This window comes from Heptranchias perlo, chromosome 10, assembly GCF_035084215.1.
Source record: "Heptranchias perlo isolate sHepPer1 chromosome 10, sHepPer1.hap1, whole genome shotgun sequence".
NCBI classification, from domain to species: domain Eukaryota; kingdom Metazoa; phylum Chordata; class Chondrichthyes; order Hexanchiformes; family Hexanchidae; genus Heptranchias; species Heptranchias perlo.
Genome location: NC_090334.1, coordinates 7,162,701 through 7,233,795, shown reverse-complemented (window position 1 = coordinate 7,233,795; position 71,095 = coordinate 7,162,701). Strand labels below are relative to the sequence as shown.

The following is a 71,095-nucleotide window of genomic DNA, read 5'->3' as shown; positions in this document are numbered from 1 at the left end:
GCCCCACCTTTGGCCTCTTTGACCAAGCTTTTAGTCCCCCCTCCTAATATCCCCTCCTTTGGCTCAGTGTTGAGTTTTGTCTGAGTATGCTTCTGTAGAGGGCCTTGGATGTTTTTCTACGTTTAAGGCGCTATGTAAATGTAAGTTGTTAACACACCACCTGATCTATTTTTTGTCAACAGATCATTAATTTCCATTAATGTTGAAGGCACCACATAAATTCAAGTTGTTACTCTTCTAGCTCACACGTGAAGAATGATCCCTTGGGCAAAGGACTGATGGGTGGGCACCATGGAATTGTGACCCCAGTGTGAATCAGCGTGTTCAGGAGAAGACAGAAGAAAATTGGCGGGTACCCTTTCGAAGAAGATTTTCCCTTCTGGTCACTGCGTCCCAAGGATGCCGCACTAAACGAAGAAGGCTGTTGATAGCTCTGTATCGAAGCTCCTGCTGTGGCTGCATGCTAGGTCTCCTGTGCTATGGGTATGGCTTGCTCTCTCTCCTGGGGCACCTTGGGTGAAACATACAACAACAACTTGCATTTATATTGCAAGTCACTTGACAGTTGGCGTCACTCACCTTGAACACTCGTGTCAAAGCATTGAACTTCTTCCTGCATCGCATCCATGTTCATGGTGCTGTGCGCCTGGCATTGACTTTGTCCCCCGCTGCCTCCCACTGCCTTTTGGCCATATGCCTGGAGGGCCTCTTGCCCCCCACCTCCTCCCCCCACCAATGCGGATATAGGATGTCCCTCCTTCTGTCCACCTCTTGTACCAAGGCCTGTAGTGCATCAGCAGAGATCCTTGATGCCGCATTCTGGCAGGCCTGGTACAAACTCAGATCGGCAGATTGGTGAGGTCTGGTATGCAGATTGAAAGATGTGGGCTTTAGTAGTGTGCAACCTTTATTCAATGTTTTAACATAACTCATCAGTGTGTAAACATAGGGACAGGACCTGCATCTGTGTTTTACATGTACGATGTCTGATCTCCATTCAGACTCCGAGCAGACAGCAGACTTATTTTTTTAGCAATTAACAGGTACCGTCTACCTTTAAGAGATTTGAATAAACATCCTCTCTTTAAGAAATTGTGCTCCCCCTCCAGATGGAAAGTGCGAATTGCATCGAATTGACGAGCAAGGCCTGGATTTCAAAGCAGGTTGACGATGAGTACTGAGGCCGTACAAAGTTCTCATCCTGCCTGCGCAGGGACTATTGGGCCCGGGTTAATAGAGGATCACCCTACCTACGCCCAATAATAGGCCCTATCGAATTTTACCCCCTATGGGTTTAGAAAACTCAGTTCAGGGTGAAATGGGATGTCGAAGTTGTGGACAGTCTGGTTCAGCCTGAGGCAATGGCTGGAGATCGGAGTGGAATCATTGGTTAGGGAATGGAGTTTGTGGCAGGGACAGAAAACTATGGCTTTGTTCTTCCTAACGTTTAATTGAAGGGATTTGTAACTGATCCAGGACTGGATGTCGGACAAGCAGTCTGACAACAAAGAGGCAGTGGACGGGTTGAGAGAGGTGATGATGAGGTAGGGTTGGATGTCGTCAGTATACGTGTAGAACTTGACGTTACATCTTTGAATGATGTCGCCAAGGGGCAGCATGTAGTTGAGAAATAGGAGGCCACCAAGGATAGATCCTTGGGGGACTCCAGGGGTAATGGTGTGGGAAGAGAAGCCATTGCAGAAGATTCTCTGGCTATGACTGGATAGGTAAGAGTAGAAGCAGGCGAGGTCAGCCCCACTCAGCAGGACCACGGAGGAGAGGCGTTGGAGGAGGATGGTGCCGAGTCAAAGGATGTCATTGAATGGAGTGAAATGTTCAACAATGAATCCAGTCCCTGCTCCTGGGACAAAAGAGCACTTTTTCCTGATCCGACTGAGCTTAAAGGCTGAGATCAGGGAGTGGGGTAGGTGGAATAATAAAGCACAGAGAGCACCTAGAGGCGGGGGTGGGGCCATCTCCCGCCGAGATAGGCCGGTTTCACTGCCGCGGGGTCTTCTGGGTAACTCCGCCGGCATTACAGCGCCTGTGCTCAAATTCCGCCACTTTGGGAATCCCCCGAAAAAGATGCTTTTATTGGTTCGATTGTTACTAATTTTCTTTTTGTTTGAAATAATTTAACTCGGTTTATCAATTAATAATTATTTTCAAATTGTGCTTCCTTAAATGGACTTCATGCCGAGGTCAGTTTGGCGAATCTCGGCTTGTGGTCGGTGTTTCGGTCAGCTTAACTTGATGGGGAAGGGTGTGATTGACGTGAGCTCTGCACCAATCGAACGAGCAGAAAGGGGTGGGAGGGTCGGGCTGCCCTTTATCTTCTAACCAATCGCAGCGCGGCAGGCGATAGGTTTGCGCCAGCGAGTTAGGTGGACGCGCCGCCAGTGCTCCTTTGTCCCAGGAGCAGGGACTGGATTCACTGTAGTTATATAAAGTAAGCCATGTCTATCTTATAAAGCACTATTATTAAAAAAAACACACACGACTAGATCCTCCTGACATTTTTTGAAGAAAAATAGGATGAAGTATGTAGTCATTTTAACATTTGTGATGAAATGTATTTTTTCCTGGTCTTTTATCATTAGATTCATCCACTTACAAAAAACAGATGGGAGTTCTGAGCAGGTTCAGGATCTGCAAAGGACATTGATTTTCTTGTTTCTGTGGCAGTCAGCATTTAAAGGGACGGCTAGTGTTTCTCCTTTCCCTGCGCCTGCTAGCTAAAGGTCTGATGTTTTTTTTTGACGTTTGGATGACACAAAAGGCCTATAGGACTGATTCCGACCTCAGGCCTCCTTGTGATAAACGACCTCGTGGAAAAATTGCCGGCCCACAGCTCACTCCTGGCTGGGAGTGCACAATCGCCGACTCGGCCCCAGTCTCTCCCTTTCTCTGTGTGTTTCCAGTTAAACGGATAGTGACAACTGCCTTGCCCTGCCTGTAAATTATAGCTTATAGCCTTCCTGTTAGCTGTACCCTGTAAAATGACGACTTGAGTGCTTTCAGGTTTCGTAAAATGCCATAATTTATTTTAAAGATCAATTTGACTCCCTTGTGTTATTTCAAACATTTCAGCATTTTGCAGTGAGCCTTCTCAAGGGCAATTCGGGATGGGCAATAAATGCTGGCCTTGCCAGCGACGCCCACATCCCATGAACGAATAAAAAAAGGCATCGTTTCAAGGCATGATAACATTTGTTTTAAAATAGTTTGCAATAAACCGTATCCCTGTTCCTTTAAAGCACTGACTATTACAGACCAGGAAGATGGCACGTTCATAGTAAGCTGGTCTCAGCCTGGGCAGTAGGCTGCAAGTGACCTCAATGTCATTGTATTAAATGGGGGATCAGTTCACGTTCCTGCTGTTTGTCACTATCCTGTGACTCTGGCTGAAACTGTCTCTGTGGGGGTCAGATGAGATTGGACCATGATGCCGCTTGCGAATGAACTTCCTGCCAACACTCGCTGCCTAAGCACAAATGGAGGTACAGGAACTGTCCCCTGCTGACGCACCAGCGTGTACACACTGGGGAGAGGCCGTTTAAATGCTCAGCGTGTGGAAAGGGATTCATGCAGTCATATGGGATGGTGTCATGAATCTTGACTTCAAACAGGGAGTGGGAGAATCCTTTGTTGCTTTGGAGTGGCAAAAGAATAAAGAGCAGAAACTTTACAGTGTCAGCTTGGTTCAGAGGTAGCAAACTTCACTCTGAGTCAGAAGGTTCAGGCCCCAAACCAGGACTTGAGTGCATGATCTAGTGCAGTATTGAGGGGGAGTTGCATTATCGCAAGAGTCATCTTTCAGTTGAGATGTTAAACCAATGTCCCGTCTGACAGCTCTGGTACGATTTGAAGAAGAGCCAGAAGTTTTCCTGTGCTCTTGGCCAATATTCATCCCTCAACTAACACTGCCAAAACAGATTATCTGGTCTTATCTTTTGTGGGCCCTTGCTGTGCATAATTGCCTGCCATAAAGCAACAATAACTACAGTTTAAAAGCAATTAATTGGCTGTAAAGCACTTTGGGACATGGAAGCCACTATATAAATGCAAGTTCTTTAATTGTCTGTTCTGAGTTTCAATCCTCTATTTATTGCAATGACTTTTGTACACCTGCTTTACAGGGCATTGGAAATGGGAGATTTACAGACAGAAAGCTCAAACCAAACATCGTGCCAGGAGCTGACAAAGTTGCTTGATGCATTAGGACCTGAATATCATATGGAAGGGAAAAGCAGCAACCGCAGCAGTGAGACCCTGTCCATGTGTTCCGTGTGTGGCCGCGCTGGAAATTCAGACTCAATCACACTGGGATGTGGCCATTCACCTGCCCCCTGTGTGGGAAAGGATTCAGTTACCCATCCCACCTGCAAAAGCATCAGGGTATTCACACTGACAAAAGCCCCTTTAAGTGCTCCGATTGCAGAAGGAGCTTTAAAAGCTCAGAGGAACTGATGCTCGACCAGTGGGTTCCTGCTGGAGAGAGACCTTTGAAGTGTTCTATGTGTAGAAATGGATTCACCCGCTCGACACACTGGAGAAACCACCAGTGCATACACACCGGGCAGAGACCGTGAGCCTGTTCTCAATGTGGGAAGAGGTTTATGCAGTCATCCAATCTGACGATTCACCAGCGCATTCATACAGGGGAGAGGCCGTTTAAATGTTCACCGAGTGGAAAGTGGTTCATTCAGTTCTCCTCCCTGCTGACACACCAGCGTGTTCATACTGGACAGAGGCTGTTCACCTGCTCTGCGTGTGGGAAGGAGTTCACTTGGTCAGCTCACCTGCTGACACTGTTCACACTGGGGAGAGGCCGTTTAAATGTTCGGTGTGTGGAAAGGGATTCATACAGTCATCCTCCCTGATGAGATACCAGCACATTCACATTTGACTGCAGTTGTTGCTGTGAATTATCATAGTAGGTACAGCACAGGAGGAGACCATTCAGCCCACCGTGCCTGTGCTGGCTCTTTGGAAGAGCTATCCATTCAGTCCCACTTCTCTGCTCTTTCTCCATAGCCCTATAATTTTTTTCCCTTCAAGTATTTATCCAATTCCCTTTTTGAAAGTTATTATTGAATCTGCTTCCACCACCCTTTCAGGCAGCGCATTCCAGATCATTACAACTCGCTGTGTAAAAAAATGTTTCCTCATGTTGCCTCTGGCTCTTTTGCCGATCACCTTAAATCTGTGTCCTCTGGTTACTGACCCTTCTGCCACTGGAAACAGTTTCTCCTTATTTACTCTGTCAAAACAGTTCATGATATTGAACACCTCTATCAAATCTCCCCTTAACCTTCTCTGCTGTAAGGAGAACAACCCCAGCTTCTCCAGTCTATCCATGTAACTGTAGTCCCTCATCCCTGGTACCATTCTAGTAAATCTCTTCTGCACCCCCTCTAAGACCTTGACATCCTTCCTAAAGTGTGGTGCCCAGAATTGAACACAATACTGCACAATTATGACCAGGACTGAACCATGCTTGTTGTGGCAGTGAGGGTTTGTTTATTCTGATGTTACTAACCCTTAGATTTGGGCTGACTTTTAACATTGGGCCATAATTTACTGTGAAAGTAACAGTGAGGCTGATAGCGCTCGCCTTTATTTATGTGCAAATACTAGAGCATCTTCAGGTGAGGGCAGATGTGAGGTTAAATGCGGAAAATCCAAAAGTTGCTGTCTGAGATGCGCCGCTCTGGCATTAGCTTCGCGAAAATGGCATCTCGCTGACTGACTCACCTTTGAAATGCACCGAATGGTGTGAAGTTCTGTATTTTCGCGGTAGATATGAATGAAACTCGCCACAGAAAGTTAGGGCTTGTCCATTTCAGCCTAAGTACCCTTGTAATGAAGTGATAAGTGTTAATTACTGCCAGTCAACCTCTGGCTCTGAAAATTAACTATTACAAGTGTGGAGTCTCATTCTTTCAGGTTTTAATTGTTGGAGATTTTAAAAATGTCAAATTTTAAATTAAATTTTTTTTTACTTTTCTTTTTTGTCTCTTTTTTTTCTCTCTCTCTTAATCCAATCTTTCTTTTCCTCTCTTTGTTTTCTTTCTGTACCTGATTTAACATTGAATTCATCCACTCCAATTTACACTTCCTTAGAATCATAGAATGGTTACAGCAAAGAAGGAGGCTATTCGGCCTATCGAGTCCGTGCCGGCTCTCTGCAAGAGCAATCCATTCCCATTCCCCAGCCCTTTCCCCATAGCCCTGCAAATTTTTTCCCTTCAAGTACTTATCCAATTCCCTTTTGAAAGCCACAATTGAATCTGCCTCTGCCACCCCCTCAGGCAGTGCGTTCCAGATCATAACCACTCGCTGTGTAAAAAAAGTTATTCCTCATGGCATCTTTGGCTCTTTTGCCAATCACTTTAAATCTATGTCCTTTAGTTCTTGACTCCTCCACCAATGGGAACAGTTTCTCTCTATCTACTCTGTCTAGACCCTTCATGATTTTGTACACCTCTATCAAATCTCCTCGCAACCTTCTCTGCTCTAAGGAGAACAATCCCAGCTTCTCCAGTCTATCCACGTAACAAAAGGCCCCCATCCCTGGAATCATTCTAGTAAATCTCTTCTGCACCCTCTCTAAGGCCTTCACATCTTTCCTAAAGTGCGGTGCCCAGAACTGGACACAATACACCAGTTGTGGCCGAACCAGTGTTTTATAAAGATTAATCATAACTTCCTTGCTTTTGTACTCTATGCCTCCATTTATAAAGCCCAGGAACCTGTCTGCTTTTTTAACCGATTTCTCAACCTGCCCTGCTACCTTCAATGATTTGTGCACATATACCCCCAGATCTCACTGTTCCTGCACCTCTTTTAGAATTGCACTCTTTAGCTTATATTGCCTCTTCTCGTTCTTCCTACCAAAATGTATCACTTCGCACTTTTTTGCGTTAAATTTCATCTGCCACGTGTCCACCCATTCCACCAGCCTGTCTATATCCTCTTGAAGTCTATCACTATCCTCCTCACAGTTTACTACCCTTCCAAGTTTTGTGTCATCTGCGGATTTTGAAATTGTGTCCTGTGCACCCAAATCCAAGTCATTAATGACAAACTGGATTCTTTTACCCTCCGTCTGGTTCAGCAAACACTGAGTTGAATACACCTTTAAAGTTCAACACAATTTTATTAGCTGCAGTGGACTTAGTCTACAGTATCGAGTTCAACTCTTCACAGAGTCTTGTCGATCCTCAGAGCAAGCAAGGTTACATACAAAAGTTCATGCAGTTATACTATTTCAGAGAGGGGAGGGACATGATTAACAAGGGGTTAACACCAATCATAAGCAGAGCCTGGGCAGACCATGCTAAGTGACAGAATGGCCGACCACTCACAGGTGGTACAAGTACGTGCGTACGCCGAGGTTTCAACAAGGAAAAGGGAGGCATCCTTATCTCAGCTTGTCCGGCATAGTACTACTATTCATTATACAGCTGCATAAAGACCCCCACACCAGACTCCAACCTTATCAGGCCTCCTCCCCTGATGGACACAAAGCAGGCTTTACACATGAAGAACTGATCATGCAGACAGGTGTCTGAAGAGAAGCCCATTGTGCTATTTCTGGCTCGCAAGCAGGCTACTAATTAACTCTCGCCTAACCACATTGCTACTTCTGCTACTTTGCCACGTAGGCATTTTACTGGAAACTGACCACGTAGGCATTCTCATCCCCCCTTTTATCATTTCATGATAACCAATCCTTGCTCACTCAGCAGTTCTGCCTGGGCAGAGCCTCATACTCGGATTTGGTTCATGGCTACCTTACAGAAAATTTTGATGCTAACAACAATTATGGCGAAAATGAGTATTACTGCAATCAGGATAACCAATCCATGCATTCGATACGATCCCCATGAGTTACTGAAAAGCCAGTCTACTCAACCTTCTCCCGGGGTTTGGTGTAATTTTTTCACTTCCTTCCGTATGTGCTCAGCCAGATTAGTTATGTTCTCTGAGCTATCTGGTATATAAGTGCAGCACTCTGATCCAATCAGTGCACACGTTCCCCCTTTTTCGGCCAACAGGTAGTCTAGAGTCATGCGATTTTGCAAGGCCACTGTCCGAATGGCTATCATTTCGGCGCTAATGTCCTGCAGTGCGTCTGCTGTTTCATTAGCTACCTGTTTTAAGACGGAAGCCATAAGCCGAATTTCCTTGATTGTCCTGCCCACCCCATACCCAGGGAACAAAATAGCGAAGTATCGCTCCGTCTCTGTGATTGCCCTTTTGGGCCGTTAATGGTGATGATCTGCTAGGGAGGGCAAGTGATGGATGTATGGTACCACATATCCCAAATAGCAGGATCCAGCCCAATTCTTGGGTAACCATGGATACGCCTTTTTGCCACATATGAAATACATGCCGTTATAAGCGCCCTGATTCTCCTCAACTTGGTCAATTACAACCACCATGGTTAAATCGCCCCTTGATCCATTCTTATTCGATATAGTGAGGTAATTTGGCACAAAGATACTACCCCCTGGCGTCTGGGTCATATTTATATTATGTATACACTTACTATCTCCCATTGGGATTCCCTTGGAATCATTACGTTGCAGACATAGCTTTCCCTGTGGTGTCCCAACTCCTACGATGTTAGTTAAGGCAAGGAATGGGGGCTGTTCTGTACGATTATATGCAGGTTGATACCATCCTTTGAAACTGTCAGGACTGTATCCACCATGACGTAACATATCCTTTGGTTGTTCGACATGTTCGTTAGTGGAATTTCGGTTATATTGCCAGGAAAGAGATTCACTCAAATTAAGAGGTATTGGTGTCAAAGGTATGCCTCCCTTGGAATGAATAGGGATATGGGAGCACACCCAGCAGGAGGACATGTTTAGACGTTGGGCATAGAGATGAGACATGCAGAGGAAGGTATTCACATACAGTCCCCTGGACACCCGACCCACAGAGCGCCTGACCCTTTCTTTGGAACATGAATTTAGGGCTGGGGATTCACTTTTGTTCCTGCGACAGACAAAATCAAATTTACATTCAGTCTGGTGACATGGTAGGTCACTATTCATTTTCCATAGTTCTCGCAATACCAGTGTCCGGTGGGGGCTGCTGCAGGAGCCCGGTATAGTCGCCCGTCCGGGTGACGTTCCATCTTCCGAATCCGTCTGGGTCGTTATCGTTGCATCGAAGTACGTCTCCTTGGCATAGGTGGTGTATGCGTTTAGGCCAGTTCCGTTGACATGTTCTCTGTTTGGTTACTCCCCGGGTCAGCCAGACTACGAGATAGGAGATCCACAGTAAGGCTTTCATGGCTGGTCACGACACACCTGTATAGGGAAGATTTCTTGAAAGAAAAGAGAAGTTAGCATTTTAAATTTAAGACGTGGGACTGATAGTTTTACAGTGGTGGAGGTGAACCCACGCACTCTTCCCCTCCACTTTCACAGCAGTATGGGTGGTGAGTAAGACTTGATAGGGCCCCTCCCAACGAGGTTCCAGTCCTTTCCTTGTCCAATTCTTGATTAACACGTACATTCCGGGTTCGATTTTAGATGGACTGGCTATAGGTGGAAGTTCTCCGTAGGCTGCTCGTACCCGAGAGTGGAGGCTTCTCAATGCCTTAGTTAATGACAAAATATAGTTAGTCATTTCTGTCGTCATGTGGTGAAAGTGGACGGTTTTCGGAACATTTTGGTTCCACGGGGTCTTGAGGGGTCTCCCGTATATAATTTCAGCAGGACTTAACCGCACTGCCCCAGCTGGGGTAGTACGTATTTGAAACAAAGCTACAGGAAGAAGTTTGAGCCAAGTAGTACCAGTCTCTGCCTGCAGTTTAGCCAGTTTATTTTTCAAAGTCTGGTTAGCACGCTCAACCAACCCAGCGGCCTGTGGCCTGTAGGCACAATGTAACTGTTGTTTGATGCCCATCTGGGTGCAGAATTCCTTATTCACCTGGCCTACAAAGTGAGGGCCGTTGTCTGAACTCAATTGATTTGGAATTCCGTATCTAGGGATGATCTCTTTCATCAGAACCTTTACAACCGTAGAGGCTTTGTTATCCGTTGTCGGATAGGCCTCTATCCATTTACTAAATACATCAACAATAACTAGAACATATTTATAACCCTGACATCTTTCCAACTCAATGTAGTCCATTTGGAGGGTCTCAAAGGGACCTTCAGGTAAAGGGGTTTTTCCCCTTTCACAAGACACTGCCTTCCCAGGGTTGTGTTGTTGACAAACGAGGCAACGACTGCTAATGCCCTGAGCTAGGGCTTGCAACCTAGGATGCCACCAAGTGGCCAGCAGTGTACACTAGCAGCTTTGGCACCACAATGAGTTGCAAAGTGTACACATTCAATAACCCATAATGCTAATTGATCTGACATACAAGTCTGCCCCGCAGGGGTAACCCACAATTTAGATACACAGTCATAAGTACAACCTAGTTGTTTCCATAATTGTTTATTACAGTCAGGAGCGTCCTCCTGCAATTTAATGACGTCTCGGATGGTTGGCGTTGGTTTTTCAGAGGGAGACTTGCTCTGGTTTGAGCTTTTAGTCTGACTCATCATTCTAGGGACAACCACCCTCTGTGTCTGGGACGCTTCCTTAGCTTCCTGATGAGCATATCTATTCCCTATATCTACTGGGGTCTGTCCTGTCGTGTGGCCGGAGCATTTTATAACTGAGATCTGTTTTGGTAGCATAAGGGCTTGTAACAAATCTGAGACTAATTTCTGATGGGAAATCTGCGTATCTACAGAAGTCAGAAATCCTCTATTTTTCCATAACTGTCCGAAATCATGAACTACCCCGAAAGCGTATCTCGAATCTGTATACACGTTCACTCTCAAGTCTTTCCCTAAAATGCAGGCTCTTATTAATGCAAACAGTTCCGCTTGTTGGGCAGAATATGGAAACTCAAAAGCAGCAGATTCGACAGTTTTACCGTCCTGATTCACTATTGCATATCCCGAAAGTTTCTCTCCAAAGGAACCAATAGAGACACTCCTATCTCCATACATGGTTATGTCCGGATCCTTTATTGGGACATCAGACAGATCGTCTCTGACAGAAGTGTCTTCCTTAATTAAAGATAAACAATCGTGTCCTGGGTCAGTTTGTTCCAGGGGTGGTTCTGTGAGAAAACATGCTGGGTTGATGGTAGTACAATGTTTAAATCGCAGCTTAGGATTATTCAGCAGATATATCTCATACTTATTTTGTCGAGCCATGGTAAGATGTTGAGTCTGCAGCTGGCCCAATAGTGCAGCTACCGAGTGTGAACTGTATACTGTAATGTCCTGTTGTAAAGTCAGATTGGCAGCCGACTGTAGGCTATTGTAAATGGCCGTTAAAATCTGAGTACAAACTGGATGTCCTAGTGCTACCGGGTCCAGCTTCGAAGAGTAGTACGCCACCGGTCTATGCTTGTCGCCATGTTTTTGAGTCAAAACAGCAGTTGAGCAATCAGTGAAGATAGTACAGTACAACTGGAAAGGTCTGTCATACAGGGGTCTCCCCAATGCGGGTGCTTGTGACAAAGCCTCCTTTAATCTCTCAAATGCCCTTAAGGCGTCGGAATCTAATTGAAATTCGTCCTCTATGCTGGTGTATGGCGTTAATAATTTAGTGTCCAAGGCAATGTTAGGGATCCACTGTCTGCAATAGTTTACCATTCCCATCCACTGCCGTACCTCCTTTGCAGTGCGAGGTACAGGGAATTGACAGATTGGTTCAATCCTGCTTCTTTCTAGGCTCCGCTCGGTTGCTGAGAGCATGACGCCAAGAAACTTAACCCTCTGTTGGGCTACCTGTACCTTTGATTGGGATACTATGTACCCTAGCGAGGATAAGTGATTTAGCAGTTGGGCAGTGTCTTTTCGGTTACTCTGCTCATCAGGGCTGGCTATCGACAGATCGTCCACATACTGGACTAGTGCAGACCCTTGTTTTAAAGTCAATGTCTGTAATTGCTCCTGTAAGCATCCAGAAAATAACGTTGGGGAGTTAACGAAGCCTTGTGGCAGTCGGGTCCACGTATATTGCTGTCCCTTGTAAGTGAAGGCAAAAAGATACTGACTTGATGGGTCCAGCGGCAAGGCGAAAAAGGCATGTTGGAGATCGCCTACTGCAATGACTTTGGCTGCTGCAGGAACTTGAGCCAGAATGTGAGCTGGATTGGGCACTAGTGCATGCAGCGGCTGTACAATGGCATTGATTGATCTTAAGTCCTGTACTAATCTGTACTGGTTTGGCTTGCCTGGCTTCGGAACTGCAAGTATGGGCGTGTTGCACGGGGACTGACATTTGATCAAGATCCCTTGCTTTAACAACCCAGTGATCAGTTTGTCAATGCTTGCTGGATATTGTCGAATAGAGGGTAGTACAACATTGCCCTGCAGGGCAACATGAATAGGAGTCATTTTAACGCATCCTACCTGTGTGGGATCCTCTGCTCACACTTGTGGATTAACGTATTCTGGTTTTTCATTGCCCACATGATGGCGCAATTGTGCCCTGTTAACCCTTGGTGTCTGGTAAAACAGAATAGTCCGGCCGCATGACAGGGTCTGTTTCTGTCGGTTATCTGGATTAGCTTGTTCGACTGTCCGTTTTACCATGGGTCCTAGATCTCTCGCATGGTACGGGTAATTCACTTCCCGGGTGATATGTGGGGCTCCCTTTATTTCAAAGTATCCTGGGTCCCATCCCATTGTTTTTGCAGCACCCCGAGTGATGTAACCTGTAATAGGTGCTTCCTTCCACAACTCCGAGGGGATCTCAACATGCTCTGCTCTCCCTTCTGGTCCTGTAACCATAGCTCGGCGGATAACTTCCCATTCCGTTCCTATATAGCTTCGGTAAAAGTCCTCCAATTCCTTATTTCTCCCACTCCTATCATAGGCCAAGGTTACATGAAGGGGACCTTCATCTTTGAAGTCTAGAGACCACCATTGTGGGGTGATGGAAACGCAACACTGCATTTTGGGAGCCCATGGTTTCACAGTCAGTCCTTCGTCCCCGCACTCAATGCTCAGGCGGAATGCACATAGCAAGTCTCTAGCTATGAGGTTACAGTCTAATCCATTTGTAATTACAAATTGGTGTTTTACTGACTCATCTCCAAATTGTACTTCCACTGGTTCAGATATCGGGTATTGGTTCACTTGTCCCTGAAAACCAGACAGACTCTGTTTTTCCCCGGACTCGGGGAGATTGAGCTCCAACCGGACAGATGACATGGTTGGTCCGGTGTCTACCAAGAATGTATGTGGGGTTCCTTCAATCATTAATGACAGAACGGGCTCCTGCTCTGACTGGATCCCGTTTACCACAAGGTTAGCTAGTCAATACTGGGGGAACGGATTATTTGGGGAAAAGTCCGTATATCTTCCTCATCCTCGATTCCCTTGCCAACCTCCTCTTCGCTGCCCTTGCATATGGCCCCCTCTTCCTTGTCTATGGGAGAGACATTCCCTGCTCCAGTGGCCTCTCTGACCACAATTGAAACAGGCACCCGCCCCTGTTTGTCTCCCTCCTCCTCTTCTCCCTTCAAAATTATGTCTTGGGGGAACGTAGGGTAGGCCATAATTAGGGGCGGTTGGTCTGTTAGGATGTGTAACGTACCCATACCCTTCTCCGTCAACCCATCCTGGGACACAATACTGAGGCTCCATCTGATATCCTGTTCTGTCTGGGGTGTGTTTCGGCTCTTCCTTTTTTATCACATACTCAGTTTTAACTTTAACCTGGGCCTGACCTTCCTGGTATTTATTATCCTTCCAGTAATATTTTACTGCCCTCGTCATCTGACTGGGGCTGTTTTCTGACCAGTTCATATTATTAGGCTTAATTGCTTGAGCAACCTGGATCGGTAGGCAATTCAGTAGCATAGCACAGTACTGTGGTGAGTTTCTTCCCTCACGGTACGCTACGTCTCCTGACTGATTCTGGTATATTTCAGAGAATCTTTCCAAATATTCGTCTGCTCCCTCGCCCTTTTTAGGCTTAGTGTCTAAGATCTTAGTTATGTCAATTGGTTTCCGTAGAGTGGCGCTAAGGGCAGTAAGAAGAAACTGCTGGCGATCGGCATCCTGTGGCTGCTTTTGTACCAGTTCAACATGATCTTGGACACCCAAATGGTCCAGGAATTTGGTACATTCAGCAGGGGTTAAAGCTTGCCGTATTAGTGACCATAAGTCCCTTGATTCTGCATTATAGCCGGAAATAGTAGTCTGAAGGAAGTCTACAAATGAGGTAGGTGACTTTTTTCTATGCGGCATCCCATTTAGAATGGCCATTATTTCGTTGGGTTTCCATGGACAGTACACATCTATCATTCGGGGGTTGACGGCTGCATTAACTGGGTCAAAAGTGGGGTTAGGCATCTGCCTCATTGGTAACTGACGAGGGGTCGGTTCGTACCTAGCTAGTGTCTCAGTACTATGTTCTGAGTCTAGTGATATCAAGTCGTCTCCTGGCTCTCCAGTGTCTGCGTCTCTAAGTTCCTGACTGTCCAGTCTCTGATCTCTCTGCTTTCTGAAACTAGGTGGGCTGGCTGAGGGTTTAAATGCTGGAGCCAATAATTCCTTAGTTTTACTTCTGGTACGGGAGGAGACTGGGGAGACAATATGAGGCATTATCGCAGGGGTTTGAACAACCGGTCCCAGAGCTGCCGAGGGATAGATATTACTGTACTCTCGAGGGGCACTAGGACCCTGGGGAGCTACGTGGGACCTGCAATTCCATTCATCTAAATCATCATCGTCTCCCTCAGTCAAGGCAAAGCCAACCATTGGATTACGTAATCCACTTTTATCAAGTCCTTTGGGCTCGCCCGAAGTCTTTTCAGACTCCTGTTATAGAGCGTTTTTCATGAGCACATTCTCTTTTTAGGACTTCTACGGACTTGACTACTCCTCCTTCAGTGAGTCCTATCCCTAACTTCAACACGTTATCCTGCCAGCTTGCTAATACCGAAGCTTCTTTTAGTTCTTGACAGTAATGTTTCCATAAAGCAATTAACCCTTTGGCTGGTTTACCTCCATTATTTTTCCAAATTAATTCCTGTGCCTTTATGGCGACATCTAGGTTTTTAGTTCCTCCCAATGGCCATTGATCATTCCCCAGTCTTTTATTCAGTCCCCCTGACATTTGTCTAAATTGTTTTTCCTTGTCCGGATATTTTTCACACAAAGTCTGTAAGGCACTACCCAGTTCTGCAGTGATATCCAGACAATTACCCATTTTATTTCCCGTTCTTCTTTACTCTTAGTCAACTAGTTAACACAACCGTATTATCGCCACCCAGTTGCTTACTGGATTTAATGATGGTCCTGACTCCTTGTGCTTCACAATCCTAAGTGCCTTGGTGCCTCTACGCCCACTTCAGGGTCCTGACCTACCCGTGGGGGATCTCCCCTCTTAACAACCAGTCTAAGGCTGCGCGTTTGAGACAGGCACTTCCTTCTTTAGTCGATCAGCACAAGCAATCAGTTCCTGTTTATACCCACTCACTAAGGATTCAAAGTTCCGGTTTATACCCAATCACCAGGGACTTGAACCCTGACTGTCAGTGATATTTGATCACTGACCTATTCGGAGTTCCTGTTTATATTCAATCACCAGGGACTTGAACCCTAACTCTCAGTGATATTTGATCACTGACCTACCGTATTCGAAGTTCCGATTTATACTCAATCACCAGGGACTCGAACCCTGACTCTTAGTGATATTTTGATCACTGACCTATTTCTGTGTATTCGCCAGACTGACCTGGATCTCATAAGGACACCACACGAGTGTTAGCGATTGGACGATTCGTCGTCAGACTTAACAGATTTAGAAAAGCCGAGGTAGTAAAAGAAAGTTTTACTCACATCGGGCGCGCTCTCTCCTTCCTCCGTGTCCAAGACAATCCGCCTCTTACTCCGCGAACTCTCGGTGATCGACCATTGAGATCCCACTTCTGACACCAAATGACAAACTGGATTCTTTTACCCTCAGTCTGGTTCAGCAAACACTGAGTCAAATACACCTTTAAAGTTCAACACAATTTTATTAGCTGCAGTGGACTTAGTCTACAGTATCGAGTTCAACTCTTCACAGAGTCTTGTCGATCCTCAGAGCAAGCAAGGTTACATACAAAAGTTCATGCAGTTATACTATTTCAGAGAGGGGAGGGACATGATTAACAAGGGGTTAACACCAATCATAAGCAGAGCCTGGGCAGACCATGCTAAGTGACAGAATGGCCGACCACTCACAGGTGGTACAAGTACGTGCGTACGCCGAGGTTTCAACAAGGAAAAGGGAGGCACCCTTATCTCAGCTTGTCCGGCATAGTACTACTATTCATTATACAGCTGCATAAAGACCCCCACACCAGACTCCAACCTTATCAGGCCTCCTCCCCTGATGGACACAAAGCAGGCTTTACACATGAAGAACTGATCATGCAGACAGGTGTCTGAAGAGAAGCCCATTGTGCTATTTCTGGCTCGCAAGCAGGCTACTAATTAACTCTCGCCTAACCACATTGCTACTTCTGCTACTTTGCCACGTAGGCATTTTACTATTTTACTGGAAACTGACCATGTAGGCATTTTCATTAGAGGGGGCACCACGTCGGCATTCTCATCAATATATATCAAGAAAAGCAGTGGTTCCAGCACCGACCCCTGGGGAACATCACTGTACACCTCCCTCCAGTCCAAAAAACAAACATTCACCACTACTCTCTGTTTCCTGTCACTTAGACAATTTCATATCCATGCTGCCACTGCCCCTTTTATTCCATGGGCTTCAACTTTGATGATAAGCCTATTATGCGGCATTTTATCAAACACCTTTTGGAAGTCCATATACACCACATCAACGCATTGCCCTTATCGACCCTCTCTATTACCTCATCAAAAAACTCAATCAAGTTAGTTAAACACGATTTGTCTTTAACAAATCCGTGCTGGCTTTCCTCAATTAATTCACACTTGTCCAAGTGACTATTAATTCTGTCCCGGATTATCGTTCCTTAAAGTCTCCCACCGCCGAGGTTAAACTAACTGGCCTGTAGTTGCTGGGTTTATCCTTACACCCTTTTTTGAACAAGGATGTAACATTTGCAATTCTCCAGTCCTCTGGCACCACCCCCATATCTAAGGATGATTGGAAGATTATGGTGAGCACCTCTGCAATTTCCACCCTTACTTCCCTCAGGAACCTCGGACCCGGGTGACTTATCTACTTTGAGTACAGCCAGCCTTTCTAATAGCTCTTTATCAATTTTTAGCCTATCCAGTACCTCAACTACCTCCTCTTTTACTGTGACTTTGGAGCATCTTCTTCCTTGGTAAAGACAGATGCAAAGTTTTCATTTAGTACCTCAGCCATGCCCTCTGCCTCCATGCGTAAATCTCCTTTTTGGTCCCTAATCGGTCCCACCCCTACTCTCACTACCCATTTACTGATTGGATGCCTATCAAAGACTTTTGGATTCCCTTTTATGTTAACTGTCAGTCTATTCTCATACTTTCTCTTTGCCCCTCTGATTTCCTTTTTTACTTCCCGTCTGAACTTTCTATATTCAGCCTCGTTCTCAATTGTATTATCAACCTGACATCTGTCATACACCCCTTTTTTCTGCTTCATCTTACTCTCTATCTCTTTCATCATCCAGGGAGCTCTGGCTTTAGTTGCCCTCCCCCTCGTGGGAATGTACCTAGACTGTACCTGAACCATCTCCTCTTTAAAGGCCACCTGTTGTTGAATTACAGTTTTGCCTGCCAATCTTTGATTACAATTTACCCGGGCCAGATCTGTTCTCATCCACTGATATTGGCCCTCCTCCAATTGAGCATTTTTGCTTTAGAGTGGTTCATGTCCTTTTCCATAGCTAATCTGAACCTTATGATACTATGATCGTTGCTCCCTAAATGTTCCCCCACTGACACTTGTTCCACTTGGCCCACCTCATTTCCCAGAACTAGATCCAGCAATGCCTCTTTCCTCGTTGGACCGGAATTGTACTGGTCAAGAAAGTTCGACTGAACATACTTCAAACATTCCTCCCCCTCTTTGCCCCTTTACACTATTAATATCCCAGTCTATATTAGGATAGTTGAAGTCCCATGTTATCACTATTCTATGGCTTTTGCACCTCTCTGTAATTTCCCTGCAAATTTGCTCTTCTATCTCCTTCCCACTAGTTGGTGGCCTATAGAATACACCCAGTAGTGTAATGGCACCTCTATTATTTCTTAACTCTATCCAAATAGATTCTGTCTGTGACCCCTCCAGGACATCCTCTCTCTCCAGCACTGCAATATTCTTCTTAATTAATCCTGCTTTTCTTTTCTTCCCCATCTTTCCAGAACACCTTGTATCCAGGAATATTCTGCCCTTTTTTGAGCCAGGTCTCTATTATCTCCACCACCTCATATTCTCATGTGGCAAATTGTGCCTGCAGCTCACCAACCTTGTTTACTATGTTTCATGCGTTTACACACATGCACTGTAAACCTATCTTAGACCTTCTTGTACTCTCTCTTAATCTGATCCCACCTAATCCCATACTATTTCTTGCTCTAGTGTTATCTTTCTCTCCCAATCCTTTGTGCACCTTGTTTCTCCTTTCCAACGCTACATCCTGGCGCCCATCCCCCTGCCAAATTAGTTGAAACCCTCCCCCACAACACTACCGAACCTCCCCGCGAGGACATTGGTCCCAGCTCTGTTGAGGTGAAACCCATCCGTCCTGTACAGGTCACTTCCCCCAGAACTGGTCCCAATGCCCCAGGAATCTAAAGTCCTCCCTCCTGCATCATCTCTCCAGCCTCGCATTCATCTGCTCTATCCTCCTATTTCTATACTCACTGGTACCTCATTCCTCTTTCTACCTATATCGTTGGTACCGATATGGACCACGACCTCTGGCTGCTCACCCACCCCCTCCAGAGTGTTCTGCAGCTGCTCAGTGACATCCTTGACCCAGGCAACATGGAGGCAACATACCATCCTGGAAGCAAGTCTGCGGCTGCAGAATGGCCTGTCTGTTCCCCTAACTATTGAATCCTATCAGTATTGCTCTGCTGACCTTTCTCTTCCCCCCCCCCCCCCATCCCCACCGTACAGCTGAGCCACCCACGGTGCTATGGACGTGGCTCTGGCTGCACTCCTCAGAGGAACCCTCTCCACCACTAGTATTCAGAACTGAATACTGGTTAGAGAGCGAGATGCCCTCAGGGGACTCCTGCACTACCTGCCTGGTCCTCCTTGTCTGTCTGGTGGTCACCCAGTACCTCTCTGCCTGCACTCTCTTAAGCTGTGGGTTGATCACCTCCTGAAACGTGCTACCCCCATAGCTCTCAGCCTCACGGATGTACTGCAGTGACTCCAGCCTCTGTCCAAGCTCCGAAACCCGGAGCTCGAGCTCCTCCAGCTGATGACACTTCCTGCACCTGTGGATGTCGAGGGCACAGGAAGCTTCCTGGAATTCCCACATGGCACAAGATGTGCACTCGACGGCCCTGTCATGCCTCGATTTATTATATTATTAACTAAACTTAACAGAAATAAACTAAAGATTTAACAAGAAAACACTCACCAGCTACTCACCAATCAGCTCCTTCGCTTGTGCTGACGTCAATCTGGTTTTACTTAATTAGTTTTTAAAAGTTTTTATTCAATCGGTTATTTATAGTTTTATTAATCTAGTTAATAAACTAGTTTAAGTTATTACATTTAATAAACTAAGCAGTTTTACACTGCCAGCTCTTAATTTAATTTTACCTACTTCCCGAGCTCAGAGGAAAATAAAGCTGTAATACTTACCAGCCAATCACCTACCTGCTGTCGTGTGACGTCGCTCCTGGATATTTTCTTTCTTGATCCCACCGACTGTCTCCGCTCAGGTCCGCGCCCTCGTGTTACCGCCGCAGCCGCCCTCGCCCTCGCCGCTGCCCTCGCCCTCTCCACTGCCCTCGCCCTCGCCACTGCCCTCACTGCTGCCCACGCCCTCGCCGCTGCCCACGCCCTCACCGCTGCCCATGCCCTCGCCACTGCCCATGCCCTCGCCCTCGCCGCTGCCCATGCCTTCGCCCTCACCGCTGCCCACGCCCTCGCCGCTGCCCACGCCCTCGCCGCTGCCCACGCCCTCGCCGCTGCCCACGCCCTCGCCGCTGCCCTCGCCGTCGCCCTCGCCCTCTCCACTGCCCTCACCCTCGCCACTGCCCTCGCCGCTGCCCACGCCCTCGCCGCTGCCCTCGCCGTCGCCCTCGCCCTCTCCACTGCCCTCACCCTCGCCACTGCCCTCACTGCTGCCCACGCCCTCGCCGCTGCCCTCGCCGTCGCCCTCGCCCTCTCCACTGCCCTCACCCTCTCCACTGCCCTCACTGCTGCCCACGCCCTCGCCGCTGCCCACGCCCTCGCCGCTGCCCACGCCCTCGCCGCTGCCCACGCCCTCACCGCTGCCCACGCCCTCACCGCTGCCCTCGCCGTCGCCCTCAACGCCACTCTTATAGGGAGTGGTTTCTGGGCCTCCAGCTCGGGTCCGCTCTCTTGTGTCTGCTTCTCAGTTCTTGCACTGTTTATTTCCCAATCCTTCAATCTGATCAGTTAAGGAGATACACAGACGCTTGCCCTGTTCACTCAGGTCCCAGATGCCCTGTTTCCCTCGCTGTGACGTTATCAGCTCGCACTTTCAGCAACTTGCCACACAAAAAATTTTAAAACCTAAACGTGCAAAGGACAAGTCTAACTTAACGGCAGACGCTGTCAAATGCCCTGCCACAGCAAAGTCTGGCCCAGTACATTTATATGTCAGATAAATCCGCTTTATTTTAACTGCATGCTGTGTTAATAGAAAAAAAGAAAGAACTTTCATTTGTAAAGCATCTTTCATGATCTCAGGACTTCATAGCCAGTGCAGTATTTTTTTGAGGTGTACTCGATGTTAAGTCCTGGAGGTCTCTAAGATATGACATGAACTAACCGATAACTTGGCAGGTCTGCACTATACCTTTAAGAACCCCTGGCTGTGATCATTCCTGTTCATTCAGTGATTCAGCTGCAATTATTTTGCAATAAAACTATTAGCTTTCAACGGCAATCCCAATGTCGATCTTTGGTGCCAAACCTATTGTTCAGTTCCACTTATTAAAATCCTCAATCCAAAAGTCGTCCAATACTAGATAACAATTACTATTGACTTACAGATTACACTCTAGCAGCACCTCCATTATCTATCAGGAAGAAGGGAGTCTGCTGGTGAATAAGGAAATTGTCAAGAGTCCCTAAATTTTGCTCTGATACAGCAATCTCTGTCTGGTAATTTGCTTTTAGTTACTGGTCTTATATAATGTCTCCATAAGATTACACTTAAGTCTTTGAAATCGGTAGAGCAACACATTGAACCTTGTTTTCAGTTTAAAATATCAAGTGAATTTATTAGACATTTGGAAAAGGTTAGAATCATAGGGGGTTAAATTGGTTAACCCCCGAAAGTGGGCGTTGGGATTGCGGTGCACAATTAACCCAGTTGTTAAGATGCAGGCAGCAGGTAACACTCGTGCTGCCTGATGACTTCTATGATTGCTACGTGCAGCCAGCATTACCTGCGCTGTTGATTGGCTGCACACAAGAGCAGGGGGCTCGGATATCGGGATTGGCTAGCACTACTTAAAGGCAGCCAGCACCTCTTAAAGGGGAGGTGCACTGGCTGCAGGGAGACCTGGAATTGGTGTGGCAACTAACTCTGTGCTGGAATATACTGAGGAATGACTGGGCCTGTGAGGGAGCATGCTCCAAGGTTTTCTGACGATGCGCTAGAGGCCTTGGTGCAAGAGGAGACACGTGGAGGGGCATCCTTTACCCACAGGGGGCGGGGTAGGAGGCTCTCCAGACACGGCTAAAGATGCAGTGGGAGGCTGTGACAGATGAGGTAAATGCCAGGAGCATCGCACCACGCACATGGCTGCAGTGCAGGAAGAAGTTCAATGATTTGACACGAGTGGTCAAGGTGAGTGAATTCAACTGTCAAGTGGCATCTCCTACCAACTGCTCCATTAGCCGCATCCACTGGTCCACACACTACACCCCCCATCACCCACATACCAACAAACTCTTTCCATCTGTACGCAACTCTTCAAATCAGATGCTACATCTCACCCTCACACATTACCACTTGCAAGCTGCACACCCACAACTCACAGCTCACAAACACTGGCAGCTATTCAACCATGACAGCCACATCACCCAAACGTATTGCAGGACACTCACTGATACACTTCCCTCTTTCTTGCAGGAAAAGGTGGCGCATAACAACAGTCAGCAGGAAAGACCTGGGGGAGGACAGACAGGCCTACACATCCTCACCCCTATGGAGGAGACACTGCTGGGTCATTAAGCGGACCGTCGCTGTGGCTGTGGCCACTGGTGGTGCTGGAGGTATCGACGATGAGGGTCTCTGCATACCTAATCCTCCTTCTCACTCCCCACTTCTCCCTCAGCCCACAATCTTTTCTGAATCATGTGCTGCAGATGGTGTCAGCACGCACGTCTTACTTTCTCCTCTCCCCTCACCACAACTCAACCCGCGTCCCTTTGTCATTTCAGATACCCAAGAACTGGAACCAGCACCATCAGAGGAGGCAGAGGACGATGACAGTGATGATACAGACATGCTGTCACTCAATCTTAAACTTGCAGCCACCAGCTCAGAGACTGACACTGTGTGCACTTTAGAGGTTAGCTTAGAGGAGGGATCTGCACGTGGTGAGACACCGAGCACAAGTGCACAGGAGCTGGGGCGGGGGGAGCGGATACCACAGGTGCCAGCTCGCCGGAGGGCGAGGTCGCTCACTAGTTCTGCTGCAGAGGAGTCAGATGAGGACTTCAATGGGCCACGCTACAGAAGATGGCTGATGGGCATACACCACCAAATGCTTGGTGCACTGGAAAGCCTGCCAGAAAGCCTGCGCACAATGAGAAGGGGCATGGAGGAGTCCAGCTCCAACTTGGCACAGGGCTTTGCACAGAGCTTGGAGCCCATCCTTTCCAACATGTAACGGGTGGTCACCTCCATCAGCACACCTGTGGAACCCACCATGATGCAGCGTCTGATGACTGATGTCACAGTTTCCATTGCAGCACAAACATCAGCCACCCAAGGTCTGACTGCTGCATTTGGAGCTCAGACTGCTGCGTTCCAGGCTCAGACTGCTGTAATCGTGGCTCTGGGTTCCACTGTGGAACAGGGCTTCCAGGGTGTTAGAGCACTCCAGCAATCTGTTCTCCAGCAGATCACCAGGATTGCTGAGGCACCGCCCCAGGAGAATGGCAGTGACGCCATGGAAGACAAACCAGCTGTCCTCTCTCAGGGTGACAGCCTTCCTGCTCCCACCCCTGCCACTCTGCCAGTGCCCTTGCTGTTGGCTATCAGCCAACCAGGCCAGACAGCTGCAGCCCAGGCCTAGATAGTGCAGTCTGAAGCTGGGCCCTCCCAGCCCAGAGCTGCTCGAGGTCATCCTCCAAGGTCATCTGCACTCTCCTCAATTGAAGGTTCAGCAGCCTTCCACCACCAATGCTCCAGCCACTGGGGATGCACCTGGTAGGAGCGCTAGGATAGGTAAAGGCACATGAGCGACAGGCACTAAGGGAATGCACAAGGGTGAATAGTCTAATTTTGTTTGAATAATGAATGTTAATTTATAAATTTGAATTTGCAATTAGTGTTGGTTTTCATTTCTGCGATGGGCTGAGGGAGGAAGCTATGTGTAATCATAAGGAGGACGATTTGATGGTCATGTGGGAGCGGAAAGGTAAGGAGTGTGGGAATGTTGGTGAATGGGGAGATGTTGTTGAGATTACTGGTAATGCTGATTAATCAGCTGATAATGCAGAGCCCTGGCAGACAGGACCTGTACCTTGTAACCTCCCTGCCTCTTTCACCACTTCCGGCTGCACTTCCTCCTCAGTCTCTTCTTCCTCCTCAGTCTCTTCCTCCTCTTCCACTTCCTCCTCAGTCTCTTCTTCCTCCTCAGTCTCTTCCTCCTCCTCCACTTCTTTCTCTGCCTCTGGCTCGGGCTCTTGCCAGATAGGCAGTGGCAAGGGCTGTCCTCTGATAATGGCGAGGTTGTGCAGCAGGCAGCATACAACAGCAAACAGCACGTATGGCAATATGCTGAGTGCTCTGCACTTTCTCCTCTTCCTCCCTCTTTTGGCAGCTTGTCCTGCTCTGCATTTCCTCGCTGCATGCCCTAGCAGGCCACCCCTGTCTGGCAGCAAACTTGTTCAGTGCAGTGTTTTAAATGCCACTAACAGTACTGCACAACCAGCCAGACCACTCTCTATATAATATAGCAACTTTCTCCAAGTATAGGAAACTTTCACTAATATCCACAATTGTACCAGCAGCCAGAATAACTAATCCAGCAACTAACTTGTAACACTTGCATGATTCCTTTAAATAGCGCTTGATGGTGGTGGGGGGTCCTTCATGCCCTTTAACTCCTGTTCAGTTATAGGAGGTTAGGACAGTGCATTGGCTGGAGTGGGGAGTTCGAAACTGGTGCCAACTGCTTCAAATCAGCATTGTACACACTGATTAACGTCAAAATCTCTCTGCTTTATACACTGCCGGTGTTCATTAGGCACGTATGAGCCTTTACCAAGATGGCATCCTGCGCACATCATACTGTCGCCATTTTCGGGGCTTAGGAGTCTGCGTAGCTCCTACACAATGGGCACTACCTGGCCCAATTTAGCTCCCATAGAATCATACAGTGTAGAAGGAGGCCATCATGCCTGTGACGGCTCACTGAAAGAGCTATCCAATTAGTCCCACTCTTCTGCTCTTCCCCTATAGCCCTGCAAATTTTTCCTTTTTAAGCATTTATCCAATTCCCTTTTGAAAGTTACTAATGAATCTGCTTCTACCACCCTTTCAGGCAGTGCATTCCAGATCATAACAACTGGCTGAGTTTTAAAAAAAATCACCTCATCTCCCCCCTGGCTTTTTTCCCCAATTATTTTAAATCTGTGTCCTCTGGTTACTGATCCTCCTGCCAGTGGAAACAGTTTCTCCTTATATACTCTATCGAAATTCCTATATTAGCTTTTAGAGTTGAAATGAAGAAGCAAATAATGTAACAGTGATATAAAGGGGTTACAACACTAAAAATGAATCAAATCCTTTATGAAAGACTTTTAAATACAAACAGCTGTTATCCTCTCTGCCAGAAAATTTCAAATGTGTCAGTCCTTTTCAGACTGCCACTAGTTGCTTTATCATAGGATTTCATAACTGCCTCTCAATCAAACAGAATAGTCTCGGAAATCTCAGAGGAGTTTCTGGGTCATCCTGGGTTTTGAACGTCTGACCTCTCAAATTCAAAAAGGAACTGTCAATCAAATACAAACTCAACAACAATTATCATTTTACAGCACCTTTAATGTAGATAAATGTCCCAAGGTGCTTCACAGTGGCTTAATGAGACACAAAGAATGAGATAGCAGAAGGGGGGACCAAAAACCTGGTCAAAGAGGTGGGTTTTAAGGAGCGTCTCAAAGGAGAGGAAGGCAGAGAGGTTTAGGGAGAGAATTGTAGAACTAAGGGCCTAAATGGCTGAAGGCTTGGCCGCCAATGATGGGCTGAAGGGAGTGGGGATACACAGCAGGCTAGAGTCAGAACAATAGAGGGATTGGGGGTTGTAGGGCTGGAAAAAGTAACAGATAGGGAGGGACGAGGCCATGGAGGGAATTAAACACAAGGCTAAGAGTTGGAGGCATTGGGAAACCAGGAGCTAATGTAGGTCAGTGAGCACAGGGGTGATGGGTGAGCTGGACTTGGTGGAGTCAGGGTATGAATATTGCATGAGCTGCAGTTTACTCAATGAATCACACAGCATTGGCTGGGTTTCAATTATGCCTTTCTCAACTGACAGAGCTTGCAATAGTGTACTGGAGTAGGCTTGGCAGAGTATTAACCTCAAATGCATTACCTCCTACTGATATGAGGCTAACTGATCGATACTTACCTCGTCCCTTTCACTTGTATTGAACAAGGAGAAGGGGCAGCACTTGGGGAACAGTGATCATAATATCATTACGTTTATAATAGTTATGGAAAAGGACATGGAACACTCAAGCGTAAAAGTGCTTACTGGAGGAGGTTTAATTTCAGTGAGTTAAAAGGACCTGGCCCTAGTGGATTGGAATTAAAAATTGGTAGGCAAATGGGAGGCCTTCAAGGAGGAGTTGGTTTGGGTATAGAGTAGGCACATTCCCATGAGGGGGAAAGGAAGGGCATCCAAAGCTGAAGCTCCCTAGATAACTAAAGATTTGGAGATTAAAATGAAACAGAAAAAGGAGGCTTATGATAAATGTCAGGTTCATAATACAGTAGAGAACCAGGCTGGATACAGAAAGTACAGAGGAGATCTAAAAAAGCGAATAAGAGGGGCAAAGAGAGAGTATGAAAATAGTTTAGTGGCTAACATAAAAGGCAACCCAGAAGTCTTTTATAAACATATAAATTTTAAAAGGGTAATGAAAGGAAGGGTGGGCTGATTAGGGACAAAAACTGAGATCTTGTCGAAGCAAAGGGCATGGCCAAGGTATCAAATGAATACTTCACATCAGTCTTCACTGGAGAAGAGGATGCTGCCATTGTAGCAGTAAAGGAGGAGGTAGTAGCAATATTGGATAGGATAAAAATAGATAAAGAGGAGGAACTTAAAAGATTGGCAATACTCAAAGTAGGAATGTCACCAGGTCCAGATGAGGTGCATCCTCGGTTACTGAGGGAAGTAAGGGTGGAAATTACAGAGGCTCTGGCCACAATCTTCCAATCCTCCTTAGATATGGGGAAAGTGCCAGGGAACTGGAGGATTGCAATTGTTACACCCCTTTTCAAAAAAGGGGAGAGGGACAAACCAGGCAATTACAGGCCAGTCAGCCTAACGTTGTTGGTGGGGAAACTTTTAGAGACAATAATCTGGGACAAAATTAATTGGCACTTGGAAAAGTCTGGGCTAATAAATGAAAGTTAGCACGGATTTGTTAAAAGCAAACTGTGTTTGACCAACTTGATTGAGTATTTTGATGAAGTAACGGAGAAGTTGATGAGGGTAGTGTAGTTGATGTTGTGTATAGGGACTTTCAAAAGGCGTTTGATAAAGTATCACATAATAGACTTGTAAACAAAATTAAAGCAGATAGGATTAAAGGGACTGGTAGCATGGATACAAAATTGGCTAAGGGACAGAAAGCAGATAGTACTGGTGAACCGATGTTTTTGAGTCTGGAGGCAAGTATACAGTGGGGTTCCCCAGGGGTCAGTATTAGGACCACTGCTCTTCTTGATATATATTAATGGCCTGGACTTGGGTATACAGGGTATAATTTCAAAGTTTGCAGATGACATGAAACTCGGAAATATGGCAAACAATGTGGAGGATAGTAACAGACTTCAGGGCATAGACATGAAATGGACAGACACAAGGCAGATTAAATTAACACTGAAAAGTCTGAAGCAATACATTTTGGTCAGAAGAATGAGGAGAGGCAATATAAACTAAATCTAGAGTCTAGAACTAGGAAGCATAAGGGGGCGGCCATTCAAGACTGAGATGAGGAGGAATTTCTTCACACAGAAGGTTGTGGATCTTTGGAATTCTTTACCCTAGAGGGCTGTGGATGCTGAGTTGTTGAGTATATTCAAGGCTGAGATCGATAGATTTTTGGACTCTAGAGGAATCAAGGGATATGAGGATCGGGCAGGAGAGTGGAGTTGAGGTCGAAGATCAGCCATGATCTTATTGAATGGTGGAGCAGGCTCGAGGGGCCGTATGGCCGACTCCTGCTCCTATTTCTTATGTTCTTAAATGGTATCATTTTAAAGGGGGTGCAGGAGCAGAGAGACCTGGTGGTGTATGTACACAAATCTTTGCAGATGGCAGGAGAAGTTGAGAATGCTGTTAAAAAAGCATATGGATCCTGGGCTTTATTAATAGAGGCACAGAGTACAAAAGCAGGGAAGTTATGCTAAACCTTTATAAAACACTGGCTAGGCTTCAGCTGGAGTATTGTGTTCAATTCTGGGCACCGCACTTTAGGAAGGATGTCAAGGCCTTAGAGGGGATGCAGAAGAGATTTATTAGAACGGTTCCAGGGATGGGGGACTTCAGTTATGTGGAGAAGCTGGGGTTGTTCTCCCTAGAGCAGAGAAAGTTAACAGGAAATTTGGTAGAAGTGTGCATAATCATGAATGGTTTCGACAAGAGTAAATACTGTTTCCAGTGGCAGAAGGGTCTGTAACCAGAGGACACAGGTTTAAGGTGATTGGCAAAAGAACCAGAGGCGACATGAGGAAACATTTTTTGAAGCAGCGAGTTGTTGTTATGATCTGGAATGCACTGCCTGAAAGGATGGTGGAAGCAGATTCAATAGTAACTTTCAAAAGGGAATTGGATAAGTACTTGAAGGGATAAAAATTACAGGGCTATGGGAAAAGAGCAGAGGAATGGGATTAATTGGACATCACTTTCAAAGAGCCGGCAGAGGCAATATAGGCCGAATGGCCTCCATCTGTGCTGTATCCGACTATGATACAATGATAGCACTCATCAACCTACAGTCCTTTGCACAATTTGTGTTTGCAAAGAATTAGGATCATGCTTCTGCTGTTTTCTCAGAAATTTCCCTCAGTATTCTGGGGAATTGGCTGTCCAGCCTGTTGACTTACCGGGAGTAAAATTTAACTTTGGAGGGGAGGCGTAAAATGGGCAGTGGCAGATCGGCTGCCAATGTACACCCTGCCCGTTGTACACCCTGCCCGTTGTACACCCTGCCCGTTGTACACCCTGCCCGTTGTACACCCAGCCCGTTGTACACCCTGCCCGATTTTTGTTTCCACTGAAGTCAACACCGCAGAAACACATGAACTGATTATTTATCTCAGCTCCTGTTTGTGGGATCTTGTTATGTGTGTATTGACTGCTGTTTGCCTACATAATAGTGACTGTACTTCAATAATAATCCATTGGTTTTAAAGCACTATGAAGGGATTTGAACACAAGGGTAAGAATTTTAAATTGGGGGTGTTGTGGGACCGAGAGCCAATGTAGGTCGGTGAAGACAGGGGTGATGGGTGACAATATTTGTTTGTTCTTTCTCTTTTTCCTCCTGTCCTTAGTTAATTATGGCACCTTCATTTTTGCTGTCTGTATTTCAGATGAGAATGTTGTACCCAGGAATGTTGAGCTCCCACTTCCACGATGGCTGAAGCCAAGTTACTGTTAACATTGAGACATCGAACTGCCCACAGTAACTCTTGCTTCTAGTTCCCCAGTTTTATTCCTAATGCTTTGTGCTTTCACATGTAGACGATTCAAACCTGTCCCACTCTTCCTCCTTGGTACCCCTTCCCCTTCTGTTTAAAAAGAATGGTCTCCAAATGGCGGCTCAACCTGCTGTGCACTTCTAGATGAACTGTTTTTATTTTTGTCCATGTGTCAGACATAAGGCTGACTAAAGCACAACGGGGTATAAGTTGGTCTTGAGCAGTAGTTCAAAATGGGCGATAGCAAATCTGCAGCCCGTTTTTCACTCCATCCGATTTTCACATGGTCCAGGTGCAATTTAAAGGCAGCCCGTACCTCTTAAAGAGAAGGTGCACTTTGGCAGCAGGCATCAATCACAGAGGACTGTGGACAATGGCAGGTGCAGGAGAAGCTGCAATGGCACCTCCTAGTTTTTGGACACTACTTTGGAGGTTTTGGTGAAGGAGGTCAGCAGGAGGCTATCTTCTATCCATCAGGTGGCAGGAAGATATCTAGGCAAGCTGCCCGGCACGAGTGGGCAGATGTGGCAGAGTGGGTCAGTGCGGGGAGTATTGCCCCCAGGACATGGCTGCATTGCAGGAAAAAGTTCAATAATCTCACAAGGATAGCTAAGGTAAACCTCTAACTCATATCTATCATTACTCTATGATTAACTTTGCACTACCTGTTGCTCCAGCACTCACTACCCTTCCCTCCTCTGATTAGCAACACTCTCCTACAATCACTGCAGCACACTTTGCTCCACCTCCTTCAAACAGCTACTGCAGCACTCTGCACCAGCTACTCTCCTTGCTATTACTTCCTTAACCTCCTCACACCTTTGGCAGCAGGCATCTATCACAGAGGATTGTGGTCAATGGCTGGTGCGAACCACAGAAAGTTAACATGCAGGTATAGCAAGCAATTAGGAAGGCAAATGGTATGTTAGCCTTTATTGCAAGGAGATTGGAGTATAAGAGTAAGGAGGACTTGCTGCAATTATATGGGGCTCTGGTGAGGCCACACCTGGAGTACTGTGTACAGTTTTGGTCACCTTACCTAAGGAAGGATATACTTGCCTTAGAGGGGATGCAATGAAGGTTCACTAGATTGATTCCTGGGATGAGAGGGTTGTTCTATGAGGAGAGATTGAGTAGAATGCGCTATACTCTCTGGAGTCTAGAAGAATGAGAGGCGATCTAATTGAAATGTATAAAATTCTTAGAGAACTTGATAGGGTAGATGCTGAGAGGCTGTTTCCCCTGGCTGGAGAGTCTAGAACTAGGGTCATAGTCTCAAGAGGTCGGCCATTTAGGACCAAGATGAGGAGAAATTTCTTCACTCAGAGGGTTGTGAATCTTTGGAATTCTCTACGCCAGAGGGCTGTGGATGCTCAGTCGTTGAGTATATTCAAGACTGAGATCGATAGATTTTTGGAAACTATGGGAATCAAAGGATATGGGGATAGTGCAGGAAAGTGGAGTTGAGGTAGAAGCCATGATCTTATTGAATGGCTTGAGGGCCCAAGGGGCCGTATGGCCTACTCCTGCTCCAATTTCTTATGTTCTTATGTTCTTGTCCATCTTGCGCACACCAGTAATACTATTGTACCCTGACATGCACGTCCTCTAAACTTCTCACTACTCTAACACTGACTTGCTTTTTTCTTTCTGGGCAAGTTCGCATACATTAACAAAGAGCAGGCGGCCACACGAGGAGGGCCATGGTTCAACCATGTGCTATCCCCACTTGAAGAGCAGGTCATGGACGTTGTGGTTCAGGGGTGTGTCAGAGCGTGGTGTCTGGCGAGGCTGGAGGACAAGTCCTGCAGGGTTTTTAACCATCTTCCCCTCCTTCCTTTCTCACTTAAATCTCACCATTACACATGAAGCATCATAGATTGCAGCTGCTTTCAGAAGCCACTCATCTACCTCTGCTTACCAAATTAACGAAATGCTAACTCTTCTCCCTTTCTTACATGTCAGGTCCAGCAGATACACACAGCCTTCAGAGGAAGAAGTACAAGAAGAGGGCAGCACTGCAGAACATAAATCGTCACTTGACCTTACACTTTGAGACACCAGCTCAGAGACTGGCACCACTCATTGGTCAGAGGGTAGGCTAGAAGATTCTGCACGTGGAGATTCACCCAGCGTGAGTGCAGGAGCAAGAACAGGGGGATAGGATGGCCCTAGGATGTGAGCACCCCCAGGAAGAGGGGGTGCTCACATCCTAGCCCTGCTGCACAGATGGAGACATTGGGGTCCCACCATACATGAAATGACTGATGACAATCCACACGAACCTTCTAAGTGCACTGGGCTGCTTGCCAGAGAGCTTGCACACAATGTTGGAGAGCATGGAGGAGCCCAGTTCCAATTTGTGTGGTATCTTTGTGCATGGCATTGAGACCATGCAGTCAAACATGGAGTGAGTGGTCAACCCTTTATGCTTTGCAGGGCAAATCCACAATGACAGAGCCTCTGGTGACAGCGCTGACTGCTTTGATGAAGCTCAGACAGCTGCTATCTTGGTCCAGCTTCTCCTCTGGCTTACAAAGCCTGAAGAAGAAAGTGGATTGGGGCTTCCCAGCAAGCCTGGACTCTGTTCTCTCACAGAGTGGTGGGCATGCTGAGGCTGAGCTTGCTGAGACTGGCTTTGGCTCCATGGGAGAGGCTCGTGCTGTCATCTCTCAGGATAACAGATGGTCCCAGATTCAGTTAATGGTCTATACAGAGTAACCAGTAGAGGGTGCTAAAAATGGCCTCAGCATCACTGCAATCAAGAGGGTAAAATTCAGGCAGAATTGCTGCTCATGATTGGTATCAGTGACTCCTGCTGGAAAGCGCTTGTGTTTGGGCCTCAGGTGAGGAGAGGTTATGGGAACCATATTATTTGTGGATATTGACAAACATTTCAGAGCACATTTCTGACCCATCTAATAAAAGCAAAATACTGCAGATGCTGCTAATCTGAAATAAAAACAGAAAATGCTGGAAAACACACAGCAGGTCAGGCTGCATCTGTGGAGAGAAACAGAGTTAATGTTTCAGGTCGAAGACCTCTCGTCAGAACTGGAAGAAGTTAGAGATTTAACAGAGCCGGGAAAAAGGTGGGGTGGGGGTAAGGAAAGAACAAAGGGGAAGGTCTGTGATAGGGTGGAAGGCAGGTGTGATTAAATGACAAGAGGAATGATGGCGCAAGGTAAGGAGGGTGGTAATGGGACAAGTAAAGAAACAAAAGATGGGTCCAGAGGAGGTGTAAATGGCAACAGCAGAACCTGCTGTCAGAGAAAATGGGAGTAGTGGTTATGATCTGAAGTTGTTCAAATCTTTAACTTCTTCCAGTTCCGATACAAGGCCATTGACCTAAAAATGTTAACTCCGTTTCTCCCTCCTCAGATGCTGACTGACCTGCTGAGTGCTTCTAGCATTTTCTGTTTTTATTTCTGATCCATCTGTCAGGAATGGTATCTACAATTCTGTATAACTACATCTAGCACTACTTCAAAAGCCACATCACCCCATTGACATGTATCTGTGATCTTACCCAAATGCATAGTTCAGATATCAGACTGCAAGCTGTTTAAAAGAGAGAATTTTTAGCAAAGGGGGCATCAAATGGAACTGCTATTGATTTCTCTTTATATTCATTTAACTGTGTTCAGTAACTTTCCAATTGGAACTGATCTCAGTCGCAGTTTGATTACCTCTTTGATATGGACAGACTCTGTAACAAGATTTTGAGTGGTTGTAGATGCGAGTGGGGACGTAGGCGGAATGCCACTTTATAATTTTTTTGTGCAGTGAGTTTTTATGATCTGGAATACATTGACTAAAAGGGTGGTGGAGGCAGATTCAATAATAACTTTCAAAAGGGAATTGGATAAATACTTGAAGTGGAAAAATTAGCGGGTCAAGGGGAAAGAGCAAGGGAGTGGGACTGATTGGATAGCTCTTTCAAAGGCATGATGGGCTGAATGGCCTCCTTCTGTGCTATATCATTCTATGATTCTATAAATTATTTATCTTTCTACTTCACAGCGACACAAGAGGTGTGTGACAATTTCCTGGTGGTTAGGTGTCTGTAAAGTTGAAGGTGTTTGTATTGATATATAAATGGCTGTCTGCAAAGGTCACCCTGGAAGGAGACACCTGTCGAAAGGAATGCGGCCCAGGGAGATGAAGAAGTAACTTGTGCACAGGAGCATTAGAAGGTCTTTGATAGTTCTGTAACTGACATCACCCTAAGGATTTGATTGACAGCTCAATCAGGATGTGTAAGTCATTGACAGGGGACACCAAAGGAACAATAGGTAAAACTAAAACATAACAGGATTGGGAAAAAACAATATAAAACAATCAATGTGGGAAGAGTGACCTCAGAATTCGATGGGGTTAATGTGTGGATTCTCCAGGTTAAAAACTCATAACTGCTATTGTTAAGTGTATGTTTAATTATTGTCAATAATAGTTATTATCATATGCTTTGAAAAGGTGTTTGTATTGATATATAAATGGCTGTCTGCAAAGGAGTGTAAAAACAGATACAAACCTTTTTATAAATCAAGGCACTTGATTTGGTGACTCCAAGAACATTGGAATAGCATTAAGACTGTATCAAATAGAGCATGAGTGAAAGGTGAGGATAGATGATTCATTGAACAGCAACTAATGAATGGGCAGCCGTTTAACCAAACAAGCAAACCATGTCACCTATCTACTTACCACAAAAGAATTGGCATACTGCACTGGGAGTGACCACTGTACAGTACTTGAGAAGACAAACTCTCGTCTCCACTGTGAGGTATTCCTCCATTGTGTAGTGTGGCATTACCATCATGGTAAGCGGAACAGACTAAGGACAGATCTACCAGGTCAAAGCTGCATATCTATGAGATGCTGTGGGACATCATCAGCAGCAGAATTGCATACCACCACAATCTGTAACCTTATAGCCTGGCAAAACTTTTACTCTGTGATCACTATCGAGCCAGGAAACTCAGCAAAGAGCAGGACTGGTTAGAATACAATTTCATTCACTTCAATGTATGAACAACTGAACAGAAGACAGTCAAGTATTAACAGTTATTTTACTTCACTCCTTCTAGGCACTCAAGTGCGATACATATTTTAATGTAACCATCAGAGACAGAATAAAATTTCACACCAAAATCACAACGGCACCGCATTAACTGGATTCAATGTAGTTTAGCCCAAACTCAGTACAGCATTCTAATAGCAAACAACACTAGGAGCAAACTAGTGTTACAAGGCAGATTCAAGAATCCCAGTAAAAGAAAAGAAAGACTTGTATTTGTACAGTGCCAGTGAAGTACTTTTGAAGTGTAGACACTGTTGTGATGTAGGAAACGTGGCAGCCAATTTGTGCACAGCAAGGTCCCACAAACAGCAATGAGATGATGGCCAGTTAATCTGTTTTAGTGATGTTGGTTGAGGAATAAATATTGCCCAGAACACTGCTCTTCTTCGAAATAGTGCCGTGAGATCTTTTACATCCACCTGGGAGGGTAGACGGGACCTTGATTTAATGTCTCATCTGAAAGACAGCACCTCTGACAGTGTAGCACTCCCTTAGTACTGCACTAGCTGTGTCAGCCTAGATTTTGTGCTCAAGTCTCTGTGGGACTTGAGCCCACAATCTTCTGACAGAAGTGAGAGTGCTACCACTGAGCTGCAGCTGACACAGCCTTGGCTGGGTTGAAAGTAGCTCAGGATCACAGTGAATTTAATGTACAGGATTATAAGAACTATTCGCCAAAGATATAAAGCATGGCCATCATCTGTGCTTTACCATTAAATCTTAACCTGGCTTCTTTACTAGGACGATATGGTATCGAAAGTAAGCACCCAGCACACTGAATCTTCTGGAGTACATTATTGATGACAAATCACCTATTTTCTTATTTCTTCCTGCATGGTTGATTGGTTACTGATTGGTTGCTTAGTGGTTCATTGGTTTGTAGTTCGGTGGCTGCTTGGTTAGTTGTTGGTTGGCTGGTAGATTGATGGTTAGTTAGCTGTTTGGTTGATTGGTTGGTTGTTGGTTGTTTGTTAATTGTTTGGTTCATTGGCTGGCTTGCAAGTTGGTGATTGGTTTGTTGGTTGGTTGGTGGTTCTTGGTTGTTTGCTTTGTTGGTTGATAATCTTCTGCCACCGACATCTGTGTAACATCTTGTGCCTGCTCACAAGTTACCTCATTACACTAATACTTCAGTGGTATATTGGCTTTGTACAACTATTTTTTTCCAGATACCAGATGGAGCTGCAGTTGGAGGGACAACATTTCCCTTAATTAACAGCTGTGGCTGTGACACTGGCTTCCATGGGGTAAGGAAGAAAGCTTAAGAAGAAAAGCAAGATTAAAACAGCAAAATGCTAAATATTTTTCAAATACAGTTTTTAAAGGGTGGTTAACAAGGAAATACTCTCATATGAACCAAGACCACATTAAACCAAAGATCTCTCCCCCGCTACAGAGCGAGAGAGTTGGGACTATATGGATCGCTTTGGCACGATGGGCCAAATGGCCTCCTGTGCTGTAAGATTCTGTGATTCTACATCAGCAGGTCAACTCTGGTCGTTGCACTCAGTTTTCTAATCTTGTACACATTAATATTTTTGTCCTCGACTTTGTGAACAAGTTGGCAGCTAAAATGCTGAGGTAAAACTTCCTCGTGGAAAGTGGTGGACTGGTTTTCTTTTCGTAATTTTGAACAGAGGTAAATGATGGTTGATTCGTTGGCCAGATATAGCAGAGTCTCTAATAGCGCGGGATAAGTGGAGGAGGTATAGACAATATCCGAACCTAGGATGAAGTCATAGTCGGTAGGAAACTTTCTGTGGTCCTTACCCCAGGAAAGGGCACAGACCTTTGAACGATGTCTCGAGGCAGAGGGGATGTTGGTGGAGACATTGTGTTCTATTTGATTCAATGCGTTCTCTTGGTCTGTCATGGTAACATCCCCACCTGACGAAAAGAATGAAAAAGATTATCCATCCCCATTTACGTTACAAGTCGATAATCAATCTGATGCTCTACCATGGTCACAGAGGCAAAAAGAGGTATAATCTGCCACAGAAAATGATGGCGCTATATGTAGGTATCACCCAGACAGGAACACGGGGTCGTTTACACGCAGGACTCTGATCCACAGAGGCTGTGGCAGGCAGGCACTCGGCCTGTCGGTATGGATCAAATGTGTTGACATCAGCCAAGCACATCTTTTCCATGGAGGCTGGCTATATTCCAGCTGTGCAGCTGAAGCAAATGGAATATGATTTATCCAAATAAAATCTATTTTTGGTGTGAAGGCCAGTCAATCAGTCTATAATACTTATCGGTAGAATATCCTTCTGGTTAAAGATGAACAGCCAATAAACATTCGCTTAATTTCAGGACATTTTGTGTTGACATAATACTCCACGAAATATTGAATATATATACTTGAGAAGGAAAAAAATTGCAGGGCTATGGGGAAAGAGCAAGGGAGTTGGGCCAATTGCATAGTTCTTTCGAAGACCCGGCACAGGCGGGATAAACCCAATGTGCTGTAAGGTTCTATTCTATGATTCACGCCAGTGCAGAAAAGATTCTGATCTAAGGAGGCACTTTCAAGCTAGTGCTATCATGCTGTATTACTGACTTATTGCTACCGAACGCCTTCAAAAAGAATCTTATAGGACTTATTTCCTAATGGCAACATCCAGTTACTGCTGCAATGCAGTTTGCCCCATTGGATCACTGCAGTGTACATTTTTTTGCAAGTGATAAGGCCACAAAAGCCCTTAAACCTACAGGATGCTTTAGCCTTGGTGTATCTAATTACTCAGTTCAAAGACGCGGGGTAAAATGAACCAGGAAGAAATCTGTACCTGAGCTCGCCTTTAGGCAACAATTTAAATTGTTGTCACCATCTGGAGTATAACATACGTACAAAATGCTGAATTCTAGAGAATTCAGCATTTTGTACGTATGTTATACTCCAGATGGTGACAAAATTTTAAATATTCACACTATCATTAGATTTAGGAACCTGATGCAGGTCCATTAAGACTCTTGTGATGAAATTCTACGAGCTTGGTGTTGAATTCAAAGAATATAGAAAACAATTTACTTAAGTACTGATATTCTATCCCCAGCTGTCCTTGTCACACTATTTTTTAAAATAGGTTGCAGTGTAGCATTACTGCAGGTGTTATTAATATCTACTGATAGAACATTGCTATACAACTGGATTCAAGAAGGATCCAAATATACTAAACTATTCAAAGTTACGCGTACCTTGTGAGAGAGAGGTCTGCTCAAAGCAGCGTCTTTCACGAATAAAAAGTGCTTGTATTCTCGCGCCGGCAGCCAATGAATTATTGCAGACATGGAGTCACTGTTGTTATGTAGAGAAACGTTGCAGCCTGTGTGTGTGTATGTGTATATGTATATTTGTGTGTATGTATGTGTGTGTACGTGTGCATGTATGTATGTGTGCCTGTGTTTTTGTATGTATGTGTATGTGTGCGTATGTATGTTTATATGTGCGTATATGTGTATGTATGTATGCATATGTATGTGTTTGTGTGTATATGTATGGATGTGTGTGTATGTCTCTGTGTATATGTGGTTATGTATGTGTATGTATATATTTGTATGTATGTGTGTATATGTGTATGTATGGGGAGGGGTAACTCTGCGAGAGAATAATCGTGCAGACTCTCTGAATGGAGCGGGCTTGTTGGGCTGAATAGCTTTTTCTGACTGCCGATTTTCACAGATTCTTATTTGAGATGGAATTGTGATCCACTTCCTGCGGAGCTGCTCCAACCTCATAGGCTCTGAAATTACACTGACTGTGACGCTGAGTGTGACACTGACTGTGATGCTGAGTGTGACACTGGCTGTGACACTGACTGTGATGCTGAGTGTAACACTGGCTGTGACGCTGAGTGTGACACTGACTGTGACGCTGAGTGTGACACTGACTGTGATGCTGAGTGTGACACTGGCTGTGACACTGACTGTGATGCTGAGTGTGACACTGGCTGTGACACTGACTGTGACGCTGAGTGTGACACTGACTGCGACGCTGAGTGTGACACTGACTGCGACGCTGAGTGTGACACTGGCTGTGACACTGACTGTGATGCTGAGTGTGACACTGGCTGTGACACTGACTGTGACGCTGAGTGTGACACTGACTGCGATGCTGAGTGTGACACTGACTGTGACGCTGAGTTTGACACTGGCTGTGACACTGACTGTGACGCTGAGTGTGACACTGACTGCGACGCTGAGTGTGACACTGACTGTGACGCTGAGTGTGACACTGACTGTGATGCTGAGTGTGACACTGGCTGTGACACTGACTGTGATGCTGAGTGTGACACTGGCTGTGACACTGACTGTGACGCTGAGTGTGACACTGACTGCGACGCTGAGTGTGACACTGACTGTGACGCTGAGTGTGACACTGGCTGTGACACTGACTGTGATGCTGAGTGTGACACTGGCTGTGACACTGACTGTGATGCTGAGTGTGACACTGGCTGTGACACTGACTGTGACGCTGAGTGTGACACTGACTGCGACGCTGAGTGTGACATTGACTGTGACACTGACTGTGACGCTGAGTGTGACACTGACTGTGAGGCTGAGTGTGACACTGGCTGTGACACTGACTGTGACGCTGAGTGTGACACTGACTGCGACGCTGAGTGTGACATTGACTGTGACACTGACTGTGACGCTGAGTGTGACATTGACTGTGACACTGGCGGTGACGCTGAGTGTGACGCTGACTGTGACACTGACTGTGACGCTGAGTGTGACACTGGCTGTGACGCTGAGTGTGACATTGACTGTGACACTGACTGTGATGCTGAGTGTGACACTGGCTGTGACGCTGAGTGTGACGCTGACTGTGACACTGACTGTGACGCTGAGTGTGACACTGACTGCGACGCTGAGTGTGACACTGACTGTGACGCTGAGTGTGACACTGGCTGTGACACTGACTGTGATGCTGAGTGTGACACTGGCTGTGACACTGACTGTGATGCTGAGTGTGACACTGGCTGTGACACTGACTGTGACGCTGAGTGTGACACTGACTGCGACGCTGAGTGTGACATTGACTGTGACACTGACTGTGACACTGACTGTGACGCTGAGTGTGACACTGACTGTGAGGCTGAGTGTGACACTGGCTGTGACACTGACTGTGACACTGACTGTGACGCTGAGTGTGACACTGACTGCGACGCTGAGTGTGACATTGACTGTGACACTGACTGTGACGCTGAGTGTGACATTGACTGTGACACTGGCTGTGACGCTGAGTGTGACGCTGACTGTGACACTGACTGTGACGCTGAGTGTGACACTGGCTGTGACGCTGACTGTGACATTGACTGTGACACTGACTGTGATGCTGAGTGTGACACTGGCTGTGACGCTGAGTGTGACGCTGACTGTGACACTGACTGTGACGCTGAGTGTGACGCTGACTGTGACACTGACTGTGATGCTGAGTGTGACACTGGCTGTGACGCTGACTGTGACGCTGAGTGTGACGCTGACTGTGACACTGACTGTGATGCTGAGTGTGACACTGGCTGTGACGCTGACTGTGACGCTGAGTGTGACACTGGCTGTGACGCTGACTGTGACATTGACTGTGACATTGAGTGAGAAGATACCAAAAGGCAGATTTTCACGTCAGAGTAAATTGACACTAAATTTCAAATATTTCCCCATAACATGGGAGAATTACTTTACTTGAGTGGGTAGGACCACCCTCTGTGGCAACACTCGCAGTAGACTCTTTACACGGCCAGCTGACAAAGTGAATATTTAGCATAAGTAGACTCAATAACTTCCAAAACATACAAGCATGGGGTTTCAATCACATCAATCATCAGTAACGCCTATATATGTCTGTGTGTAATATATATACCTTCTTCATTATTATCCATGCTCTTTTTCACATTAACGATATAGGTTCACAGTCACCCTTTAACTCACCCAGCAGGACAGCTAGAATCCCCACAATTCCAGTGCCAGACCCCAGTTCAATCACCTTCCTCTCAGAAAAATTGATCTTCTCGTGTTCAAAGTATTGGCAAAGAACAAGAGCCTGGAAAACAGGTCAGACACTCACGTTAGAATGAATTAATTGTGAAAGGTGGTGCAAAGCATTGTAGTAACAATCGGCGAGGCCAAGGAGGGGAACGTGGATTTAGACAGTTCTCTGCAGAGCGGAAGGAAGCTTCGGATGGGAGCTGTTCTTACCCCGCCAAACTCAGTGGATTTAGAGCAACGCGGGGCCTAGGTGACTGAAGGCACCATCGGCAGTGATGGGGTGAAGGGAGGGATCGACGGATGCACAAGAGGCCAGTGTCAGAAGATTAGAAAGTTTGGTGAGGTGGTTTGTAGGGCTGGAGGAGATAGGGAGGGCTGCTGCAGGTTGAAACACAAGGACCAGAAGTTTAATTTGTGGCCACGGGGGATCTGCAGCCAGTGTAGATGAGTGAAGATCGGGTGATGGACAAGTAAGATATGATACGAGCAGCAGAGCTTTACCTGAGCTACGATTTTTGGAGGAAAATCAGCCAGGGCTCCTATTGCTAAACCAACGATTGATACAGGAATATAAGCACAGAAGGAGGCATAATCTTAAAATTAGAGCTAGACCAGTTCAGAGTGAAATCAGGAAGCATTGTTTCACACAAAGAGTAGTGGAAATCTGAAACTCTCCCCCCACCCCCCAAAAGGTCGTAGATGCTGGGGGTTAATTTGAAATTTTCAAGACTAAGGTGATAGATTTTTGTTAGGTAAGGGTATCAAGGGATATGGAGAAAAAGTGGGTAAATTGAGTTCAGGTGCCGATTAGCTATGGCCTAATAGAATGGTGGAACATGGTCGAGTAGCTGAATGGCCTACTTCTGTTCCTATGTTTGTAGAAAAGGATAGGGCAAGGAAGGGAGTGACTCAGCTATATTGCATTACTGTTCAATCCCCTGCAGATATTTGAATATAACAAGGACACAAGGCAAGACATAAGCAAGAGCGTGTCCCCAATACAACTATCTAGAATGACCCCAGGCCCCAACTCTCCACCACTGCTTCCCACAGCCTATTTTCAGAGAGAAGACAACACAGTGAGAAATATTACAAATCCATTGCAATAATAGAACCTAGAAACACCCAGAAAGATTGTTTTATAAAGAAAAGGTTCTTCTTAACATGTGAAACATTAAAGATTTGCTTTTCCTTGTCAAGCCAATGGCCTGGCATCGAGCCAACTGACTTACAGCTTCCCAGATAGAAGCAGAGAATCCCAGATTAACACCGAAGAATCGAGAGATGTTTAGAGCGTGTCCGCAGAATTCGAAGTGCTTCTCGCATATGCAAGGGTTCGGAAGGAGCCATTCAACCTTGGGGTCAGGGTTGCCAGAATTTTCCTGCCTCTGGACTCTCGTCTTCTTCCCCAAGCTTCCCCTCAAACTCCCCTGATTTCGGATGATTCCTTTCTGATCCACGGGGAGATACTGACCAGATGCCTGATTCCTGGCTGGATCAATTGGAGTTCCATTTGTGCGAGCCTGTCTGGTTGAAAAAGAGAGACTTTCAGAACTCTGGCCTAGAAAAGCCAAGCATTGTTCACTTACATACGAAATTGACCAGCAGGAAAAGATCAGCTGGTCCATCAAGCCTGTCCCACACTCATATTGGCTGAAACATCACGACTAGACATTTCCTTCCTCCAACCCCTTCCACTGCACCCTCCGCCCCCACCCCCAGCCATGCCATCTTCTGCAAGAGGCAACAAAAGGGAAAAAAACCCAGGGCCAATAAGGGAAAAAATACTCTGGAAAATTCCTCTCTAATCCCCTCAGGCGATTGAAACCAATCCAAGAGATGATGCAGAACAAGTGAATAGGTGCAGCTCCCTCTTGAAGGCATAAGGAGAGTCAGCACCCACCACATTAGTCGGCAACGCATTTCCAGAGGCTCACTAGTCTCTGGGAAAAGAAGAACCGCCTAACATCCAGTTTATTTCTGCACTTACATAGTTTAAACTTGTGTCCCCCTGTCCTCCCCAATCTGTTAAACTGGAATAATCTATCAATAGGCATGTTATCCAAAGGATTCATTATTTTATGGACCTCTAACAGGTTACCTCTAAGTCTATGTTGCTCTAAAGTAAATACATCGAGTTACAGCACAGAAACAGACCATTCGGCCCAACTGGTCAATGCCGGTGTTTATGCTGCACAAGAGCCTCATTCCACCCCTCTTCTAACCCTATCAGCGTATCTTTTTATTCCTTTTCCCCCTCATGTGCTTATCTAGCTTCCCCTTAAATGCATCTATGCTATTCGCCTCAACTACTCCCTGTGGTAGCGAGTTCCGCATTCTTACCACTCTTTAGTTAAAGAAGTTTCTCCTGAATTCTCAATGGATATATTAGTGACTATCTTATATTTATGACCTCTAGTTGTGGACTCCCCCACAAGTGGTACCATTTTCTCTACATCTACCCTATCAAACCCTTTCGTTATCTTAAAGACCACTATCAGGTAGCCCCCGAGCCTTCTCTTTTCTAGAGAAAAAAGCCCCAGCCTGTTCAGCCTTTTCTGATAAGTATATCCGCTCAGTTCTGGTATCATTCTTCTGAATCTTCTTTGCACCTTCTCCAATACCTCTATATCCTTTTCACAATATGGAGATCAGAACTGTGTACAGCACTCCAAGTGTGGTCTAACCATGGTTCTATACAAGTTTAACATAGGTTCTCTGCTTTTCAATTCTATCCCTCTAGAAATGAACCTCAGTGCTTGGTTTACCTTTTTTATGGCCTTATTAACCTGTGTGGCTACTTTTAGTGATTTGTGTATCTGTACCCCTAGATCCCTTTGTCCTTTACCCCATTTAGATTCGTATCATCCAAGCAGTATGTTTATTCTTCCTCCTCAAATGCAGCACCTCACATTTATCTATATTGAAATTCATTTGCCAATCACAAGCCCATTCTGCAACTTTGTTCATGTATTCTTGCATTTTGATGCATTCTTCCTTTGTATTAATTACAGCTCCCAATTTGGTGCCATCCACAAATTTTGAAATTTTGAAATAGACCCAAGGTTTTCGAGCCTATCTGAGTAGCTGAGTACCTAAGGTTCGTTAAGATAGGAATCATTCTTGTAACTCTCCTCTGGACCCATTCCAAGGCCAATATATCACCCACCGAAACTGGACATCAAGGTAATGAAACATCAAAGCAGAGTCCTTTGATTTATACTGAATGGTACTATAAATACAACCCAATACCCTGTTAGCTTTAGCTACAGTTCCTCTACATTAGTCATGAACCTTCAGTGATCTGTGCACAATAACTCCTAGATCTTTTTCTCTCTTGACCTCTTTCAGTATTGTTCAGTATTGTTCCCTGCAAATGATTCGTGTATTCTGTATTGGCCCTACCAACATGCTTGACACTACATTTATCTAAATTAAAGGCCATTTACCATTGTTTGGCCCATTCCCCTAGCACATTTTGCATTTGATTGCACTGTCTTAACCCTTGCATAAATTTTGGTTTATTTATTGTCATTTCGAGAAAATCTGCATAATGCTCGACCAAGACTCACAACACAACACACATTAGGCTTAATTAACGTGATTATAAATAAAATTATCATAAAAGAACCTTGGAATTTGCCGACGGCCCTTCAACTAAAGAAAGATTAGCAATATTTAAATTTGCAGGATTCACAATTTTCCCTGTTAAAACTTAAACATTTTGCTGGAAATTATGCATTTTTGTTACAAGAACAAATAGATCTTCAAAATGGAAATTAGTTCATTTATGAATAAATATAACTTGAACTTTGCAATAGGCAGCTAAATGGTATTTTTCACAGTGCTGGATTTGTGTTGCATTTGCTGGAAAAAAAACTGTTTATCAGGTGTATAATAGGAGCAATAGTAACGTGCGGAGCTAACACTGTTGGCTGGGTTATGAAAATCTCATCTGTTTGAACAGCTGTTCTTGGTCTGTATTCGTGCAGCAAATATCATAGGAAATGATGAGATTTCTCGGTTGGTAAAATCCGCCAAAGGAAGAAATGTAACTTCAAAGTGAAAGAGGGAGATAAGAAAGTCGCTAACTGAGGCAGCAAATGGAGAATCAGAAGGTCCAAAAGGAGAATCAATGGCTCCAAATGGAGAATCGGATTGTCCAAATGGAGAATCAGAGGCAACAAAAGGCGTAGAAGTGGAACTGCTAACAATGGCCGAGAGAAAGAATAACTAAATATATTCAAGGGCCACAATGTTAAATGACTGAACTGTAGAATAAAGGGAGCAATTAAAGGAGAGAGATAGAGGGAGAGGACTTGTTAATCTCATCAGAATGGTGCAGATGCTGTTAAAAAGCCCCGGTGGACGTGGTATAACGGCGAACGGCCGGATGGCTTTGCCTATGCTGTAAAATAAGTTATAATTATAATTGTCGACCGTACCTCACTACATTTCATATGTGTTTGTTTTAAAGAAACCCGTAATAACAGCGTGGTTATTGGAATAATGCTGGGGTACACAAAGCGTTTCAGACAATGTTGAGACAGAGACTGTCCACAGTAAACTGGGCAAATCTGTTAATGGGTAAAACGATAGAAGATCAATGGGAGGTGTTCAAAAAAGAATTTAAGGTGATACAGAACCAGTTTATACCCCTAAGGGGCAAGAGCTCGACTTGTCAAAAAACAGCCATAATCGACAAAAGAGGGAAGGGACAACATAAAACTAAAAGAAAAAGCATCCGGAAATGCAAAACATAGCACAGATCCTGACGACTGGGAGAGATACAAGGAACAACAAAGGGTGACAAAACAGATAGTAAGAGCTACAAAAAGGGAGTACGAAAAGAAACTTGCAAGGGATATCAAAATCAACACATCATTTTTTTACAATTCTATTAGGAAAAAGAGGGTGGTCAAGAGCAATGTGGGCCCCTGAAAAACTGATAATGGTGAGATTGTAAATGACAATAAGGAAATGACAGCCATGTTAAATAATTACTTTGTGTCAGTATTTACAGTAGAGGAAGAGGATAGCATGCCGGACATCCCAAGGAAACTAATTTTGAATCAGGGATGGGGATTCACCATAATTAATGTAAGCAAATTAACAGTAATGAAGAAAATAATGACACTAAAGAGCAGCAAATCCCCAGGACCAGATGGTTTCCATCCCAGGGTTTTAATGGAAGTAGGTGAGAACATTGCAGAAGCCCTAACTATAATCTTCCAAAGTTCTCTGATTCAGGAATCGTTCCTTTAGATTGGAAAATTGCCATTGCTTCACTATTTAAGAAAGGTGAGAGAAGGAAACCAGATAATTATAGAGCAATTAGCCTAATACCTATTGTCGGGAAATTACTGCAGTCTATAATTAAGGATAGATTGACTGAATACTTGAAAATTTTCAGCTGATCAGAGAGAGCCAGCATGGATTTGTAAAGGGTAGGTCATGCCTGACGAACCTTGCTTAATTTTTTGAAGAGGTGACTAAAGTAGTGGATGGGGAAATGTCTATGGATGTTGTTTATATGGACTTCCAGAAGGCATTCGATAAAATCCCTCATAAGAGACTGTTAGCTAAAGTGGAAGCTCATGGAATTGAGGGCAAATTATTAACCTGGTTAGGAAATTGGCTGAGTGGCAGGAGACAGAGAGTAGGGATAATGGGCAGGTGCTCAAATTGGCAGTATGTGACTACTGGTATCCCACGGGGATCTGTTTTGGGGCCTTAACTAATCTTTCTATTTATTAATGACTTAGTTGATGGGATAGAGAGCCACAGATCCAAGTTTGCCAATGGCACAAAGATAGGCAGCATTGTAAGCAGTGTAGATGGAAGTATAAAATTACAGAGAGATATTAATAGATTAAGTGAATGTGCAAAACTGTGGCAAATGGATTTCAATATAATCAAGTGTGAGATCATCCACTTTGGACCTAAAAAGGATAGATCAGAGTACTTTCTAAATGGTGAACAGCTCGAAACTGTGGAGGTCCAAAGAGATTTAGGGGTTCATGTACATAGATCATTAAAATGTCATGGACAGAGACAGAAAATAATCAAAAATGCTAATGGAATGCTGGCCTTTATATCTAGAGGACTAGAATACAAGGGGGTAGAAGTTATGCTACAGCTATACAAAGCCCTGGTTAGACAACACCTGGAGTACTGTGCACTGCACTTTGGGAAGGATATATTGGCCTTGGAGGGATTGCAGCATAGATTTAATAGAATTATACCTAGACTCCAAGGGTTAAATTACGAGGCGAGATTATAGAAGCTAGGGTTGTATTCCCTGGAATTTGGAAGATTACAGGGGGATTTGATCAAAGTTTTCAAGATATTAAGGGGAATTGAGATAGGGTAGATAGAGAGAAACTATTTCTGCTGGTTGGGGAGTCTAGGACTAGGTGACATCGCCTAAAAATTAGTACCAGGACTTTCAGGAATGAAGTTAGGAAACACTTCTACACACAAAGGATGGTAGAAGTCCGGAGTTCTCTTCCGCATACAGCAATCGATACTAGCTCAATTGTTAATTTTAAATCTGAGACTGATAGATTTTTGTTAACTAAAGGTATTAAGGGATAAGGGGCTAAGGCGAGTATATGGATTTAGGTCACAGATCAGCTATGATCTCATTGAATGGTGGAACAGGCTCGCATGCTCGAGGGACTAAATGATCTACACCTGTTCCTATGTTCCTAATGTTAGTCTCTCCCCTCCCCCCCCCCCCACAATGTAAGAATTATTTCTCCTGTAGCTGCCCATATTCTGACACTGGAAGAATAGACTATATTACTTAAAGAGTATGTCGCCGGAAGAGAGGCAGGTCTGTCGCTGAGCGGGGTTTGGGTGCTACGATCTAGCGCATTAAAGGCGCCCAGGATAAGGAGACACCCAGTGAGTGGCTACAGGTCATTGGGGACTCAGGGAAAGAAATCATCGCGGGAGGTAGCAGGAGGCAGACGTGTGTCAGCGTGCGAGGGGTCAGCAGCTTATCTGGTGAAAGGAAAGGGCATAGCTTCACGTAATAGGAATTTTAAAAAATGGCTTTGTAGTACTCACTTAACAATCCTCCAGTGCCCCACAGTGACCTTTAACTCTCAGTCCAGCCCACCAGCGCTGCACACTGGTGGTGCACACCAAATTGCGCTTTCCCCCAAACCTTAACGTGTAAAACAAATCGGACAACATCTCGACGTTTTGATTTGCTATCGCGTGATCGCTAATGATCACTAAAAGAGATGAACTGGCAATCAGAATCTTCCACAACATCTGTCCCCACTATGGACCAAGACGATAACTGGGACAGAACTCGTCCAAGGACGCTGCTGAACCCCCCCACCCAGGGTTGGTTTGCCCTGCGATTTTTCCTGTCGCTCATCTTCCATCGGAAGAATGGATTTCTACCTGTCCATAATAATCATGAAAACAATCTAATCTCTAGCATTCCTTTTTTGCTTCATAAGTTCTTGATATAGAATATATACACTGGATGGAATACAATGTGTCTGCAACCAGACTGATCTCCAAGGAATTAAGTATTAGGACAGATTGGAGAATCTTAACATCTACAGTTTAAAAAAAAATAAGAATCAATTAGTCGAAGTGTATAAAATATTAAATGTCACGGATAAGGTAAACGCAGAATATTAAAGTAAACCAGCAAAGTAATGGACTAAAAGACATAAATGATAATTAAAGAGCATGTAACATTTAAACATATCTCAAGAAAGAGCATAGCTACTCAAAGAACGATAAATGTTTGGAATAATATATATACACGGTAGCGATATGGCACTGGGTTTATTCAGAATATAGTTGATTATTTGCTATGTTAGAGCTAGGGTACTAGAGAGATGAAGTTCCAGATGTTCGCTGGCCTTTTCTCATCCTCGCGTTTTCTTATGCTGCAACGGATCTACCTTTAATCTTTTCAGAAGGTTTAAAGTATACGCGAAAGATTCAGTCTCGGGGCGGGAGGGAACAAGTGGGGAAGACGATGATCCAGAAAAATGAAAGCTGCTTGCCTTATTGTCTATAACATTGATACACAGAAAGGACCTGACTGAATAATGCACAAGCGACTAAGAAGGAACATTCTGCATGGCAGAATGTATTCTAACAGGGGAATTACACCCAGAAACGGCCATGGGCCAACTTGTTCGTCCATTGGGGATGGTGGTTACATTGCCTGTTTCTGATTTCCAAAATGGATTTTTGAAGTTCATAAAAACATCAATCATCTCATTAATCGTAGAAAATCCAGTTGCGTAGATCGAATTGCAGTTTCGTCGCAAAGAGCTTGTCGATCTGTTGCCTTGAAGTCCTGCTCCGAATGACACAAAGGATATGTGGTCATCACCAGACTCAGCAGCAACAAAGAAACACTAAAGTTTGTCCCCTGGAGCTGCCGACGTCCTTTCAGTAGAGAACTGGGACAGTTCAAGTCTGATCACCACCCATTCCAGTTTAGAAGATTCCTTGCGCCAAGATCTGACTAATTCCAAATCACATTATCCACCAATTAAAATACTCTAGCACCCACTACAGACTTCTACATGAGATATTACATTTTTCGGTACGTCATATTTAATATTGCGTTCTCATTGATATTATCGTATAATTAAAGGGCACATTAATTCAGCAATAATAATTCAATATGCCTTTGGCACACCAGCCACCCATTAGATAAACTAATTGGTACCCCATGCAATACATATACTGTAGCGGGCGAATGTAAGGATGGTAATAGCGACACATGTATTGCATTCTTTGCATGAGTGTCATCTATGTCCCCTGTGTATATTCCATGGTCTCCTCCCATGTGTCCGTTTCATGATGGCGTCGAGTGGTAGTGTTCTCACCATGTGAATCTGTTCACGTGGTGACGCGCTCTGCATTGCCCTTCTGGCAGCAATAACACTGATGGAAAGTGGCTTATCCAATTGAGGACCTTCAGAGGGAAAGAGGGAAGGATGAATGGCATAGTAATGGGATAAGAGGCCTTGAACACTCCTCTGTTCAGTGAGGCACAAGAAGGACCGTGGATATGGCATCAGGGACAGTTGAATTACAGCGTCCTTTCTCTACTGCGCTAATTAATATATCGGTGTTGCACATCTAGTGGCCGCCATTTATCTGTATGAAAACAGAACAACATTCACTCTTTTTACCGTTTTTATTTTATGTTTATCAAAAGAGACAATTTTGTGCAGCGAATGTCATAGACAAGCGCCTCTAAGTGCCTGATTAAATTATAACAGGATTAGACCCAGAACAAAGCTCCTTCTACTCTGCTCCACAATGTGACCCAACTGCAACTTTGGAAGAACACACGATACACAAGCACTGTGCTATTTTTCCATTTCCCACATCAGTCATCACTGCGGCCTGTCTAAGTGAGATTGCTAATTCCTTTTAAGTCATGAGGACCATTGAGCTGCTGACCCGTGTCCACTACCAACTGGATTCCACGCCTCAAATTCAGTTCACATGGGACCCTGACAACCATCAAATATATGAGATTTTTATGTCCTCCGTCTGCGCTGGGTTTGGATCTAGGTCCCAAAGGTGAAAGACCAGCATTTAACGAGGTATACCAAATCCCCAATGTACATCTAAAATACAACAAAAACTCTCTTTTATGGTTCAGTTCTTTTCTTCAAGACCATCCACTGCAATGAAGGGCTTATTTGGATAGTAGACCCTATTTAAGACATAGCAAGACCACAAGAATGGCGGAGTAATGTCCCCGTGTTATTTAGTTCCCGTGTCAACGAAGTTCCATTTCATCCAATAATTGATCCAAAATTTTCGGAACATGGACGTGCTGAACTTGGAGATTCGGATACTCAGCTTAATCAAGGTGGGCTTCGAGGTGGATCTCGCCATTTTTAAGCACATTTATGGCTCTCACTGGACTCTCCAAATCACCATTCTGTCTTGGGTTCACTGAAATATGTATCCATTTAGGCTTCCATCACGACTCCAGAATTTTCAGAACGAAGACTTCCAGGACAGGTTCTTTGGTCAGTGTCGCAGTTTGATCCTCTGTGCCCCACAATCAGTGGTCCTGCGTGCCTGTTATTCAAAAGGTAGAGTCTGCTTGGTTTTCTTCTTAATGTCTGGGAATATCTTGCTGACTTCTTGCCACCTTCTGCGGGCGGTGGACCCTGGCAGATGATCTCCCTCCAGACTTTTTATTTCTGTCTATTATCAGGAGTGTGCCAGACTATTTGTATCTTCCTAGCCAGTAAGTATCTTGCACAAAGTAAGCGCTGCATGGGTGAAACTCGCCTGTCCGGTTAATGCTGTTGGGATCGCATCCTCTACACGAGCGCCAGTGGCGAGAAGCTCTCCTTTTAGTCAGTATTTACGCTGAAATCATAAACACGGTCAAAAAGACCGCTATGATGATTTGACTGGGCTTACCAACCAGATTAATTCTCTGCGCGTTTGTCTATCTCTTTGCCATACATTGAGGTCAGAGGATATTATCCCCATTGTTTCTAAAGTTTCAATCTTGTTTATTGCTTTTTTGATGTCAGGTCACTCATTTCCTGTTTGTTGTGGGCTCTGCTGTCGTAATTGCTCCCCTTCTCTGATTGGTTGAAAACGTTCCCCAAACTTGACTAAAGCGGAGCTGCTGAGATCCTCAGCATTTCTTCCTGTTCCTAAATTCTTGAAATTGACACGAAATAGATCCACTGGTAAGTGGAATTTCGTCCCCAGGGTCACTTTATGCTGTGATGCCCACTAGCTGGATAAATACAGCACATTGGCGGGGGCGGGGAGGGAGGATGGGGTAGTGATATTTTCAATGGGATGAGAATCGTGCGGGATATACAACGGGCAACGAAGTTGAAAATGATCCCCCATGGTATCTTTCCTTGGACTCTGGTCAGAGTCTGAGTCCTATGTCAATAAAAGATAAAGATCAAGAACAGGGAAGTGGTCCTCAATCCATATCCCGCTTCTCGCATTCAAAATTATCACGGAGGATACGCGGTCATTCTTCATATTTGGAAATGTCCTGCAGTCCATCACGCCCAAAAGAAAGAGCAAGATATCTATGTCCAGGTGAAGTTGGCTGCTTGTATTTTTCCCGTCAAAATTCATATCCTCTTTCGGTCTCTAATTCTCATGCAATAGGCAACAATGACAGCTTGCATTTATATGGCACTTATAACTTAGAAAGCGTTCCAAGGCCCTTCACAGAAGTGAAATGAGAAAATAGAAGCTGAGCCAAAGAAGGAAGTATTAGGAAGGGTGACTACAAGCTTGGTCAAAGTGGTGGGTTTTAAGGATGGTCTTATAGCAGGAGATGAAGTGGAGAGAAGGAAGTGTTTAGAGAAAGAAAGAACTTGCATTCTTATAGCGCTTTTCACTACCCAGGACACCCCAAAGCGCTTTACAGCCCAGGAAGTACTTTTGAAGTGTAGTCACGTTGGAAACGCGGCATCCAATTAGCGCACAGCAAGCTCCCACAAACAGCAATGTGATAATGACCCGACCATCTGTTCTCGTGATCTTGGTTGAGGGATCAATATTGGCCAGGACACCGGGATAACGTCTCTGCTCTTCTTCCATATAGTCCCTTGGAATCGTTTACGTCCACCTGAGAGGGCAGATGGAGCCTCGATTTAAAGTCTCATCCGAAACAGGGCACCTCCGACAGTGCAGCACTCCTTCAGTACTACATTGGACCAGCAGGCTAGATTTTTGCACTCAAGTCTCATGGAGTGGGACTTAAACCCACAACCTATTGACTCAGAGACGAGAGTGCGACCCACTGAGCCACAGATATCAGCAAGGGAATTATAGAGCTTGGGGCCTAAATGGCTGAAGGGGGGATGCACAAGAGACCAGAGTTAGGGGGAGTGGGTTGTAGAGCAGGTGGTGTTAACACAGCACACATCACCATCGGTGTTCCAGAGTGTTCTTGGCCTGTTTAGGGGTTATCCCGGTTACACTGACAGACGTTTGATCCGGCTAGAATACTGTATTTCATTGCGGTAATAGCCAATGGCTGCCTTTCAGTTGTATCAAAAATACTAACATTAATTGAGGGCGGGGAGCGGGGAGCAAAAAATGTGGTTCTGCCAAGGGTGCCCACAAGGAATAATGTCGTAAATAACGAGCTAAAAACAACTGACTCAATAACTGTTAGCTCCACTCGGAGCAGGTGCTAGGCGTATTCATAGACACAAATGGTTTCCATTTCTGCCCAGTGTTAGGATGAACGACAGCACTGTGGAACGGTGACAGTTTATTCAACTGACATTGCATTTATATTCAAACATATGAAAAAAATATTTCGTGGGCTGTTCTGATTCTGTGACTGACGCCAAAACACGTGTTGGGTGACACGGTATTACAAACTAAAATGACTAAATAACACTTAGAACTACTGTGCTTACAGCACTTCGTCTTCCAGCGATTTGTTTAGAATTTCCGGAGTTGGTGTTTTCAGCCTTATCTATGGTTGACGTTTATTCCATTGTTTAGAATCTAAAGGCATCCGTGAGTAATTTTCAATTTTACTTGCCCTGCCCAATCATTTAGCAATGAATGTTTGTCTGCTCTTTTTTCCCCTGAAAATATTCTCAAACCACGTGAACCTAATATATCAGATTCTCCCATGCAGTTGTGTGGTTTTATCATTAACACTGAATCAGGATTAAGTAATTGCAGACGCAGCGTTACCCTACATCGTAACACGCTGATTCAGATAGATAGAGAGAGGGAGATAAAGAGAACGAGAGTGAGGGAGAGTCCTTGTACGGGCCCGTGGGATACCATAGATACTGCTTCAAGTAATGATTCACTTCTAATTTATCAGTGGGCCTGCCAAACGGGAAATATACATACTTAACAGGTCCTGGACAAGTTTACTATTCATACAGTCGTTGCAAAGCAAGAATAAGTAGAAGCGTCTTTAAAGGTGAAAATTGGTCCAAAAAAGCAAGTTGCACTGGTTAGAACGTGGTGTTAAAATGGGTTCGATCTCAGTCGGGGCCACCAACTATAAAAATAATTATCTGCATATTAAATAACTATTGCACCATTTTTGTTGAATACTAACAACATTTTTATACACAATACCTCTGCAATATATTTTTAATCTTCAAATTTGAATTTGCCGCTTTGAGTAATTGCACTATATATGTATGTATATATTATGTTCCATGTATTCAAAAAATTATAGAACACCAACTCTCCCCTCAAAAGTACGGGTGGATATCTGCTTGTACTCACTCATGCGACCCATGGATTGTTTGATTGGTTGGTTCGGATTTCCTGTTAACTGCTGGTGGTGTGGTTGCTACCGAGAGGCATATGGTTCAGTGCCAGATTGTTATTCTAGCACGTATGAAAATGAAAGTCAGCTTTAGGGCCTGGACACTGTCCATGTTTTGCATGGATATGTATCTAGAAATATTTCACTTCATGAGTGTTCTATAATAGCCCAGGATATAAACCACTTAATAGCTCATTAACACAGACACGCATAAAACATTCTCTAAATTTCTTCATATTCCCCATGGCCTACCATGAGAATTTGTGTACGGCCTCTCACTAATGTATCCATTTAAAACCCCTCTCTGGCCGCCATCAAACCAGAATTGGAAGTCCCCGGGTTCTATCCCTGGTTTTTGCTGGATTGCCTGGGATGGCAATAAGGAGCTAGGGAGAAAATAACCAGGTTAAGCTTCCATTGGTAGCTGGGTCGTGATGACTCCCTTTGGTCGAATTACACTCACTGTGTAGAAATAATGAAGAAGCAGGACCAGTTGGGATGGGGGAAGTATCACAGAATCCTTGTTCACCACAGAACTGATTCCCCGTATGAGTCACTGCTTCGGGAGTGAGAAGGAAAAAAATAGACGTCATACACATGTAAAAAAAAATCTTCTGTTTGCCAGGCCTGTAACACTGTCTGTTATAACATGCCTGTTCTAATATTACATATTGTCCATGGAGTGGCTTCAGTGGGAAAATCATATAAGATATTTTCTACAGCATGCCTACTAAAAAATCATTCTGAACGAGTTCCAACTATATTTTAAAAATCTATATTTTGCTTGTATTTCCCCTAATTTTGATGTGACTATGGCGTGCTTTATTATATGACTACTGCAGCCGAAAGATAACCGATTCGCATCCCTTTTCTAGTCAGCTTGGTGTCTGCTTTTCTACGACACCGTCACCATATTTAAGACCCGTCACCACGCTTAACAGCTTCCAAATCAAGTTAATGAGAAATCCGCACTGGTAGAGTTTCGGTTTGCCCGATATGGGGTACACACTTTCTCCCCATGAAGATACACATCACTTAAATAAGCCCAAGAGTTTAGGCGCATGCTGCTACACGCCAAGGCGCAGGGATTGCAGTCTGGACAGGGCTAGCAGCTTAGCAGTACAGAGCACTGGCAAACTGCTCGCTCCTTTTTCCAGTCAGATACATCTTGCTTCAAAAGACACTGGGTTGCAGGGTTATCTAAAGCCGGGTGGGATAGATCTGCCACCCCAGGTTGTGCTAAAGAAGTCGACTTTCTGGTCAGTTATCAACAGTGCCTTGTGGTACTGGGGGCCAGGTGTTGGAGTATAGAGTCTGCTACAAAGAGTTGACTCGGTTCTAGGCTTCTATCAGCAGACAGGGAGCCATCTCGACTTCGAAGAGACCTCTCTTACCTCCCCCTTCATTTATTTTAAATGTTTTTAAGCCCACAGTACAATATCCCACAAAGGAATGTCATACCGACATGCTAAGCGTTCAGTCGCTAAAGTTTACATAACCTAATTTCAAGTCTGCTGCAGCTGCTGAATAGGAGGGAAAGTGCAGTACACTTTTCTTCGTACTGTGCCTCGTTTACCTCATCGTGCTACAGACGAACTTAAATCAGCTGAAGTGTACTTAAAATTATTCAGAATCACGATGATGCTGAATTTTGTTAATACAGAAATTCACGTTTTTCTAAAGATTTCAAAGATAAATGATACAATACTGCGTCCGTTCCGTGTCCTGTCGCTCGCCTGCTGGACACAGCTTCTTGCATCATGCTGCCATGAATGGAGTTTAAGTCCCTCTCTGCTATTTTTAGTGCACTGGTTAATGCGTTCGAGTTAAATTCCAGCCTGCGCTATTTTAATTCGGTCATTAATCTGTTTATTTCAAATGGGTTAACGATTGCTTTCAAACAAGGTTGGCAGCAAGTTAACGCCAATACCTTGGCCAGACACCATAAATAGCACAGAGTGAATACTCTAGATTTTAATTTCGGTCAGTGGTATAGCCAGCCCAAGAGTTACTCTTAATGATCTGAGAACTATTAATTGGCGCGTCCTACGTTTTAAAGAACCGTTCTGAACTGAACCGAAACAGCCCTGCTTTTACAATGCTTCTCCGTGTAGGAGAGGAAAAGACACAGAGCAGAACCTCCCGTTTGCTGACACATAATTTCTACTGGTTGTCTCAGTCACATTCTTTCTAGTTTGGGATCTGATATTCGAACCTGCTCACATTATCTGATAGTGCTCTGACACAGGGGCCTAGAAATTATTTCATTCATAAGGCCTATCAGCCAGATAAATCGAGTGTATGTTTCGGGTTAGGGTTAGGGTTCACCCTAACCAGCCATAACCTCTGAACTCATATTTTGTGTGGGCCGCTGTTGCGAATCGCGTTGAAAGTTGCCAGTTATAAGTTTTGTTTTGTTTGCTAAAGGCTGGTGGGAAGCTAATGAAGCGCTGCTCAATCAAAATTTACAGCTTTTAATTAATTTCCCCAGTATTCTATTCACCTCATATAGTTTACCCCGCGTTGTCACTTTGGGGGCAGTTGTCAGATTTTGCAAAAGGAACAGAGCACCCACACAAATAACTTTTAGTTCCCCCAATTTCAACAGTGGAGAGTACAGTGCCACATTTTTCAACCATTGGGAGGACGAGGACCAAGAAGAGCGGAGGGGCAGGCAGGTCAGATAATATAGGATCTACCGGCGCTTCAAGTAGTGGGAGTACCGTATGCCAGGGAACTGCCCAGGCCGCCCAGAGGATCAGTGAATGAGCACACTCCAGCTCAGCAGGCAGACTAGAGCGGGCATCGCACAGCAGCAGAGCTGCAAGTAGAGTCCAACATTTTCACTTCATTACCAATCACGGTGAAAGCCATCAGGGTCCTCAAACTGTATGCCATGCGGACCTTCCAATCACCCGTTGCAGACATCCGTGTTGACAGCCACTTTGCTGTGTATTGTTGCATAGAACAGACGGATGACATATGGAGGCGCAATAACAACAGCGTGAAGTTTTACCTTGTGTAATACTTCTACGTTAATAACTAGTCGAAGGTATAGGCATAGTAGCTGTCTTCGAGTTCTTGCAAGCGTCCTGGAATTCTGATGCCCTGATACTTGGTATGAAAGTGACCCTGAGGACCATCATATGTTGGTCCTATGATCTGTTACTTGGGAAGAAGTATGAGAAAACGTGAACTGCTGCCAACTGGGTGTGCTATTGCACCCATGGTTGATCAAGAAGATACATCCTCATGTAGGTCACTAATCTACTCGATCATAGGCTTGTGGACTGCAGCAAAATATCTGGATTGCTCTCTAGTAATAATCTGCATTCTTTCTCCAAGTAGGCCAAAGCCACCCATTACTGCATTATGGAATAAGCACCTCAACGCCTTGACAGCAACGACTGATGCATTATAAGAGAAGCTTCCACTGTACTTTTTGATGCCACTGAGGTGTTGCCTGTAGTTTCCGGTTGGTTAGTAGTAGAGCGCGTTGCAGAGATCAGCTCCATGACAGCACCACTCATTGGTGTTGACGGAAATGTGAGTAGCAGACTCTCCACTGCAGCCATACAACCTTCTAGTAGTTTAAGGCCATGAAGTCGGGTGATTGATGTACACGTTTCTGATCATACATCCGTCCCCGGTTTGAACGCTGAATCCATGAAATATAAAATTTGAAGTGATGTAGGAAGGCCAGAGAAGCTATGAACTGTGGAGGAACAAAGAGATTTAGGAGTCCGGGTCCATGCAAAATAATCACTAAAATCTAGTGGACAGGTACAAAAAATAATTTAAAAGGCCAATGGAATATTAGCCTTCTTCTCAAGGGGGCTGGAATACAAACGGGTGGAAATTATGTTACAGACCTGTTAGACTGTTTCTGGAGTACTGCGTTCACTCCAGGGCACCGCACCTTAAAGAAAAAATATATTGGCCTTGGAGGGGGTGCAGAACAGATTCACCAGAATGATCCGGGGCTAGAAGGATTAAATTATGAGGCAAGGTTGCATGGATAGGCTTTCATTTAGTCGAGTATAGAAGATTGACAGGTGATCTAATTGAGGTGTTTAAGACGATTAAATGATTTGATAGGGTAAATAGAGGGAAACTATTTCCTCTGGTTGGGGAGTCCAGAACAAGGGGACATAACCTTAAAATTAGAGCTAGGCTGCTCAGGAGTGATGTCAGGAAGCACTTCTTCACACAAAAGGTAGTGGAAATCTAGAACTCTCTCCTCCCAAAAGCTGTTGAGGCTTAGGGTTAATTAAAAATGTAAAAACTGAGTTTGATAGATTTTTGTTAGGCAATGGTATTAAGGGATATGGAACCAAGGCGGTTAAATGAAGTTAAGATACAGGTCAGCCATAATATAATCGAGTGGGGGAACAGACTCAAAGGGCTGAATGGTCTCCTCCTGTTACTTCGTTTCTATGTCCCAATGACCCTGGACCCAAAAGGTGCATTTTTCTGACCACCATAACTGTCCATTGTCCACCCATGCTCCGTGAAACAACGCTATGATGCCTCCACCAACTCACTGATTATTCCACCCAGTATGTTTGGGCTGCTATTTGTTTCAATTGGTGGTGTTCAAGCAATGTTCAATGCTGCGAGTGAGCATCTTCCTGGTATATGCCATGACCTTCTTTATGTGCGGGGTGGGCTTGTTAGTATGCAATCTACAACGTCAAATAGGATTGTAGGGTTTATGGCTCAAGGGATAGAGCACAGAACCAGGATGTTATAGTTAGCTTGATCCACCTTCATCTGAATACAGTTTTGCGCATCATATAACAGGTGGACATTCTAGCCTTGGAGTCAATAAGATCAACCAAGTCGACAAACCATCTGGAGTATGAGGAAATACTATGAGTACAAGGGATCTTTATACTGAATAAAGTTTGCTTATAGATCTTGTTAGAATTATTTAAGATCACCAACCGAATAGATAAGCTGGATCTCAGAGTGATGTTCGATTTTAACAGAAGCTCTCGGACAAGGGGACGTTGATTCAAGCTTAGTGCAGATAAGGCGACTGGATAGTAATTAGATAGAGGGTGATAACCGTGGGGAATAGCCAACCGATAGAGGTAATGGAATTGGAGCATGTTATAACGTTTAAGTGAGCCCCCTTAATTTAGCCATACGTTTCTGTAATCTCCAACTTTCTGTAATTTCCATATATGGACTGTTTAGGATAGTCCAATGAATAGTCAATGCTTAATTTTGCACATGGCTTCAGGTCATGTAGCGTCTTCCTAATTTTAATCCAAATCTACTGCCTGACACCATGTTCACCTTCCCATACCTCATTTATCCTTTGTTTGCCCTTATTAATGTGTTGCCCTTCTGTTCTCGATGACTCTAATTCCTTACTCCTTTGCGATATTAACAAAAGCCTGCAGGCCCAAAATCTATGAAGCACACTTCGCTTTTCGACTTTCCCTCCCCATTGCAACCAAATGTTCTGACTCCACGGCCGAGTCAGCTTCACCAGAGAGAGAGAGAAAAAACGACGTTCTTATACCAATGGTTTGTTAACCCATTAACTAGTGTCCCAGCAATATTACTGCAGGTGCGTTCTAGTTGGCAGGGCAGCGGTGTGCGCGGATCTATCAATTCAATATCCCACTTCGAATCGAATCTTCCTTCCTGACACTTAAATATGTAATCAAATATCACCGTTTGAACAAGTTTTTCACTTCGACATAGGGATTTTCTAGGACAAGATGTTCACAGAGAATTGCAACTTAGAAACATTTTGTTCTTGGGAAGTGGGCAGTATTTATTGCCCACCCTGTGTTGCCTTAACAACAACTTGCATTAAGACAGCACCTTTGACGTAGTAAAAGCATTCCAAGGCGCTCCACGTGAGCGTTATCAGGCACAATTTGAAACCAAGCCACATAAGGAAATATTAGGCCAGGTGACCAAAAGCTTGGTCAAAGAGGTAGGTTTTAAGGAGCGACTTAAAGAAAGAGAGAGAGACGGAGAGGTTTAGGGAGGGAATTCCAGAGCTTAGGACCTAGGCAGCTGAAGGCACGGCAGCCTATGGTGGGACAATGGAAATTGGGGATGTGCAAGAGCCCAGGAGCTCGCAGGGTTGTAGGACATTAAGAGTCAACCACGGGACTATAGGCGAGATAGGCTGGAGTAACAGTTTTCTCCCTCAGAAGGATATTAGTGAACCAGTTGGATTTTTACGACAATTATGGTCATTTTTTGCTGGTGCTAGCTCATAAATTACCAGATTTGTTCAATTTCACAACTTGCCATGGTGGGATTTGAACTCATGACTCCTGGGTTCCTCACTCAGTGCCATAGTCACCGGGCTACGGTGCCCACGTATTGATGACAATTCCCAGCAAATTATCCACCCGCTCCAGAATTGTTATAAATTATTGTTTCTTTCACACAGACCTTCATTAATGTTGTGATATATACAGTGGCAGAGGAAGCAACGCTGACTTTAGAAACCATAACATGAAATATCGAACAGTTTGTCAATTGGTTTCAGCCAGTTGCACAGGTGAGGTGGCGAGTGCCTTCCCAGAGGCGGGGGGAGGGGTGGACTGGGAGGCTGAGTCGCCTCCAGGCTGCTTATTTCTACCCCTTAAAATTCAAGCATTGGCAGAAGGCAAATGTATACATTACCTGTCTGCTTATTAGCCCAGAAAACGTTGCTTTCAATGTATTTAATAGGGGAGGAACACGTTAACATAGAAGGCACTGCATAATGGTATTGGCATCCTGGCTTTGACTGAAACGTGACTCATGGGTGCTGACGCTTTGCCCATTTCCAAAACCTCCCCATCTGGCTATACTGTTCACCACCTTCCTTGCCCAAAACCACCATGGTAGTGACATAGCTTTTATCAGCAAGTCACATTTTAGTCTCTGCCAGTACTCCTGTGACACATTCTTCTTCATCGAGTATCTCAATCAATTCCATCCCTCTCACCTCTCCTTCTTTACCACCCCAAGCCTCACCTTGAGTTTCTTCCCAAGATATCCTCCCTCATTTTCACCCTCAGCCTGTATGCTTAGTGACTCTTCATCCTCGGTGATTTCAGTCTCCATCTTAGCTTCCCTTGCCTTTTCCCTTCCGAATTCACTTCCCTGATACCTTCTCTAAACTTCTTTCTACATATAAACTCTCCTACTCACATTCACTTTAATTCCTTCAGTCAAGGTCATCTTCCATGGCTTCTCCACTATCTTCTCAGCCTTTGGCACTCTGGTCCAAAATACCTTTCCGCCATTGATTTTCTTGTCACTAGCAAAATTTTCACCATTTCTCATTCCAGTCGTTCCTCAGTATTGCCCTCATTTCCACTCCCTCAACACCAATGGGGGAGCAAACTTGAGCATATATAGTGCACATCTGACTTAGCTAACCATTGCTGGCTGAACCGCATCAAGCTCTACCAGACCCAAGTCGTCTACTATTCTAGGGTCATCCTGGAGATCAAAAATAATCCCATACTCCTTTTCTCTAATACAAAATACTTCCTTAAACACCTATCCCCTGCTTTCTCCTCTCTCATCTCTAACAAGTGCAAGTAGCTCGTGGATTTGTTTGTCTCCAAGACAGGGACCATCTGTTCGGCTGACTCTGCTGTTTTCATCCCTCCCCTACCCCACTAAGCCAGCCCCTCCCCACCCCCCAAGCCCATCAAGCAATCCCTGAACCCTCATCTCGCTTGGTTTTCTCCCATCTTCCCTGCCCTTTATAGGTCATCTCCTCCTGGTCCCTCGATCCTATTCCTACCAAAGTCCTGATTACCCAACTTCCCTTTCTGGCCTCCATTGTAGCCACTATTGTAAATTGCTAGCTCTTCTCCAGCACTACCCCCTACCTTTCAAAACACCATCATCAGACCCTCCACACAAAAAAATCCTTGACCCCTCTTTCACCACTAACTATTTTACCAACTTCAACCTCCCTTTCCTATCCAACGTCCTTGCACGTGTTGCTGCCTCCCAGATCTGTGCTGACCTGTCTTGCAGCTCCTTGTTTCAACCCCTCCAATCAGGTTTCCACCCTCCCTCATCAACAAAATGACCTTAACCAAAGTCACAAATAACATTTTCTGTGACCGTGACCATTGTGTATTATTCCTTCTCATCTGTATTGACGCTTCTGCAGTCTTCGATATGTACCATCACATGTTTCTACTCTAACATTTCTCTTCCATTGTCCACCACAGTGAAACTGACAATGTTTGGTTCCACTCTTACCTATTCCATTATAGACAGAGCAATCCAGCAATGGCTCCTCTTCCCACTGGTGCACCATCAATTGGGGAGTTCTCCAAGTTTCTATCCTTGGTCCTGTCTTCTTTGTTATGTACATGCTGACCCTTGGCAACATTATCCAGACATGGAGTCAGTTTCCACATGTAAGCTGATGACACCCAGCTCTAACTCTGTACCACCTCTCATGACCCCATCACTGCTTCTGTGCTGTCACACCGCTTGTCTGTCACTCAGTCTTAGATGATCCATAACTTTCACCAGCTATGATGTGGAGATGCCGGTGATGGACTGGGGTAGACAAATGTAAGGAATCTTACAACACCAGGTTTTAGTCCAACAGTTTTATTTGAAAATCACAAGCTTTTGGAGCTTACCTCCTTACATTTGTTCACCAGCTAAACATTGGGAAGACTAAAGACATCGAGCCAGAATTAACTGCAGCAGGCGAACGAACTGCACCTACCGTTCGTTAGACTTGCTTTTGCCCATGTACTTTCCATGAGCTTTTGCACTGGAAGATACTGTAAATTAGAGATCCAAACAATGCAGTGCCCTCTACTGGGCATCTGGGACCTGTGCGAACAGAACAAGCAACTGTGTATTTCCTTAACTAATCAGATTGAAGAATCGTTAATGAACAGAGCAGAGTCTGAACGAGGAGTGTAAGTTAGAAGGAAAATTCAATGTCAAATCAGGTATAGAAAGTGAAACAGAGAGAAAGAAAAATTAGATTAAGAGAGAGTGAGAGATAAAAGAGACAGAAAGAAAAAGTTAAAAAAATTTTTTTTAAAAAATCTCCAACATCAATTAAAAGCCGAAGGAATGAGACTCCACACTTGTAAAAGTTAATTTTCAGTGCCAGAGAGGTTGTTTGGCAGTAATTGAGACTTATCACGCTGTTAAAAAGGGTACTTAGACTGAAAAGGACAAGCCCTAACTTTCTGTGGCGAGTTTAGTTCCTGTCTACCACACAAATACAGGAACTTCACGCCGTTCAATGCATTTGAATGGTGAACCAGGTAGCGAGATGCCGTTTTTGCGAAGCTGATGGTGGAACTGTGGACCTGGAATAGCAACTTCCGGATTTTTGCCTTTAACTGCGCATTTGCCCTTGCCTGAAGTTGCTGTCTGATTTGCGTATAAATAATGGTGAGTGCTATTAGCCTTACCATTATTTTACAGTAAACTCTGACCCATCACCTTTTGCTCCCACACAATCTCTGTCTCTTTGCCACTGATTCCATCCTCTTGCCCAACCACTGTCTCGGGTTCAACCAGACTGTCACAATGTGACCCTAAGCTGAGCTTCCAACCACATATCCTATCCAGCACAAAGACTGTCTACTTCCACCTATAGCATCACCTGCCTCCACCCCTGCATCAACCTACCAGCTGCTGTAAAACTCATTCACAGCTTTGTCACCTCCAGACATATGAAAAAGGAGCAGGAGTAGGAGCTCGAGCCTGCTTCGCCATTCAATAAGCTCATGGCTGATCGCCGACCTCCACTCCACTTTTCCACCCTATCCCTTGATTCCCCTAGAGTCCATAAATCGATCCATCTCAGCCTTGAATATATTCAACGACTCAGCATCCACAGCCTTCTGGGATAGAGAATTCCAAAGATTCACAATGCTCTGAGTGAAGAAATTCCTCCTCATTTCAGTCTTAAATGCCCGACCGCTTATCCTGCGACTATGCTCTCTAGACTCTCCACCCAGGGAAAATAACCTCTCAGCATCTACCCTGTCAAGCTCCCTTAGAATCTTATATGTTTCAATGAGATCACCTCTCATTCTTCTAAACTCCAGAGAGTATAGGCCCATTCTACTCAATCTCTCCTCATAGGACAACCCTCTAATCCCAGGAATTAATTTACTGATCATTCACTGCACCACCTCGAAAGCAAATATATCCTTCCTTAGAAAAGGCGACCAAAATTGTACACAGTATTCCAGGTGGAGGTCTTATCAAAGCCCTGTACAATTGTAGTAAGTACTTTTGTACTCCAACCCCCTTGCAATAAAGGCCAACATACCATTTGCTTTTCTAATTGCTTGCTGTACCTGCAGGCTAACTTTTTGTGTTTCTTGTACGAAGGCATCCAAGTATCTCTGAACACCATTTCACAGTTTCTCACCATTCAAAAGCTATTCTGTTTTTCTATTCTTCCTATCAAAGAATAACCTCACATTTCCCCACATTATACTCCATCTGCCACCTTCTTGCCCATTCACTTAACCTGTCTATATCTCTTTGCAGACTCTTTGTGTCCTCCTCACAGCTTACTTTCCCACCGAGCTTTGTATTGTCAGCAAACCTGGATACATTACACTCGGTCCCTTCATCTAAGTCATTAATATAGGTTGTAAATAGCTGAGGCCCAAGCACTGATCCTTGCGGCGTCCCACTATTTACAGCCTGCCAGCCTGAAAATGACCCGTTTATCCCTACTCTCTGTTTTCTGTCCATTATCCAATCCTCTATCCATAGTAATATGTTACCCCCAACCTCGTGAGCCGTTATCCTGTGTAACGACGTTTTATGTGGCACCTTATCAAATGCCTTTTGAAAATCCAAATAAACGACACCCACTGGTTCCCCTTTATCTACCCTGCTAGTTAAATCCTCAAAAAACTCTAGTAGGTTTGTCAAACACAGTTTCCCTTTCATAAAACCACGTTGACTCTGCCTAATCGTATTATGATTTTCTAAGTGCCCTGTTACCACTTCCTTAATAATGGATTCCAGAATTTTCCCGACGACTGATGTCAGGCTTACTGGCTTATAGTTCCCTGTTTTCTCTCTCCCTCCTTTCTTGAATAGCAGGATCACATTTGCTACCTTCCAATCTGCTGGGACCGTTCTAGAATCTAGGGAATTTCGGAAGATCACAACCAATGCATCCACTATCTCTGCAGCCACCTCTTTTAGAACCCTCGGATGTAGGCCATCAGGTCCAGGCGGTTTTTAAGCTTTTAGTCCCGTTAGTTTCTCAAGTACTTTTTCTCTCGAGACACCAATGCTCTCCTGGTCAGTCCCATATCCTCCACCATTCATAAATTTTGGCTCATTCAAAATTCTACTGCTCCTATTCTACCTCCCACGTTCATCCATTCTCACTGACCTATATTGGCTCCCAGTCTTTAAAGTTTGCGTTCTTGTGTTTAACTACTTTAATAGGCCTCTCCCTTCCCTATCTCTGTAATTTCTTCCAGTGCTACAACCACTCCCGAACTTTCCTTTCCTCCGGCCCCTTAAGCATTCCCCTGTCTTTGCCCCACCATTGGCGGTAAGAATCACATCTGTCAACGTAGCACTCCCTCAGCACTGTGTGGACTGACAGCCTAGATTAGGTGCTAAAGTCCTGAAATGGAACTTGAACCCACAACCTTCTGACTCAGAGGTGCGAGTGCTACCACTAAGCCAAGGCTGAGTATTAAGTTGGACATGGGAGGAGGTTCATCAGGAACTCATGGTCAGTATGAATAAGTCAATAAACACCGGGGTCCTAGCAAATTGAATACATAGTGCCTATTTTCAAAATGAGAGACAGACAGATGCAGGCAAGTACAGACCCATTAGTCTTGTGAATACCATAAAAAATTATTAGACTGGTTATCAGGGGTAAACTTGAGGATTGCCTGTATGATAATCTAATAAAGAACAGGCAAAATGGATTTAGAAAGGGAAGATCCTGTATGACCAACCTCCTTGACTTTTTTCCCAAGGAAATGACATCCCAAATGGACTATGAGAAACTCTGTGTGCTGTATCTAGACTTCCAGAAGGCATTTGAGAAAGTTCCACATTGGAGGATATCAGTTAAGCTCAAAGCATTGGGGCAAATCTTGGGTGTAGATAAAAATTGGATAAAGGGCAGAAAACAATGGGTACTGGTTAGAAGAGTTATGTCATAGAATGATACAGAATAGGAGGCCATTCGGCCCATCGTGTCTGTGCTAGCTCTTTGACGAGCTCGCCAATTAGTTATACTCCTGCTCTTTCCCCATAGCCCTGCAAATGTCAAAGTGGGAGGGGTTGCTGAATGAGATCCTCAGGGCTCATTGTGGGGATCTCTATGGTTTCTAATTTACATTAATGACTTGGATTCAGAAACTCAATGCAAGTTAGTCCAAACTTGCAGATAATACCAAACTATGAAGGTCAGTTGATCGTGGGGACGCAGCTTGACAAATATACAATAAGTTGGATAAAATATATGAATAGAAATATATAAATATGGAAAATTATATTAAATATGGAGAAATGTAAAGTATTGCACATAGAAAGAAAAACTTCCAACATGAGTATCTAGTGAATGGTGTTGAAAAAGCTAAAGATGAGGGTGATAGAAAAAGGGTTTAGTAGATTTGACACATGTCCACCCATCGTAGAGCAGCAATCAAGAAAACCAATAGAATGCTTAATTATAGAGGAAGCCATGCTCAAATTGTACAGTGATCTGGTCAGGCCACACCTTGAGTACTATACCCAGTTCTGGTCACTGAGACACAAGGGAGATTTCAAGCATGGGAGGCAGTGGAGAGAAGAGTCACGAGGTCTGAGTTATGATGAATGACTAGAGACTTTTCAGCCTTGGAAGGAGGAGGCTGGAGTTGATCTTATGGAGGTGTATAATATAGTTAATGGAATAGAAATGATAGATTCAGAAAATAACTTCAAACTAAACCATGAGAACAAATGTTCTAAATTTGCCTTTTACCTGTGTTCACTTGTGAACACAGGTAAAAGGCAAATTTAGAACATTTTTCTTCACACAAAGAGTGATCAATACATGGTATTATAGTAAAAATACATATGATTATCGAAAGTCAGGAGATGTTTAATTCAGTGGCCCTCTTTTGCACCCAGTACCCAATTTATTGATATGGGTTTAGAAATTCGCGGAACTCGATGTGAGTAAAATGGTCACACATTTTCTGAAATTGTCATATATTTTCTGATCCAAAGCTATGGTTCTGGAGGAAGACACTGAAACTGGAGTGCATATTAGAGAATCATTTTATGATTTAGAACTGGATGTACCTGTTATAAGGAAATTGCCAGAAAGTCTAACTAGAGGGGGTGAATTTGACAGAGTGAGCACTAGCCCTAAAGGCTTAATTGCAATTCAATCGATTTGGCCTTATGATGTGAATCATACTCACCAATGTAAAATAGAACCCGAATGTTTAATTCTGTCTGAAGGAATGGGAAGAAAGACCAGTCAGACAGTGGAACCAAAGTGATTAATATTATGAGCTCAGTTACAGTAGAAGATTTTCAAAAGAAATTCAGGAAAAGGCTGAAATAGGAGACAAAGATTCTCCTGAATTTGACCAAATGATACAATGGCATATTGAAGCTTCTGATGCTTTGGAATCAAAATCCCAGAGGGAACAATTGAGGAAAATGTTTCAGGAGTTTAGGGATCTTTTTGCCATATGATTGTCATGAAACCGATCTACATGTGACTAAAATACCTACAGATCCTAATAAAAATAACTATGTTTGTGCGATAGTACAGAGTACCCTTAACGTTATGAATCTACAAGAAATATTAAACACACTGATGGAGAGAAATATCATTAGAGAATGTAATTTGACCTATAATTCTCCTATTTGGCCTGTTTTAAAACCATCTGGTAAATGGAGGCTAACAATAGATTATAGGCAACAGGTGCCTCTGTCACACTGGCCTATGAATTATTCGGACCAGAGCCTAACTACAATAGCAGGGGCTAAGTATCTGACTACTCTAGACATAGCCAATGGATTTTAACAGTGAAAGTAGATCCAGAAGACCAACACAAATTGGCCTTTTCTTTTGGTAAGAGAAAGTATAGGATTAGATGTCCTTTTGGAGACTTAAATTCTCCAGCGGACTTCAATATTTTCTCGCACAAAGCAATGCTGGAGCGGATCAGAGAGGAAACTTAGTCTATGTAGAGGGAAGTAAGCAATCGGTGGGGGGGGGGGCCGGGGGGGGGGATGTGATCAGGATGGAGGGATTCCATTTCAGTGGATAAGTAGTAGAGAATGTGTGGAACATACTGGGAATACTGAGAAAGCTACACACGTCATATCACCCACAAACCTCTATAGACAAGTGGAACACGCAAACAAAACCAGAAGGAGATCTCTGCATCTTGAAAAGATTAGGATGTAAAACTCCCACTGGTCTTAATGGCTATTAGAGCAACTCCTATTCGATCTACCGGTGTTACATCTTTTGAAATGATCACAGGAAGAGAAATGATTTTTCCCCTACATCTGCTGAATAAGAATTATGATATAAATTTAGCAAGTGCTACAACTGCCTCTCAGTATGTAATAAATTTAAGACAACACCTGCAAGATACATTTGCTTTTGCCCAGAAAAACCTAGATAAGTGTTAAAGGCATGAAAGCATACAGTGACAAAAAGTCAACAGTAACAGAATACAGAATTAGAGAAAAACTATTCTACTTCAATTACCGTAAACGCAATACAAAAGTGAAGAAATTCTTACCAAGCTGGAATGGCCCACACATCATTACGGACAGAGTATCACCTGTGGCCTACCAAAACCCTACGGTGATGACAATTATAATTGGTGCACATAAACCAGCTCAAACCCTTGCAAAAGAATCTGAGCTACTGGATCAGAGGAGAAAGAGTGAACTGTTCCCTGGTGTTACATAGTTTTGATGTGGTGGAAGGCACCCCCGTGTTGATTGTAACTTTTTCTTTGCCACCTAATGCCTAACCCACTAATGTAACTTGTTAGGTTTGGAATGCAAGGTAAACCATTTTACCACTGCGCCTCAAGAGGGGGATTGTGTAGTAAAAGGATAAACAGAAGTTATATAAATGGAAAATCACTGAAACACAAAGGACTTTTAAATTACACCTCGGGAAAGACCAGGTAAAGAGGAACAGGTCACCATAGCAACTTGCAGAACCTGGCTCCAGATGGACTGGAAATCTATACAACTTGACCACATTAAAGATACTGAAAGAAAACAAATGGAATGTCAATCAATCCTGGGGTTGTATTGAAGAAGCCGATTGTTGGCAAGAAACCATCCCAGCGGTGTGGTTCAAAATTAAAAAGACTAAAAATCCTGGCCACGTGGAGCCAGTGTGCTTCCTCACTGCTCTACCTCACCACTGCACCACCTGGTTGCAGGCTTACAGATTGCCTCTGGAATGACTGACCTGTCCATGTGCTACAACACAACTCGTCTATCAAGATATTTAGAGGGCATCGACAAGCCTGAGCCAACCATGAGTATATAAAACTTTCGTTAAAGGGTTAGCGTAGGATAGACTTTTGTTTTCCAAAAGGGTCTGTATTTTGGGGAGTCAGAAGGTGAGTTTTTTTATCGTTAAAGTAATTCTAAATCGTGCATGATACACCTGCACAAGTTAATCAGGACAGTCAGCATGGATTTGTTAAGGTCGTGTCTGACTAACTTGGTTGAATTTTTTGAGCAGGTAACAACGAGGGTCGATGAGGGTAATGTATTTGATGTAGTGTACATGGATTTTAGCAAGGCTTTTGACAATCTCCCATATGGCAGACTGGTCAAAAAAGTAAAAGCCCATGGGATCCAAGGGAAAGTGGCTGGTTGGATCTAAAATTGGCTCAGTGGCAGGAAGCAAAGGGTAATGGTCGACGGGTGTTTTTGCGACTGGAAGGCTGTTTCCATTGGGGTCCCGCAAGGCTCAGTACTAGGTCTCTTGCTTTTTGTGGCATATATTAATGATTTGGACTTGAATGTGAGGGGTTTGATCAAGAAATTTGCGGATGATACAAAAATGGCCGTGTGGTTGATAGTGAGGAGGAAAGCTGTAGACTGCAGGAAGATATCAATGGACTGGTCAGGTGGGCAGAAAAGTGGCAAATGGAATTCAATCCAGAGAAGTGTGAGGTAATGCATTTGGGAAGGGCAAACAAGGCAAGGGAGTACACAATAAATGGAAGGATACTGAGAGGTGTAGAGGAAGTGAGGGACCTTGGAGTGCATGTCCACAGATCCCTGAAGGGCGCAGGACAGGTAGTTAAGGTGGTTAAAAAGGCATACGGAATACTTTCCTTTATTAGTCGATGCATAGAATATAAGAACATGGAGGTTATGCTAGAATTGTATAAAACATTGGTTAAGCCATAACTTGAACAGTTCAGGCCACCACATTACAGGAAAGAGGAGATTTACGAGGATGTTGCCAGGGCTGGAGAATTTTAGCTATGAGGAAAGGCTGGGGTTGTTTTCTTTGGAACAAAGGAGGCTTAGGGGAGATTTAATTGAGGTATATAAAATTATGATTGGACTAGATAGAATAGATAGGGAGGACCTATTTTGCTTAGCAGAGGGGCCAGTGACCAGGAGGCATACATTTGAAGTAATTGGTAGAAGGATTAGAGGGGAGCTGAGGAGAATTTTTTTCACCCAGAGGGTGATGGGGGTCTGGAATTCACTGCCTGAAAGGGTGGTAGAGGCAAAAACCCTCAAAGCATTTAAGAAGTACTTGGATGAGCACTTGAAGTGCCGTAACCTACAGGGCTCCGGACCAAGTGCTGGAAAGTGGGATTAAGCTGGATAGCTCTTTTTCCGCCGTCACGAACACGATGGGCTGATTTGCCTGCTTCTGTGCCGCGACTTTCTATAATTCTATGATTGTATGATTATCTCATTGCTGTTTGTGGGACCTTGCTGTGCACAAATTGGCTGCTGCGTTTGCTACATTGCAACAGTGACTACACTTCAAAACTACTTCATTGGTTGTAAAGTGCTTTGGGACGTCCTGAGGTCGTTACGGGGGCTGTATAATTGAAAGCTCTTCATTTCTTTCATTAGTGAGAGGTCATAAACACATTCCTATCTTGGGCATTGATGAAAAGAGGATGTATAGTCACTAAAGAGAATTATGTTTTATGTGTACATCCATAACGGAGAAGGGATAAACCATTTGTATACCGGGCGACAGGGATTAACACTAATGAGGCGCAATCCCCGACATGAATATTTAAGCGCTAAACGCCCATCCAGATCTGCCGCTGACCAACACTTGCCCCATTCGCAGCCGCACCACTAGCAGCTAACAGTCAGA

The 71,095-nt window shown here is 44.5% G+C and overlaps 1 protein-coding gene across 1 annotated transcript; it reads right to left on the bottom strand.

Annotated features, from left to right (window-relative positions):
- Positions 1-34,399: 34,399 nt before the first annotated feature.
- Positions 34,400-55,491, bottom strand: LOC137326089 (EEF1A lysine methyltransferase 3-like). The gene is made up of 4 exons (XM_067990967.1): positions 55,307-55,491; positions 41,651-41,945; positions 40,362-40,473; positions 34,400-36,314 (listed from the first exon to the last, which is right to left on the bottom strand). Exons 1-4 carry the CDS (start codon positions 55,309-55,311, stop codon positions 35,902-35,904), a joined length of 825 nt encoding a protein of 274 aa, XP_067847068.1. The 5' UTR covers positions 55,312-55,491; the 3' UTR covers positions 34,400-35,901.
- Between the last annotated feature and the right edge of the window lie 15,604 nt (positions 55,492-71,095).

Coding starts and splice junctions, on each gene's coding strand:
- LOC137326089 (XM_067990967.1), bottom strand. Junction 40,474..41,650: donor CTGCTTCTATCTGGGAAGCT/GTAAGTCAGTTG, acceptor CCTGTTTTCCAG/GCTCTTGTTCTTTGCCAATA. Junction 36,315..40,361: donor GATTCTAGCTGTCCTGCTGG/GTGAGTTAAAGG, acceptor TCTTTTCGTCAG/GTGGGGATGTTACCATGACA.